General features: G+C 43.4%; 1 protein-coding gene and 1 long non-coding RNA gene across 4 annotated transcripts; both read left to right on the top strand.

Moving 5' to 3' along the window:
- The first annotated feature begins 35,798 nt into the window (after window positions 1–35,798).
- Window positions 35,799–47,830, top strand: LOC104596043 (uncharacterized). Of its 3 annotated transcripts, none has more exons than XM_010257030.3 (10): window positions 35,799–36,082; window positions 37,099–37,609; window positions 37,726–37,862; window positions 38,072–38,116; window positions 38,201–38,254; window positions 39,578–39,682; window positions 39,798–40,004; window positions 42,779–42,864; window positions 46,114–47,138; window positions 47,234–47,830. In XM_010257030.3, the coding sequence occupies exons 2-10, from the start codon at window positions 37,150–37,152 to the stop codon at window positions 47,479–47,481; spliced, it is 2,367 nt and encodes a 788-aa protein (XP_010255332.1). In that variant the 5' UTR covers window positions 35,799–36,082; window positions 37,099–37,149; the 3' UTR covers window positions 47,482–47,830. The 3 variants fall into 3 exon arrangements, with proteins under 3 accessions (XP_010255332.1, XP_010255333.1, XP_010255334.1); XM_010257031.3 differs by having other exon boundaries at window positions 35,926–36,082; window positions 37,099–37,348; XM_010257032.3 differs by lacking the exon at window positions 35,799–36,082 and having other exon boundaries at window positions 37,491–37,631.
- Window positions 47,831–63,016: 15,186 nt separating this feature from the next.
- Window positions 63,017–64,450, top strand: LOC148804245 (uncharacterized). Its single transcript, XR_016085725.1, has 2 exons — window positions 63,017–63,716; window positions 63,910–64,450. It is a non-coding gene; the product is annotated as an uncharacterized LOC148804245 (long non-coding RNA).
- Window positions 64,451–72,089: the final 7,639 nt, after the last annotated feature.

Raw genomic sequence — 72,089 nt, 5'->3', positions numbered from 1 at the left:
AATGGGCTCTCTTGGAGAGTTTTGGTTGGGCTCTCCCAAAGAGTGTTGCATGGGCATTCAAGTGCCGAATAGCTCTCCTTTGACCTCTCGGCTGGGCCTTTCTCCCACCTGGGCTGAAGTACCTCCAATTTGGCCTCTTTTAGCATGGTTTTATGCTCTTTTTCCCCTAGACTTATTTCCTTTGATAATTTCCTAAAATCAAACTAATTTGGGGTAAGAATTCACACAAATCAGCATCAAAACCATGCATAAACATCAGAATTTATGTGTACATTGTGCACACATCAAGCAACAACTTCTATTAGAGAAAGAAAAGGCCAAATGGTGGTACAGAACAAGCCAAATGGCTGCACAAAAAAGGGGCAAGACAAAAAATATAGAGAAAAAGAGAAAGAAGTGTTCAATGGTTCGGACATAACAGGGCACTCAGGCCCCAAAAAGTTTACAGGAGCTTACAAGCCCCCGAAACAACAAAGATATCACCACCACCACCAGACCAGCTGAGCTACAGGACCGAGCTACTCATCACCATCACCATCCTGGGCCTCCTCGTTGCCTCCCTCCTCAACCCCTTCTTCACTGTCATCCTCCTCTTCTGGGGTCAAGGGCTCTTCATCTACCTGCATGATGAGCTCTTCCTCAGTGACCTGCTTCTTCGCCTAGTCCTGCTTGTGCTTGCCTCCTCATCTGTTTGCTTCCTCTTCCCCAATGTTTCAGACTCCGTCCCTACTGCTTCTTCTACCCTGATGAAGTAGTGAGCTACGTCAAGGAGTTTTCCATGGTAGCTAGTGGATGCAGTTCAAGCTCCCATTTTAGCTTGCGATGCTTGACACCTTTCTTTGCTGCAATGAGCTGTATAGTGGGATTCAGCTCTAGAATCCGCAATCACTCCATATTGAACCTTCAAATGTACTCCCTAAGCATCTCGTTGGTCTTTTGAACAATGTTGAGCAGGCATGTTGCTGATTTTGAATGTTGCATGTTGGAGACGAACTGGTTTATGAAGAGCCTGGTGAACTAGTCCTAGTTTTTTATGGATCCTGGGGCCAATCCTGAACACCAAATCCACGCTTCCTCCTTTAGTATGGTGGGGAATGCAATGAACATGTTGGCATCGTTGGCTCCGTGAAGGAGCATAAGGGCTTGAAAGCTATTTGCATGCTCTACTGGGTCTGTCTTTCCTTGGTAGGACTCCAAAGTGAGAGCTCGGAATTTTTTTCAGTGCGGCGCTTTGTGAATCTCTACTGCTCTCTCCAAGTTGGGCCATGTTGTTCGCGCGAGCGAGCTGTATTTTTCTCCCTGCGTGGTGCGTACGCTTCTTCCTCTAGGTGCATTCAGTGAAGTTAGTTGCATTGGTTTCGGCAGGGACCTCGACTTGGCTTTCTATGGGTACTTGCTCGTTTCGGGCTGCCGCATCTTCTCTATCCAAGATTTGAATCTGACTATGCACCCGTGGGCGAGGTGAGTCTTCTTGATTTAAGTGATTATTCTGTGGAGGGAGTTGTTGGCTATTCCTCGGGATCTCCTAGTTATTGTTCAAAATGTATGGATCATTGAATGTGACCCGTTGGCTGCTAAGGGGTCGCTGTTGACTGTTGCAAAGCTGACTGCCTCGTGGTACCTATTGTCCATCGTGCGGAATTTGTTGATATGGTGCCACGGGGTGTTGTTGTTGGTACTGTTGTTGCTGCTGATACTGCTACTGCTGTTGTTGGAATTGTTGCCATTGTTGAGACTATTGTTAGAATTGTTGTTGTTACTGAAACTATTGTTGTTGCTGCAGTTGAAATGGTTGTTGCTATTGCCCAACAACAAAGACGAACCGGTTTTCCCTTGACCGAATCTATTCAATCATGTTCTGCACACACTATACTAAGTCATTGAATTACTGTACGTTCACTGTGACGGAAGGTGCCACGGGATCCATAGCCGAAGGTGGAGGTGGCATGTTCACATTGTCCTGCACATAGGCTGGTGGTAAAGGAACGTCAATTTGGCCTATTGTGATCGTTGGCATTTGGTCATTGACATTGTTGGCAGAAGGGTTACTGAAAGATGTCATTGAAAGGTTTCTTCGAATAAAATGAGAGAGATAAAGAGATAAATGAAAGGAAACACTAGCTTTTTGCTGTATTTCCCATAGACGATGCCAATCGATGATGCACAATATGCTCACTCCCTCGTGTCTTGTGATGTGGCTCGAACTAGGTTAAAACTGGCAATGCCGAGTTGTAAACTGTAAGTTCGAGCTAAGAAGAGCTGTAAGGAAAGAAGAATTAGAGTGTCTAGGTAGGTTTTACCTAGGAAGACACTCCGATGCTTAAGTCAGCAAGTAGGTCTTAGTGAGAGCATGTGAGAGAGTATGAGAGATTATGTGTGCATACCTTTTAGAGTGATCCTAGGTTCTTTTTATAGCTATCTGAGGTTCAGGTGCCATTAGGTAACGTCTTTGAGTCTTCTGCAGAGCTGTTTCCGCACTTCGGGGTGTGTTAGACTGTTAGTTGCTAGATTCGTGTAGCAGTTACAAGTCACCCACGAGTCCTGTGGCATATGGTTTGACAAGTTGTTCCTGTAATCACGGTAACAGCACTCGAGCGTGCACGGCACGCGGGACAGTTTTTGGGCGAGCTGTCGTCAATAAGCCGAGCTTGCCTCAGCTTGGCCACACAGCTGATGTTGATTACCACGTGTCGGCCTGTCAAGCTATCTTGCTGAGTTGGACGTTGCATTACCAATAGTGTCCACGTGTCAATAATTGTGCGGGGTGACCAAAATGCCCCTCATCAGTAATGGTAATGGAGTGCCAGAGCAAGATGTTGAAGGCCATCGATACCATCTGGAAGTTGAAGGTCGAAGTAGTGGCGAGGAAGGAGCAGAACAAAAAGCTGGTGAAGGATGCCGAGGAGCAGAAAGTTTTCTTTGTCGAGTGTGAGGCCACTCTTATTCAGGGAATTAAGGATGTCGAGGTATCTACAGTCAATGCTTACAAAGCCTCATCGAAGTTCAATCAGATGAGGGAGGTGCTTGGTATAGATGCCTTCTGAAAGGGTTTTAAACTTTGTTGCTGGTTAACCAAGCGCAAGTTACCCGAGCTCAACCTTGAAGTCATCACCACGGTCGGAGTTACCACCAAGATGGTCATGGAAGTTGACCAAGAGCCAGACTCTGACGAAGAGAGTGACAAAGGCATCAACGGGGGAGCAACGGAGAAAAGCCCGAATGCCGCTGGTAATGAGATCGTGGAGACCGATGAGGTTGCTGCTGCCGAGGATGTTATGGAAACTAAACCGGCCAAAGACACTCCTAATAATGTTGAAGGTGGGGGCGAGGAGCCCCATAATGAAATTTGCCTCTTTCCTTTGGACCCCCCTGTATGTACAACATCTGTCAAGCCTCTGAGCTCACTTTAGTAGACTTTATCTTCTTTCTCCCTTTTTTCTGCTGGATGTGTGAACCACTCCCTTTTGAAGAAATGAAATATAATTCTCTTTTTTCCACCTCACATACAATAATCTTTTAACAAAGTTTTCTAAGGCCCCGTTCGCTTTTCGGTAAGTGCATTTACCCATGTTCTTTTATTTCCCATGTAAATAAGGCAATGACCATTTTAGTCATAAAAATCCATTATTACAAGGGGCATTTTTGTCCCATTCAAGTGTTGGCAACTTTCCTCCAAGGTGGAAAAATTATTTACCCACCTTGGAGATGGGTATCACTTACATGGGTAAATGATACTCAAGAAAATAAACTTTCCTTGGTCCCCGCATAAATCTGAAAAAAGAAATGAGATTTTTGGTCAGTGGGAATTAAAATCCCAGTGACCAACTTTCCCCCCTCTCAAAATCTAGAAAAAGAACACCCCCTAAGTGTAGGTTACCCCAAGGTTCCAAGCTCCTAGCACAACTAGGCATAGTAAGGGGTAACCTAAAGTAACTGTGAGCTGAGGTGAACAGGCATTGTAGGGTATATGACCCAAACTTCCTGTACACCAGTAAGGCATAAGTAAAGTTTGCCCGTGTTGCCCATATGCTTAGAAAGCGATTGGGTCTTATTTATCTTTAGCATCAAGGTCATTATTGGCTCGGCACCATGGCCCTTATGCTTTTAGAGTGACTCACGATCCACTCTCCATTATATAATTTTGCTGACGTGCGGCCTGACCGATTCGCCTGAGCAGGTGGTCATTTGGACTTAGAAGAATTTGGTGGATGTTTGGTTCCCGAGCTCACAAGTAATATCTTCTTAGGTTGTCGACGTTCTAGGCACGGGGCACCTGCCTCCCTTCCAGCGTCTCGAGCTCGTATGTCCCTTCACCAAATACTCATCTAACTCTATACGGACCCTTCTAATTCAGTCTGAGCTTACCTACACTGAGCTTAGGTACCATCACTTTCCGGAGCACGAGGTCGCCAACTCCGAATTTGTGTCGCTTGAATCAAGCATTATAGTATCGAGCTACTCATTGTTGGTAAGCCATAGTCCGAATGTAGGCTAAGTCGCATACTTCTTCGATCAGGTCGAGGTTCGTCTACAGCTCATCGTCATTGGCCTCCTCGTTGTACGCCTTTAGCCACAAGGTTGGTACTTAGATCTCGGCTGGGATGATGACCTTCGTACCATAAGTCAGGTTGAATGGTGTTTCACTCATTGCAGTCTTAATAGTAGTCCTGTAGGTCCATAGGACACTGGACAACTCATTAACCCACAAACCCTTAGCTCATTCCAGACAAGCTTTCAGTCCACGAAGAATCGCCCTGTTCGTCCCTCGACTTGTCCGTTTGCTTGAGGATGTGCCATCGACGTGAAGTTCTGCTAGATCCCCATTTTGGCACACCAATTTTTGAATTTGATGTCTTCGAATTGCTTCTTGTTGTTAGAGATCAACACCTTAGGTAGTCTAAATCAGCATACTATGTTCTTCCAGAAGAAGTTCTGTACATTCCATGCTGTGATAGTTACCAAGGGCTAGACCTCCACCCACTTCATAAAGTAATCAACCGCCATGACCAAGAATCATCTCTGCTCGGTTGCAGGTGGGAACGAACTGAGGATGTTTATCCCCCACTGGGCAAAAGGCCACGGGCTGGACAGATACTTTAGGTCAGCAGCAGGCTAGTGAAGTATATTGGCGTGCCTCTAGTAGTTGTCACACTTCCCGACAAGCTCGAGTGCATCCACTTTCATTGAAGGCTAGTAATATCCTTGCCTTAGTGCTTTTTGGGCAAGCACCCTACTCCTAGGTGTCCTCTACAGAGACCTTTGCAGATCTCGTGTAGCACCTGACTTGCTTCTGAAGGTCGTAAGCAACGCAAGTAGGGGAGCATAAAGGATCTCCAAGACAGTCTGTCGATGATAACATACTGGGCTGATTGGTGCTTTACCCTCCGGGTTGCATTACACTCTATTGGTAGCGTCCCGTGGAGTAGATAATCAACAAGCGGGTCAATCCATCTTGGTTCTTCTTGCAACACGGGAGAGACCTCTTCTGCCACCCTAACAATGCTAGGTCGAGGTAGGTCTTCGATGTATACCATCCTTATAGTGTTGTCGCAGTGTTGGCCAACTTTGAGAGTGTGTCGGCCTCAGCATTCTCTGACCTCAGTCCTTGTCAGATGAACCAAGAGTGGAAGTCAGGCAGGAGTTCCCTCACTTTGTCCAAGTGGCCATCATGGTGGGTTCCCGAGCCTCGTATTTTCCATTCACCTGGTTCATTACCAGTTGATCATCGTTGCATACCACGACGTGCTTTGCTCCAACCTCTTTCGCCAATGTCAACCCGGCTATCAGCGCCTCGTACTCTGCTTTGTTGTTCGATGCTTCGAATCCAAACCGGAGAGTGTACTCCAGCTTCACTTCGCTTGGCCCGTACAGTATGAGTCCAGCTCCACTTCCTCGCTGATTAGATGAGCCTTCAATGTGGAGGTTCTAGGTCTCCTCGTCCTAGGTCAAGCTTCCCTAACTAGAACTGGTGTCGCACTGGCTCGCTACTCGCTCAACTTAATGGTCCACTTCGTCAGTCTACCTGAGACATTGGGCTTTTGAAGAACGTGCCTCAATGGTCTGTCGGTGAAGACGATGATGGTATGGGCATGGAAGTAAGGGAGTAGCTTCCGAACTGCAATGACTAGCGCATAGGCCAATTTCTTGATGTCGGGTATCTCGTCTCAGCTGCATACAAAACTTTACTTATATAGTATATGGGCCTTTGGACTCTGTCTACTACTCTTATTAGTACCGAGCTGACCACCTTGTCGCTCGCAGAGAGGTATAGTCTAAGCTCGTCTCCGGGCTTAGGTCGGGTTAAAAATCGTGAGGTACTAAGATATTTTTTGAGCTCATCAAACGCGAGCTGGCACTCCTCGAACCATTCAAAGTCCTCATTCTTTTTAATGGCCTTAAAGAAATGTAGACACCGACCAACTAATTCAGACATAAACCGGTTTAGGCAGCTACTCGACAAGTTAGCCTTTGTACTTCTTTATCGGGCTGATCTCATATCTAAAATGGCTTTTATCTTTTCTGGATTGGTTTCGATGCCATGCCGGTTCACTATATACCCGAGGAACTTGCCCGACGGGACCTCAAAGACACATTTGTTCGGGTTGAATTTTATGTTAAATTTTCTTAGGATTTGAAAAACACAGTCTAAATCATTAAGTAAAGAGGAAGAAAACTGGGTCTTCATGACCATGTCATCAACGTAACACTCAACTTTATTTCTAATAATAGGTTCAAAAGTTTTGTTTACAAGGCACTAGAAGGTCGCTCCAGCGTTTTTCATTCTGAAGGGCATCACTTTATAACAGTATAGCCCAAGTTCGGTTACAGATGTTGTTTCATCCTAGTCGCTAAGTCCTTCCTGATTTGGTTGTAGCCGGAATAGGCATCCATGAAGCTCAGAAACTCATGCCCCAAGGTCGCATCTACCAGGCGATCTATCCTTGGAAAGGGGAAGCTATCCTTTGGGCAAGTTCTATTGAAGTTGGTGTAATTGACACACATGAGTCATTTGTCATTGGTGTTTTTCACAAGGACTGGATTTGCAACCCAGCTCAGGTACTGGACCTCTTTAACAAAGTCTACTATGAAGAGCTTCCCGACCTCCTCATCTACTATCCTCCACTGCTTTGGGGCGAGCGCCAATGTAGAGAGCCTTCGTGGGCTCGGTATTAGAGACCGGGACCTGGATTGTCTCCTCCATCGGTGCAGCTAGCTCCTCGGTGTGCTCAGGGGGAGGTTCCATCTTGACATCATCCACTAGCTTTGTCTTGCCCTTTAGTGTCGTGATGTACCACTTTCATGACTCCAATTGATCACCCCGTACTACCCCCACTTTGTAGTTCGTAGGGAACTTCATTGAAAGGTAGTAGGTCGACACCACTGTGCAAAGTGCATGGAGGATAGGCCGACCTAAAATAACATTGTAGGGGGATGGGGTGGTGACCACGAGGAAGGTGTGCTCGAATCGGAATGTGTTGAGCCTGGTCCCTACTGTTACCGGTACTATCATCCTGCCAAGGGGCTTCACCACGTCTCCGCTGAAACCGACCAGGGGGTGTCTGCCGACTGGAGATCCTTCCGTTCCAGCTTCAACTTGTCGAATGCCTCCAGGAATATGATGTCCGCTGAGCTGCCTGAGTCTACCAGGATCCGCTTCACCTCAAAGTCATTGATTATCATTTTGATGACAAGGGCATCATCATGTGGATATTGAATCCTACGAGCATCGTCCTTGGTGAAGCAGATCACCTCCTCCACCCGAGGGCGCTTCGGTGGGTTCTCATCTTCATGCTTGAGCTCCGGAACTAATGTTTTTCCCGCTGCCATACTACAACCTGCTACAATTGACCCGCTGGTAATCATGTTGATTACCCCATGATCAGTCTCTCATCTACTAGCAGTTGCCGAGGTGGCTGATCGCAGTCGTTCTGCCTACTCGATCTCGTCCTTTAAGTTGTTGCATCTATTAGTATCATGCCCGATGCCCTGGTGGAAGTGGCAAAACCGGTTCGGGTTCCTATTTGTGGGGATCTCCTCTCATCCTGGGGGGCCACTTAACATAGCATGTATCCTTAATGGACATTAAAATTTCACCCTGTCTTGGATTCAATGCAGTGTAGCTCATTCTCTAAATTGGAGGGGTTCTAGATCGCCAACCTAATCCAAAACCTCGAGGTGACTTGCTTCTCTTCGGCGACTTACTCTTTCGCCATGACTGCTTGCTGCTACTCGGTTCTTCTTCTGTTCTCTTCCTTTTCCTGGCTTGGTGCAACTTTAACCGGAACCCCAAAGACTCTTCCACCATAATGAACTTGTCGGCCTCCTTGAGGAACACCTCCATAGTGCTTGGCAGGTTCAACTCGTGGTGCCAACAAAGATCAGGATGGTGTACTCCTCTCTTGGCCACAATGAGTTGCACAACTGGGTCAAGGTTGGGTACCTATAGTCTTTTTGAGTTGAGTCATTTGATGTAGTCTCTCAGTGACTCATTTTCTTTCTAGACCACGTTCAGAAGGCTTGTCACTAACTTTAGACACTTCTTGTTGGTAGCGAAGTGTGTTGTGAAGAGGTCGACAAACAGCTTCCAACTTCTGATCGAGCCAGGAGGTAGAGTTCGATACCATAACCTCATGTCTTCTTTGAGAGTCATTGAGAAGGCCATGCATAGACTGAATTCATCAGCTCCCACGAGTAGTATCTGGGACTAGAAGTTGTCTGCATGGTCATTGGGATTAGACCTGTTCATGGACCAGGTAGCCCGATGGCCCGGCCCAGCCCGCACCCCGGTTAGGCTTGGTCATGTAATTAGGCCCGCGGGCCTGACCTCGAGCCTAACACAGTAAGTCCAACTGTGTTTCGGGTCGGGCTCGGGATTTGTCAAAAAAGCTCGGCCCGACTCAGCATTATATATTTTATAAAATATATAATATGTATTTTATATATTATATAAAATATATAAATAATATAATATTTATTAAAATATATATTTATAATTTAATATATATATTTTATTCTTTTCTTTATAATCTCTCTCTCTCTATTCAGTTGCTTCAGCAGTAGTAATAGTAACAGTATGTGCTAAATTTCGGGCTCGGGCCTTAGAAAAATCTGTTAATACAGAGTGAAAGCCCGGCCTAGCCTGGCCCATGAACAGGTCTAATTGGGATCTGAACTCCCATTCTAGGGGGGAAGGCCGACTCAGGGGAATAAGAGCTGGTTGTGCTGCTACCGAGCTAACTTCTTCCCTCCTTTTCTCTCCTACTATTGTTGGGGCGACACTACTCTTACCTAAGGTGTGACGTGCGCGGCGGCGGCGGCGCTTCTTTGCTGCTTCATTGTTGGTGTTGTTCACCTCAGTATGGGTCAGATCTCGACCCTAGTGTTCTCCAGATCTCGAACACTGCCACAACCAGGGAGCTAGTCTCGGTTACTAACGTTCTCATGAACACGAGCTGGATCTTGCTAGCTGGGGTGATAGGACAGGTCTCGGGCTAGATCCTCACCCCTCACCATGGGTTGTTAGTTACTGAGTTCTCTTTCATCCTGACGACGGTGCTACTAATCATGCTGGTCATGGCGATGTTGATTGTGCGATCGTTACTGCTAATCACTTTGGTGGCTACATTGTGGTTGTTTTCTCTGATTGACTACCTGTTGCGGTGTTGATGGACGCCGACCTAGTGCTGGGTCCTGAGGTGGAGTCTGGCCCTAAGGAGGATTTGGGAGCCGAGACAGCACCAACCCCCGGGGAGGTGACCGGCGTCCATGCTGTTGGTTCAGATTCTGCTGGTTCTGGTTAAGAGGAGGAAACCGGTGCGGGTATTGGTATTGCTGGTTCTATTGGTATTGTTGGAATTGCAGCGAGACGCTCACTCCAAATCTGTGTTCCTAGGAGTACATATGTAATTGTATGATCCGGACACTCTGCACGAGCTCTTGGAACTGTTGTGCTTCTATCCCAACAGGAACCAAAAAGGGCTCTACAGTTGGGAGAGCGACACTCACATGAGGCATGGGTGCGCTGACTTGCTGAGTTGTGAATGTTGGGTTCTAGGCTGCTGATACCCCTGGTAGAGTAAGGGGCACTGTAAGTTGTCCGATGGTCACAAAGGGGGCCTCCGGGTTGAGTACAGGCTGATCTTTCCCCCTAGTAATGGGCATCTCAACATTCTTTCCAGTGCTAGAGGAAGCCATTAATGAAATTTGTAGAAAAGTAAATACTAGAGGGTGAGAACTTAGCTTTTTATTGCGGTTCCCACAGACGACGCCAATTAATTGTGCACGATCTGGTTGCTCCTAGCTGGAGGGCAGCTCGGACATCGATTGCTTAGCTGGCCGGTCGAACTGCAAGCAGAGAACGACTCAGAGGACCCGGTATGGGCACTCTGATGCTTAAGTTAGTACTCTTGTTGAGCAAGCTAGATGCTTGAATGCTAGATTGCTTGTAAGTAGCAATCGTGTGTCACTTGTGTCACTGGGGTTGAAGTCCTTATATAGGTGAGCTACCGTAGGTCTCACGAAACACCTCCGAGATCTTCGGCCCGTGCTGTTAGGAGTTCATTCTGCACCAGGAGGTGGACTTCGTGCTAGCCGATAAGGCTTATCGAGTTTGTCCGATCTATGAGGAATAAGGATAAGATCTATTGATGTGCGGCGTGATCCCAAAGAGGTTGGAGATAGCTGGCTTGCTTCTAGAAGTAGGCTACGTGTCACTTTGGCAGGTCGGGCCATGACGAGTTGATTGGACCTCTAACCTAGCCGAGGTGACCTGGCCTACTAAGGTGGCAGGAAATGCTGAGTCAATGTCCAATCAACAGATTGCTTCCACGTGTTCGTTCCTAAATAGGTCAGGCCAAATCACCCCTCATCACAGTCTTGGACCATGAACATGTTACTAGTACAAATCCAATCGAATCTTCTTTGGCCCATAACTTTATGACTGAATCTAGCATACGTCCTACTAAGACTCAATCCATGACACACACAAATGAACTTACCAATCCATCAACTACTCATCACAGTCTTAGACCTCCTTCCCCATTTGAGTGATTACATATGCCTCACCATTAAAACTCCCAAACCCACTTCAAACCTAGGATCAGCCTTGTCTTCCACACTCTTGGATCATACTGAACCAAAGAATTATGTTGATGCTGCTATACATCCACATTGGTAAAAATCCATGAAATAAGAGTTCTCTATCCTTGAGTGCAATAGCACTTGGGTGCTGACTCCCTTACCTACTAACAAATCACCCATTGGTTGTAAATGGGTATTCAAGTTAAAGTTAAAGCCTGATAGAACAATTGATAGATACAAAGCCCGGTTAGTAGACAAAGGCTACACACAAGAAGAAGGTATTGACTACCATGAAACATTTGCCCCAGTTGCCAAGCTCAAAACTGTACAGTGCTTACTCTCTATAGCCGCGGCTCGGCAATGGGATGTTCATCAAATGGACGTCAATAATGCCTTTCTTCATGGTGATTTACATGAAGAAGTATATATGATTCCACCACTTGGTCTCCTACCAGTTGGTGATAATCGGGTTTGTCATCTACAAAAGTCCTTATACGGTCTTAAACAGGCCTCATTGGTTTGAGAAATTAGCCTAAGCATTGAGAAACAATGGCTTTCAGTAGTCAACGACAGACTCTACACTCTTCACTTCAACAAGGTTTAATAGTTTTCTTGCTATGCTTGTATATGTTGATGACCTTCTTATTGTTGGTAATGATCCAAGTCAAATTGTTGGTCTGAAAGCATACATCAGCAAATGTTTCAACATAAAAGACCTAGGATCTTTACACTATTTTTTGAAATCGAGTTCACAAGGTCAAATTCTGGCATATTCATGCATTAGCGCAAGTATATTCTCGACATCCTTAAAAATGTTAGAATGATAGGATGTAGACCCAACCCACATTCAATTACTCAACAACAGCACTTGGCAACAGATAAGCGGCCTACACTTGCACATCTAAACTTGTTGGAAGACTAATCTATCTAATTGTCACATGCCCAGACATTAATTATGCCATGCACACGTTAAGTCAATTCATGAACCAACCCAAGCTCATATGGATGCTATTATGCACATACTTCGTTATCTTAAGGGCACCTTACATCATGGACTATTGTTGTCATCCACTAATGACCTCGTGATTAGAGGTTTCTATAACTCCAATTGGGTTGGCTGTCCACTTACAAGGCGATCCACAATAGGCTACATCACCTTCCTTAGCAATTTACCACTCTCGTGGAAGACAAGAAAGCAGTAGACTGTAGAGCATTCAACTGCTAAAGCTGAATACAGGTCGATGGTAGCTGCAACTAGTGAATCAGTATGGTTAAAACGTCTACTCACTAATCTTGGCCTCCATCATATTAGACCAATGCTTCTCTTTTGCAACAAGAAAGTTGTTCTACATATTGCAACCAATCCAGTCTTTCATGAGTGCACAAAACATATTGACATCGATTGTTATTTTGTACGTGAACACCTTCAAGCTAGGACTATTTCTATACATCACATCTCTACCTCTGATAAACCAACTGACTTGTTCACCAAAGCTCTCAGTTGAGACTAATTTCATGCACTCATATCCAAGTTGGGCTTAGTTTCTTTCCCCACTCCAACTTGACGGGGAGTATAGGAAGAAGCCAGTTGTACAAAACAGCTGTACAAGCTTTCTTGTTTCTTCATTTCTTGATTTCACCATGTGTTCTTAAAGTCCATTAGAGTACATGTGTTATGCATCTATATATACATTTAATAGAAACTATTTGACACTCTTCTCACATTTTATAGAAAAGAAGAAGGGGAAGAGAGAAATAGAGAGAGAGTGAGGGAGGGAGAGATAGAGAGATTGGCCTCCTTCTCATTGTTGCCGCTCTGTGTCGAATGGAGGGAGAAGATGAATATTGCATTACCTCAAATTAGAAATTTAGGTTTGCTTAAAGAGTCGGGTGTAGTGGAAGTTTCGTAATTTTGTAATTTAAAAAAGGTTAGGTCAAATCGGGTCTAGAGGGTCAAACCAGGATTCTTGGGTGAATGGAGGGGAGTTTGCATTGGATAATAGATGGTCGGGATGAGTTTTGGTCACAGAGAGGGGTTTCATGTGTGTAGACCAACCAGATTAGTTAAAATGAAATCTTTTTAGATGGGTGGGTAAATGGGGGTATTTATGGTTGAAATTTGGCAAGGTGAGGTTTTTGGACGGTACAAGTTGATTGGTGACATCAGATTGGGCTAAATGGGCCTAGATCAGGTGGATTTAGAAAAGGGCATTATTTAGTCAATCTAGGGTTTTAAAACAAAATCATTGTACGATGAAAGGGTAGATGGGGCAAGTTTTGGGTGAAACTTCACAGGGTGGGGTTTTTGGGAAGTTTGAGGTGATTGGTAAATTTGGATTGTCCCAACAGGGCCTGGGTCAGGAAGATCTGGAAGGGTAGTGGTTCAATCAATATAGGGCTTCGAAATGGAATCTTGATATGATTAAGGGACAAATAAAGGTATTTTGGGGTGAAATTTTATAGGTGGATATTTAAGGGCGTCCTAGATCTAGTGGTGATGTCTGATTGGTTCAGGAAGGTCAAGATCGTAGAAATTTTGGTCAACAGAATGATCTAGAATAGAATCCTGGTTTGATGGAAGGGTAAATGGGGGAATCTGGGGTTGAGACTTTATAGGTAGGTGTTTTGGTGTATCCGGAGTTTAATAGTGTGATCTGATTGGTTTGGATGTGATTAGATCAAGCGGATCTGGGTTCTGAGTGTTTAGACGAACGAGAGGCATCATAATGGAATCTTTGCTTGATAAAGGGGTAAATGGAGGAATCTTGAGCTAAAATTTTATGGGTAGAAATTTTGAGAGGTCTTAAGTCTAAAGGTGGTGTCTGATCTGAGGGTAAAAGTGTAGACGGGGTTGACCGGGGCCATCAAATTGGTATTCGATGGACTTAATGGTGGATTTAGGGTATTAAATCTGAAGGCTGAAAGTTGGGATTTTTGGGTTTTTGGGTGTTTTGGAGAGATTGGATGGATCTGATAAGGTGTTTGAGGTAAATTGGAGGTTCAGGCGGCGAACTAAGCAAAAAATTAGGTGTTAACATTGTCCAGGGCACAGCTTTGGACAAAAAGGGCCCACCTAGGCTTGTGCCATGGGCCATACTAGAATTCCCTTTTGAGGGGTTCCGGACCAAGCAAGCATGGCCTACAACACAAGATTAGGTGAGCATGTGAGCACAAGCCTAGGTGGGCATGTGTCGTTGCTATAGGAAAATAAATCGAAGTGTTGATAAACTTGCAAATTTAGCTATCTCGCAAGAAAGACGTCTTCTCTTGTTTGAATATCCTCCAATAAGAGCTTCATCATGTTTTATGGCAGGATATGAGAGGAATGTCTAGTTGGAGGTCTTGTCCTCCTAATATGTAGTTCTTATATTATATATATAAAATGAAAGAAAGAGCTTATAATTTTTGTAAATATGCTAGAGGTTCTCAACCAAAGAGACAGGGATAGTTAGATTATATAACTACTTTTTTTTCGATAGGAAATCATGCAAGACCCACATGTGGCAGCTGATAGTTTTACATACGAAGGCAAGGCATTTAAAATATGGTTGGACAATGGGAATGACACATCGCCAGTTACAAACTAAAAGAGTGATGACTTCAACTTCATCCCCAATCATGCCCTTCGATCTGTAATTCAAGACTATCTTCACCACTCCTAAATTTCTATCCGTGTATATACCCAAAGACTGATAATTTTTCTTTTCAATTTTATGTATAGATCAAATAGGTTTGTGTGTATCTATACCATAAATGATATAAAATTGGAATCATATATCCAAGTAATAAGGGTGGATTCGAGCCGAACCGAGTTTAATACCTAGCTATTCGAGCTTGGCTCGTTAAAAAATTGTTAGGCTTGAGTTCGAGCTCAAGCTTGATTCGATCTAAAGACTTGAGCTCAAATTTGGCTTGGCTCAAAAGCTTACAAGTTCAACCTAGGTTCGGCTCGAGCTTAACTACGAGCCAAGCTTCCTATAAAAAATAAAAATTATACATGTAAAAATATTTTTTTATTTTACATACAAAAAATAAAAATTATAAAAAATATTAGATATAAATATATGTATGTATACATATAATAAAAAGTATTACATATAAGGCCAAGTTAGCAAACAAGCCCATATATCAGGTTCGAGGGCTCGAAGCTCAGTTTAAACTTAGTATGTGTTTTGATGGAGGGTGATTTGGCCTGACCTCGTAGCACAGGTACACGTGGGCGTGACCTTGCTCAAATAGTGACTCAGCATGACAGTGCAACGAGCGTGAGCACAACTCGGAGGGAAAGTCCCACCGAATTCAGCACGGCAACTCGGCAGGTAAACTACTCGCCGAAAGCCGCCTTGCCTGCACCTCCTCCCCGGGGTTAAAGCGCTTCGGGGGGTCCCGAGTTCGGGGCATCCTGACCCCCTTTTGAGACCCGAGCTCCTCCCAATGGACCTCGGGCCACTCCCAAGCAAGAACGCACTGATTCTTCTCCGGACGACCCGAGGCACAAAGACCTCGGGTCGGCTAGCTCGGCATAACCGGCTACAGGCGGCCCGTCACTCAAAGGACAGCCCAACTCAGGGTAATTCGCAGGAGAGCAGTTCAGTATACCACAGGAGGGCTTCCTGCCCGACCGCTGTACCCGAAAAACCTGTGGACAGTAGGCATGTCCCCCTCCCGCGCCTGCCACCTTTAGAAAGGCGTCACGCACCTGACAGACACCCTGCAACAACGGCCCCGCGCGTGCCACATCAGCCCTGCCTGTAACGGCTGTGGCTGACTGACAATGGCGGTTATACCTGTCCTGTCAGAGGTCAGAAGGCCTGAAGCAACGGAATTCAGTTATAAGGGGCTTATTCTCAAGGAACAAGGTATCTTCAATCACTCGCGCAACCTGCACTCTTAGCCTTCATTTTCCTTCAGTTCTTGCACACAATATTAACTTAAGCATCAGAGCGTTCCCGCTAGGAAACCCCCCGGGAGTTCTTCCTCTTTCCTCTCGTTTCAGGTACCTCTCAGGAGCCACGCGAGTGCCAGCTAGGAGTGACCGGATTGCGCTACATCATTTGGCGTCGTCTGTGGGAAACGCTTCAAAAAGCCTTTCTCTCTAAACTCTTTCGGTTCTTTCCCTCCTTGAAACAATCCAACGCTCATGGCTTCCACTAGCAACGTCGGATGAAGCACGGAAATGGATAACTCCAGGGAACAACCCCAGCTTCCTACTGTCTGTATCGGACAGTTCATCGTCCCCCTCTCAGCGGACGGAATCCCCAGCTTGAATGTGCCTCTCGCAGTGGCACCTGTCATCGCCCCACTCCCTGCTACAGTCGGAATGACGTTCACCGAACCTTCGGTCGTGCCCCCAACGGCCAGCCCGAACCAATTGGAGGACTTGATCCAGTGCATGTGGGCCATGCAGGCTCAAATGCAACAGTTTTAACAACTTCAGCTCTATCAACAACATGTACTGCACCAGGTCTCCCAGTGTTAGTATCAGCAGCAGTTCCCCCAGCTTCAGCAGCCTCAGCTCCCTCCTCAACGCCCAGCCTCGCAGCAAGCCAATTCTCGCCGCCAGAACGAGCGCCCCTCCGACAAAGGAGAGGCCTCCCAAAATCTCCCAAAAAATCAGGCCTCCCCCCACGGCAGGCGAGAGAGACCGGCTACCTCGATCTCGCCACGGTTGGACAGGTCGGGAGGACCCTAGCTTGGCAGGTCTACATCACCTCGACAGTCGAAGTTTGGAACTCCGATCCTTGAAAACCGGTTCGAAATCTTGGCAACAGACTCCAAGCAGGACCCCTCTGTCCATAGCCATCACCAGCCGACCGGGTTACTTCCTACGCAAACCATTCCGGACAGCACAGAGGTAACAGCACGAACGCCGAGCCCACCAAGAGGCAAAGACGCCACCGCCGAGCTCGCCGATCCGTCACCCGCGGTTTGCCCGAGGTCAGGGGCAAAGAAGAGGTAAGCTCGACTGAGGTCAAAGCTCTCCTCCTCTCAGTTTCATCCCCCCTGTCTTCCGAACTCCTAGCAGTCCCGATGCCCAAAGACTTCAAGCTCCCCCCTCTTGACAAGTACGACGGGTCGTTTGACCCGAATGATCATGTAGATGCCTTTCAGTCACAAATGCACCTGGCGAGAGCCAGAGAGTCGTGCATGTGCGTGGCCTTCTCCACCACTTTTAGAGGAGCCGCCCGCACGTGATACCGGAATTTGGCACCTGGGTCGATAAGAAGTTGGGCGTAGTTCGCACAAACCTTCACGTCCCACTTCGTCACCAGCAAACGGTGCCCGCGAACTGAAGAAAGCCTTCTCGGCATAGTGCAGAGAGAAGGAGAGTCCATCCGAGGCTATATCAAACGGTTCAACGATGCCTGTATGCATATACCATGCCTGGATCCCGCCGTACGCCTTGCAGCAGCCAACAAGGGCGTGACACACAAAGAGTTCAAATGGCACATGGTCGTCAACCAGCCCGCGACCATAACCGAGTTTCTGAATCTTGCGGACAAGTTCATAGCCACCGAAGAGGAGATCAACCGGAAGGGCGAGGGCGCACCCGAAAAAAAAAAGAGAGAAGAAGAGCCTTCTAGTCAAGGGTACAGCCAAAAGAAAGGAAACAGTTCGGGGGCCAAAGCCGGGTTAATTGTTCTGAGCTCCTGTAGTGGACCGAGCTGATTACACCCCACTGAACGCGAAGCGGGCCGAAATCCTGATGGCGATCAAGGACGCCCCGTACGTGAAGTGGCCACCCCGTCTGAGGGGGAATCCCAATGAAAGAAATAAGAGTCTGTATTGCAGTTTTCACAAAGATCACGGTCACAGTACCGAGAGTTTTAAAAACCTCCGCGACGAGATAGAGGAGCTCATCCGTTGCGGATATTTGAGAAACTTTGTACAAAATAATAATAACAATAGTAATAAAGCAAGTCGGCAAGGGGAGCACGGTAAAGAAGCTCCCTAGTCCAGCAGCAGGCCGGCCGAACAACCGTAGAGGCAGCAGCCTCTGGAGGAGAGGCCAGTTCGGGGGACCATCCACATGATAGTGGGAGGTTCGATCGTTGCGGGTTGCACTTCAGCAACAGCTCGGACGTCAGTTCGTGAGGCCACCCGGGAAGAGCAGAACCCCCCAAAGCGGCCGAAGACAGGAGACCCAATTTTTCTTCACAGAAGGCGGTGCGCGAGGGGTCCACTACCCCCACGATGAAGCGCTTGTAATAAAGCTAAGAATCAATGACTTTGAGGTCAGGCACGTACTCGTTGACTCAGGCAGCTTAGCCGACATCCTTTTCAAAGCTGCGTTCAACCAGCTTCAGTTGCAGAGGAGCGACCTGAAGCCTACAGACACTCCTTTGGTGGGTTTCAGCGGAGAAGAAGTCTGTCCCCTTGGGAAAATAATAGTACCTATAGAAGTCGGCACATGGCCTTGTGTGGTCAGTTTCAAACACGACTTCCTGGTGGTCGCGACCCCCTCCCCCTACAATGCCATAATAGGTCGACCAATGACCCTTGTCCTATGGGCGGTGGTCTCCACTTACCATTTGGCTATGAAGTTCCCAACAGACTTCAATGTGGGAGTAGCTTGGGGCAACCAGCTCGAGTCCCGCAAGTGTTATGTTTCCACCGTGAAGGAGAAGAGCGAGCCGCGCCCACGGAAGAAACAGTCGCGGTCCCGACCTGAGCAGCAAACCCAGCACAAATGCTTTAGATCGGCGCTTCCGTCCAGGAGCCCCTACGATCCGAACTGGTAAGCTTCTTACTTCAAAATTTATATATTTTTGCATGGTCCACGGCAGAGATGCCCGATATAGACCCTGACCTTATAACTCACAAGCTGAATACTGACCCTGTAGTTAGGCCCGTTAGACAGAAGAAATGCAACCTAGCCCCGGAGCGGCGGAAAGCGGTCGACGAGGAGGTCGAGAAGCTCTTCGCAGCTGACTTCATAAGAAAAGTCCACTACCCGAGCTGGGTAGCCAACCCCGTCCTGGTAAAGAAGGCCAACGGCAAGTGGCGCATGTGCGTCGACTACACCAACCTGAACCGGGCTTGCTCGAAAGACTGCTTCCCGCTCCCTAGAATTGACCGTTTGGTGGACGCGACCTCAGGGCATGAGTTGCTAAGTTTCTTGGACGCCTATTCGGGCTATAACCAAATCAAGATGGACCCGACGGACGAAGAAAAGACTGTCTTCATCATGGAATTCGGCCTGTACTGTTACAAGGTTATACCCTTCGGTTTGAAAAACGCAGGGGCAACCTTTCAAAGGCTTTGTAAATAAATTGTTTGCGCCGATAATCGACAGAAAAGTAGAATGCAATGTAGACGACATGGTCGTCAGAACTCAATTCTCGCATGAATTAATACAAGACTTGCATTCCGTTTTTGAAATTCTGCGTAAGTTCAATATGAGACTGAACCCAAACAAATGTGTATTTTGTGTGACCTCGGGCAAGTTCCTAGGATACATCGTTAATCGGCGTGGCATTGAAGACAATCCGGATAAGATTAAGGCTATCTTAGACATGAGACCACCCAGTAAGTTGAAGGAGGTTCAGAGGTTGAATGGCCGCATAGCCGCCCTGAGCGGCTTCATGTCCAAATCGGTGGATCGCTGTCTGCCGTTCTTTAAGGCAATCAAGAGCAAAGGGTTCGAGTGGACCCAAGACTGTCAGCTCGCGTTTGACGAGCTCAAGAAATACCTTGCTAGGGTGCCGACCTTAACCCGGCCCGAGGAGGGCGATGTTTTAGGACTGTACCTCTCGGCAAGTGACGAAGTGGTCAGTTCGGTACTAATAAAAGAGGTAGATCGGGTTCAACGACCCATCTATTATGTTAGTAAAGTATTGTAGGGAGCAGAGACGAGATACCCAGAGATAGAAAAGCTAGCATATGCACTGGAAATCGCAGCTCGGAAGCTCCTCCCGTACTTCTAGGCTGACATTGTTATCGTCCTCACCAACAAACCTCTGAGGCAAGTCTTACTTAAGCCCGAGGTCTCTGGTCGGTTGACGAAGTGGGCCGTTGAGCTCAGCGAGTACGACCTCCTGTACAAGCCGCAAACTGCCATTAAGGCCCAATCCTTAGCAGATTTCATCGCCGAATGCACATTCAGCTCTGAAGCCCCCAGGCCGGTTGAGCACGAGGCTCCCAACTCGGGTTAGCCCGAAGCTCCCAGGCCGGTCGAGTCCGAGCCCCGTGAGGTAGCAACCAGTGCGGCATCTCTCCTAGTTCGGCCAAGCCCGAGCTGGGATGAGGAACCCTGGATCCTTCACGTAGATGGCTCCTCGAACCAGTAGGGCAGCGGAGCCGGAATAGTCTTGCACGACCCGAGTGGCACGAAACTGGAGTACGCGCTACGCTTCGAGTTCACAACATCTAACAATGAAGCGGAGTACGAGGCGTTGATAGCTGGACTAGCTCTAGCCAGAGAAGTAAAAGCCAAGAACATCGTTATCTGCAACGACTCTCAGCTTGTGGTCAACCAGGTCACCGACGAATACGAAGCTCGCGAGCCAACCATGATCGCCTACATAGCCAAAGTCAGAGAGGCCCTGCTCAACTTCCAATCACACTTTATCAGATAAATCCATAGGTGAGAGAACGCTGAGGCCGACGCTCTGTCCAGGTTAGTCAGCACCAGCAACATCACCATGTGAACCGTGTACATAGAAGACCTGTTTCGGCCTAGCATTCTCAGGGGGGCAGAGGAGGTCGCTCCCGTCGTTCAAGCAGAGCCGAGCTGGATTGACCCGCTCGCGAGCTTCTTGCTACACGGGACCCTCCCTGCAAACCGCAATGCAACTAGAAGGGTGCAGCGCTAGGCAGCCAAATATGTCATTATAGACGAACAACTATGCCGGAGATCTTACACGCTCCCCTACTTGCATTGCTTACGACCTACCGAAGCCAAGCTCATACTCCACGACACCCATGAGTGTCTGTGCGGTGGGAACTTGGGGGGCAGGGCCCTCGCCCAAAAGGCACTTCGACAAGGGTATTATTGGCCAACAATGAAGGCAGACGTTATTGAGCTCGTCAGAAAATGTGACAAATGCCATAGACATGCCAATATTCACCACCAACCCGCTGTCGACCTCAAGTATCTCACCAGCCTATGGCCCTTTGCGCAGTGGGGCATCGATCTACTCGGGTCATTCCTGCCAGCAACGGGTGGAAGGAAGTTCTTAGTAGTAGCAGTGGACTATTTTACCAAGTGGGTAGAAGCCGAACCCCTCATGACAATCATAGCCCGAAATGTTCAAAACTTCTTTTGGAAGAACATCGTGTGCTGCTTCGGATTACCTCGGGTATTGATCTCCAACATTGGCAAGTAGTTCGAGGACATCAAATTTCAAGATTGGTGCCGAGACATGAGAATCCAACAGAATTTTACTTCAATCGCGCACCCTCAAGCAAACGGTCAGGCAGAAGTCACGAACAAAACCATCCTCTGCGGACTAAAGGCACGACTGGACCGAGCTAAAGGATTGTGGGCAGATGAACTACCAATGTCCTATGGGCCTACCGGACCATGGAGAAGACCGCCACGGGAGAAACACCCTTCAATCTCACCTACGGCACTGAAGCAGTGATCCCCGCAGAGATCGAAGTACCTATGTTGCGACTAGAAGCATACAGTGATCAGACAAATGAAGACGAGCTACGTACCAACCTCGATCTACTCGACGAAGTAAGGAACCTTGCGTACATCAGGACCGCAGCCTACCTGCAGAGAGTAGCTCGGTACTATAACGCCAGGGTCAAGAAGCGGAACCTCTGCGTTGGCGACCTGGTCCTTCGTAAAGTTATGATACCTGAGCCCGGCGCTGGCAAGCTTGGGTCCAACTGGGAGGGTCCTTACCGAGTGAAACGGGTGCTCAAAGAAGGAACATACGAGCTCGAGACTCTCGAAGGGAAACAAGTACCTCGAGCATGGAATATTGTCAACCTAAGACAATATTATCTGTAAGAATCGAGTAGGCCACGAGCCACTCCCTAAGCCTAAGGGCCAGAATACCGAGCTAACATGACCTCGGCACAATAGGACCCAGTCACCTCTATGGCATGGGCAGACCCCGAGAATGGGCCACGAGCCACTCCTCCAGCCTAAGGGCTAAAACGCCGAGCTAATGAAAAGACCTCAGCAATGTACAAGACTTAGTCACCTCATCAGCATGAACTAAGTGCTTACAACACCCAAGGTGCAGGCGGTTCGGGCACGAACCTTCTAACGAATAGCCCGCCCTGGCATGCAACGAGTTGAACCCGTTAAGGACAACCGATGTCAACCTAACCCGAGTGCAGACAGGTCGGGCATGTACCCTACTTTGTCACTCACTTCAGGTACGCAACTCTAATAGCTCAGGTGTTAAGATCGCCTTAGAAAAGATAAAGAGTGCACACCATACTTTGGGGAAAAAGAACTTTCATTACACCATACTTAGCAAAGATAAAGAGTGCACAAGAAAAGGCCAAGTGCCACTTTAGCATGGGGGAAATTTAGGAACGGACTACGAATCCCTCCCAAAGCCTAACGGCCACAAAACGCCAAACTGATAAAAACCTGGTTATCTCTAACCCTTAAGGGAAAGACAGCTCGGGTATGAACCCTACGGCGTCTACACCCTTGTTGCTCTTACACAGCTCGGGTAACCTATACATTAAATTGACTAGCTCGGAGTCCACTCACACTTAGACGTATTTTTGCACTAAGAGATACTCGAAAGAAACTATATTTCATTAAAAAGAAAGTTTAGGTACAAGAATTTTTACTCGAGCTCAAAGGCTCAGGATAGTACATTCACAGTTCAGAAAGGGAAAAGACTAAGTTACAAATATAAAGAGCAAACTACTTCGGGGGCTCGCCGCCTCTATCAGGGACCCCCTCAGGGACAGTATCTGGACCGGCATCCTTTGCTCCATCTTCGGCACCCTCATCCTCGGAATCGGGTCATCTTTTGACTGACGCACGATGTCGTCAGTAATCCGCGAAGTAGTAATGGCGCTCGTGTCCAGCTCGGGGTAGAGGTGCCTGATCAGCCACCGACTGAGCTTGAAGCCCTTACGGTAGGCCTCCGCCATCACGTCGTTGAATCTCGAAGAGTTGACGTAGTCAATGACGGCTTGGGTCTTGGCCTCCTCAAGAGCACCCTCGAAGATTGCAGTCTTCTCCCTTATGTCCTCCTGAAGGTACCCCACTTCATGCTCCAGTTTCCCCTTCGCCTCCTTGAGGCCTTGTACTTCGAGCCTCAGGGCATCCTGCTCAGCCTTGAGGCTACTCACCTTGAGCCCTAAGGCCTCCTGACCGACATAGAGACCGTTCACTTCGGCCCTCAACTTGTCTTTGTCTCGAGCCAACTCCCCCTTCTCTGACATTAACACCTCGATGAAACTCTTTTGAGCTGAGGCGTCACTCTCCAAGCGATGAACCTGACAACGAGCTGCCCTCAACTCAGTATGGGCTGCGCAAGATGATTTCTCAGCCTCCAGAGCCCGCCTCAGATGTCGATCTGATTGGCGGGTCAAGGCGTGAATGGTGAAATTCACCTGCAAAAAGGAGAACCGGTTAAGAGGGAGACCAGCAAAAAAAAAAAGAAGAAAGGAAGAAAAAGAAAAAAGAAGGGGGACTCACCACCATAGTATGAGTGGCAGCCCGGGCGCCGAGTTGACCAAGAGTGAGTTCAGTCCACTCGTTGACCTCCCCCGAGTATGCCAGCTTACTCTTCTTCAGGCTACACTAGGGGTTCAGGACGGTTTGGCTCCCCTGACCCTCCGAGTTGGAAGCCGTCATCTCCACATCATTAGTAGAACTCTCGAAGGCCTCGGTGGCAGCTTCGACAGGATGAGCCCCGGCAGTAGCAGCGTTGGCCTCGGCAACGCTTTCTCTGGCAAGTCTGGTGGGCTCGGCAGCAGGCTCATTGGGCTTAACGGCAGGTTCCGCCATCACCTCGGGCCCCTTAGGCACAACCCCCTCTTCCAAGTCGATGACGGGCGCGGCTACCACCTCGGGCCCCGAGGCAAAAGTCTGCGGAAGTTGAGGCTCGGCTAAAGCTTGCGGGGACCCAACGCGCACCTTCTTTGCCATGCGTTTCTTCCTCTTCATCTGGTGGAAGAGCTTCTGGTTGTCTATTTTCTCTGCCTCCATGGGACCTGCAGTGAAACACGACATCAGCAACCCGAAGCAAATATATGAACGGAAAGCCGAAGTGGGGAAAACCTACCCGGACTCAAGCTCACTCGGACGAGCTTCTCCTCAGAAGTGAAGTCTTTATAATGCAACCCGAGCTAAGCCAGTGACTGGAGCTCCTTCTTGGTCCTCCCGTCCAAGATGACACCAGGGTCTTGAACGGCTATCCTCCAATCAGTGGGGAAGGGCCACCTCGTACTGCTCCGAACTACGAAGTAGTCCCGCTTCCAAGCTGGGACTTTGCTCGGGAGCTTGTGCATGAGTTTGAAACCCAGGCGGGGGGACAGGTAATAGGACCGCCTATGCCCGGGGAGAGCGCCCGAAGCGCTCTTCTTTATAGCCAAAATTGTATTGAGAACATCTAAATCTATGGAGAGGGAACGGTCAAAGCAAAGAGAAATGGACCCCACCACATTCCGTATGGAGTTCGGGTGGAGTTGGTCCAGGGAGATGTTAAAGTGTACCAACACCTCAACGATCAAAGGGTGAAGGGGAAGTCTGAGCCCGGCTATCAGTTGTTCCCTGAAGATCACGATCTCGTTGGGACCGTGCTCCCATGGGAAGTTGCCGGTGGGAAGACTATATGAGTACTCGTTAGGGAGGCGAAACCTCTGTATGAGGTCCTGAAGCCTCTCCGAAGTCATTATGGAAGGCTCGAACTGATCTAGTTCCCGACCTTGGTGGGAGGTAGACGCCAGATGACCCGAAGCCACCCGTACTTCGGATGGGTAGGCAGTAGAGGAGACACCCCGAGCCGAGGTACCTACCTTGGGCTCGTCGATGAGACTGTCTACACTAGACGACATATCGAACTAAAAGAAAGAAACAAACTAGAAGGGAAAAGGAAGCTCGGGAGGACTCACCAAAGAAATGCAACCGAACTGGAAGAACAGAACGAACTGGAGGACCCGAGCTAAGAGACCCCTGGCGCGAGCTCAAACGCTAATGACGAAAGCTTTGTGGTGAAGAAAATGACCAAGGGACCCCCTATTTATAGCTGCAACCATGGGTTCATCGAGGCAAAAACGATTTAGCGCGTTTTTTACGTCCGTGAAGTCCAAGTCGTGTGAAGTCCGCACATAATCTGGACGTGACTCGAATCTTTTTTCGGTTGAACTGGGTGCTAGACCGGTACAGCTGGATGGAGTGCGCAACAAAGCGGCATAAATACCGACGCCAAATCTACCCGGCATGTCATGACCTCCCCGCGCTGGGTCACCGCCGCCAGCGCAGGGAGTGGGGGGCAATTGATGGAGGGTGATTTGGCCCAACCTCGTAGCACAGGTACACGTGGGCGTGACCTTGCTCAAACAATGACTCAGCATGACAGCGCAACGAGCGTGAGCACAACTCGGAGGAAAAGTACCACCGAGTTCAGCACGGCAACTTGGCAAGTAAACTACTCGCCAAAAGCCGCCTTGCCGCACCTCCTCCCTGGGGTTAAGGCGCTTCGGGGGGTCCTGAGTTCAGGGCACCCTGACCCCCTTTTGAGACCCGAGCTCCTCCCATTGGACCTTGGGCCACTCCCAAGCAAGAACGCATTGATTCTTCTCTGGACGCCCCGAGGCACAACGACCTCAGGTCGGCTAGCTCGGCATAACTGGCTACAGGCGGCCCGTCACTCAAAGGACAGCCCAACTCAGGGTAATTCGCAGGAGAGCAGTTCGGTATACCACAGGAGGGCTTCCTGCCTGACCGCCGTACCCAACAAACCTGTGGACAGCAGGCATGTCCCCCTCGCCGCGCCTGCCACCTTTAGAAAGGCGTCCCGCACCTGACAGACACGTACCCTGCAACGACAGCCCCACGCGTACCACCTCAGCCCTGCCTGTAACGGCTGTGTGACAGTGGCGGTTATACCTGCCCTGTCAGAGGCCTGAAGCAACGGAATTCAGTTATAAGGGGCTTATTCTCAAGGAACAAGGTATCTTCAATCACTTGCGCAACCTGCACTCTTAGCCTTTGTTTTCCTTCAGCTTCTTGCACACAATACTAACTTAAGCATCGGAGTATTCCCACCGGAAAACCCCCCGGGAGTTCTTCCTCTTTCCTCTCATTTCAGGTACCTCTCAGGAGCCACGCGAGTGCCAGTTAGGAGTGACCGAATTGCACTACATCATGTTTGGTTCGAGGGAATAGAAGCCTAGAATCAGAATTGGAATTATCCATTCTAATTCTTGCCATTTGGTTGAGCGGAATGGGAATCCCATTCCCATTCTAGGCGGAATGGGATTCCTCCATATGGGGGAATGGCCATTCCCGACCCCTACCTAGGGAATGCGATTCCCATTCCCGTCCATTTATTTTATTTTATTTTATTGACATAAAAACCCATGTTCAATTCTAAACCTTTGTTCTAAAATTTGAGGACTCTGTAATCAATTCCTTCGACCTCCATATTAGTTACCATCGTCACCGACCCCATCTCCGATGACCAAACTGCATCCTCTCCTCATCTTCGTCCTCCTTCCAATCCAGTGGCCACTGCTCTTTGGGTTTACAAAGCAATCCAGAGTACTGCTGCTCTTCTTCTTCTACTGCTCGTAACGATAATAGCAACTATCCCAGATGCCAGAAAGCTTGTTGTGAGATTTTGTGGCGCAAGAGGTTCACAATCTCGACGAAGAGTTCGGGTCTCAAGCTGATCAACTAGTTTGGATCATCCACCTTGAACATTGATTTCAATAGGTGTGAGGCATGGGCTTGAGATTGGTAGTTCCGACGTTGTGAGACATGAGTCAAGCAGTCTACGAATTCTCCCTCTCTGTTCATGAGACTCTTAAGGCCAGACTACAAGATTTGAAGATGGTAAAGGAGGTTGAGTGCTTCATCACTGGCTGTTATGAACTCGAGTCCATCCTCCACCGATGTAGAGATGTCACTCTTAACTATTGACACCAAGAATTGAACTACCCCTACAGCTTCTATGCATCTCTTGTTTCTATCACTTTCGAACACCATCGACTTGAGCTTCTAAAGGCATCTCATCTGCAACTGTTCAAACAACATCATTGAGTATCTTGGCCTTATCAACAGATGTCTTCGGTGTTAGGAACCGTTCAATCCCTTTCGGACATCTGACAAGACCTATTCGATGTTCCTGTCAACAGTGGAGACCCATGCTGGGAAGCCATGATTCGAAGGCAAGCAACGGTTATCAAACGCCAGGAACCCATTTCAGCAAATTTGCTTGTTGGTGATTGCAACACTCAACCATGTTTGAGAATCTGACCGATGTTCAATAATGGATGCCTTGTGTTAACAGAGCATTCCAGAGTCATTAACAAGATTGTTGAATGTTGTCATGTCTATCGTTCACTCAAACTTGTTTAAATCTTTCCTTAAAACTATCAAGAATTACAGGTGGGTTATTTCTTCTTCCTCCTCTAGTTTGGGATTGGTCATTTCTTTACTATTGCCATTGAAGTTCTTTTAACTAGGGTAAAATTGGAAATTTAGGCTGATTCTGATTTCAGCTTCTAATTGAACCAAATAGCAACAATGGGAATCCCATTCCGATTCCTGATTGAACCAAACAAACACCAGGAATAGGTGATTCCAATTCTAATTCCTAGGGATTCTGATTCCAGTCCTGCCTGCGAACCAAATTGACCCTTAGCTGAATTGAGATTTTTACAAGCCGAGCTCAAATAACTCATAAAAAGCTCAATTTGTTCCCACCCCTACCAAGTAAGAACATTATATCCAAGACTCCAAGTAGATATTCAATTATATAGCACACATGCAATGCACGTGATATTAATAATGGAAAAAATAGGGAAATTACAGATTATCACCCTTTATTTTGGGTAGTGATACTTAGACCCCAAACTTTCATTCACAATAAAGACCCTTTGATATTTTAGATTCTAACACTTTGCCCCCATGATTATCATTTCGTCAGTTAACTTTGAAAAATACTCCAATCTGACTATAAAATATTTTTAAATCGCCAAACTATCATTTTCTTAGGTTCCGTTTGGTTTACAGGAATAGCAGTCTGGAATCAAAATCGGAATGGGCTATTTTGATTCCAACTGTTTGGTTGGACAGAATCGGAATCCCATTCCTATTCCATTCCCCCATTTGAGGGAATGGCCATTCCCTGCCCTTCCCTTGGGAATGAAATTTCATTCCTGCTGATTTAAATTCTCATTCCCATTCCTGTCTGAACCATACAGACTATGGGAATGGACCATTCTGATTCTGATTCTGGGTGATTCCGAATCCGATTCCGACTACGAACCAAATGGACCCTTATTTACTTATTTATGAGACATTTTGCCCCATCTCCCTCTCTTTGTACATTGCTCATGTTAATCCAAAAATACAAATCTGACCCCGGGAAAATGCAAAAAATGCAGAGCCTCACCTCATAAATTTTATGTTATTCCTCCCTTGGAATTTGAAATGAAAAAATGAGAAGACTTAGTAGCAAGTAGGGGTGTCATTGGACTGGTTTTGGATTGGACATCGTCCAAACCAAAATCAATTTGGATGGATTGGACAGACTAACATGACATATTGAATTAGACCAATCTAGATTTAGTGGTTTGAAATATTTATTAGATTGGATTGGACCTGGTCCATCCATAACGAATTTATATTGGATTGGGTTGGATTGAGCCAATATCTAGTTCATTGGTAGAAGATAAGAATATAGGTGTCAATGGACCAAGTTTGGGTTAGAACTAATCTAAATAAAAACAAATTTGAACAAATTGGGTAGTCTAGACATTGAGAAGTGGTTACCTTGCCTTGAACCCACGTGACACTGGGGACGGGGCGGGGATGGGGCATAGTGTCTTGATTATGGGGCAGGGGAGGGGATGGGGTGCCTTGCCTGAACCCACCCCGTTGTCATTCCTATATAATTGTTAATTATTAGTGGAATTAATAAAAATATTAACTTTTATAATTATTTTTATTTATTTAAAGTTAATCAAAATTTTATTTAAAAATAATATAAAGAATAAAAATTATTAAAATTACTACAAATTATTAATAAAACTAAATTTATTAAAAAATATTTGTTCATATTCAATTAACAAAAATTATTTTTTTATAAATCAACATTAAATGAAAAATAAAATTATTAAATCTTTCAAATTTTCCCATGCATTGCACGGGTCCTGCTAGTATATTTTAAAATTGGTTTGTCCATGTCACCAAACCTCTCCTTGCTTTAAACCCCCTTCCTAATTTTCTATTTTTTTGAATTTTTTATTTTTTTTAATTCCACATAATTACCCATTAAACTAATAAGGAAATCACATATGCTTAACTATTTCTAACAACCATAAAGAAAGAGGGATTTGCTTTTCTAATGTTTAGCCAAGTGGCACCACTTTCCCCCACTTCCCCCTAAATTGTCTCTAATTCCTATTTATCTCCTAAATTATCTCTAACTCCTATTTATCTCTTAAATTATCTCTAATTTAGTAGATATATTCTCTCCTAAACTATCTCTAATTCCTATTTATCCTCTCCCCCACTTTTTATCTATGTCTATCTAAAGAAAGTTTCAATTAAAAAAATTCAGAACTAATTAAATGTTATAACTAAATTATATACTAAGCTTAAAATATTTATTCAAAATACAGAAAAAAATTAATAGATTTAATAATATTCATATTATTAATAATTCAATATTTTTACAAAATGCATCATGAAATTATGTAGTAACAATATAAATTATAATTTTACGAATTATGCAATTTAAATGTTATTCAAATAATAAAAAGTTAACATTCAAAAATAAAACATTATTTAAATATTTCAATAACTATAAATCTTAAATAAAAAAAGCTAAATAATATAACAAAATATTTAATATCACGTAATAACATTAAAATAATGAAAATTTTTATATATTTTACAAAATTAATAATAATTATAATAGAATTCATAATTTTCATATTAATAATAATTTAATATTTTAAAAATTAATAACGAATTATCTAATAATAGTACAATTATAATTTTATGGAATATTAAATTCAATAAATAATTAATATTTTAAGAATTAAAATAACAATATTATTTCAATAATTAAATAATATTGTAAATAACTAATTTCACTTATAACAATTAATAATTTTAGAAAATATCTATCAACAAAATTATATTTATGAGTAATGATTTTACAATAATAGTGTATATTCATTATATATTTATATATATTATAATTAATATTAATTTTATTTTTAGTAATTATTTATTGTTTTTTATAATTATGATTTCAATAATTATTTATAAATGTATTTTTATTTTTGTTATTTAATAGAAAATTATCAATAATTATTGGAGATTAAACAATTATTATTTAACTTTTGAAATTTAATTTATCCTATTTATTGTATTTTTGTTATAAATTTATTTTTAGTAATTATATATTTAATATAATTTATAGATTAATACTTATTAGAGATTAAACTATTATTTAAGATTACACTATTTATTGGCTAATTTAGTATATTTTCAGTATTTATTATATTTTTGTAATTATTGTATTTTTATTATATATCTATTATATTTTTATTATAAACTTATTTTCAATTATTGTGTATGTTTGCTATAAATTTTCAATAATTATTGGAGATTAAACTATTGTTATTTATTAGAGATTAGACTATAAGTTTAGTTGAAATTAGGAGTGTTCAATGATTGGTTCTGTTCAGTTGCAGGTTGTTTCGCCAATCAAATTGATTTGGTCAAGTCCATAGTTTGTCACTAGAAACTGATTAACCATTAGCGAAAACCCACCAACTTGGGTTATATCGATTTGGGTCAATTTTCGGTTTAGTTTGTTTGTTCAAAAGATTTAAACTTAAAAATTAACTTTATATTTCATAAATTACAATGATATTATTAAAAAATAAATTACAAGAATTAAATCTATGATATAAAATATTTTAGACTAACAAATATGGGAATTTTCCTACTTTCTCTTATTAAAAAAATAAATTTAAAATATAAAATATTAATATATATTTATTAAACCAAAGCCAATCTGAAATACTAGAAAACTGACCAACTTGGGCTGAGTTTGATCGGATTGTTTATTAAAAAGTTAAAATATAAAACAATTATATACTCTTCTGTATTTCTATTGTTTAACTTTCGCTTAACAAATCATGGGTCCTCGTCACCATGCATCTCCTTGCTTCATTATCTCCACCTTGCATTCTCTTTGACTATCTCTCCTCTTCCCTTCCTAGACCTGTTCATGGGCTGGGTCGGGCTAGGCTTTCACTCTATATTAATAGATTTTTTTAAGGCCCGAGCCCGAGCCCGACCCTCATAAAAAGCTCAAAGCCCGGGTCTGGGCCCAAGTCCGAGCCCGAAATTTAGCCCATGTTGTTACTACTACTGAAGCGGCTTAATAGAGAGAGAGAGAGAGAAATTGTAAAGAAAAAAATAAACAATGTATATATTAAATTATAAATATATATTTCAATAAATATTATATTATTTATATATTTTATATAATATATAAAATACATATTATGTATTTTATAAAATATATAATGTTGAGTCAGGTCGGGCTGGGCTCAGGCCAGGCTTTTTTGACAAATCCCGAGCCCGGCCCATAACACAGTCGGGCTTACTGTGTTAGGCCCGAGGTCAGGCCCGCGGGCCTAATTACATGACCAAGCCCGACCGGGGTGCGGGTTGGGCCGGGCCGAGCCATCGGGCTACCCGGCCCATGAACAGGTCTACCCCTTCCCACCACTCCCATTAAGCCATGTCACCCAACTACCTAAAAATATTCCTATAATCTCTCTCATAAAGTATCTCATTTAAACCAATAGGAAAGTATCATGTTGCCCACTCCCTAATCAATTCCTAAAATGCATCCCCTCAATCTATACCCACTCTCCTTCATTTAAAATATTCATATTAATTAATAAATAGTTAAATAAGGTTAATATTTAATTCCACCCATATTCAATGAGTATTAAATAGTGTTATTACCAAAAGTTAATAAATACGGTTAGTAAATTACCAAAACATAAATATTCTTACTAGTACTGTTAGTAAATTACCAAAAACTAATAAACATTGTTATTAATTAACTCATTAACAACATTTTATAGAAATTGAAAACTCTTTAACTAATTTCTATAAAATTGAGAATTATATTTAACAATTATCAAAAAAGTATAAAATTTTAGTTATTGTTATTATTATAATTAATAACCAAATATAAATGAGGGAACAAATGTTTTAATGTTAGAAAATAAAATTATTAATTAATTTATATTGAAAAATAAAAGATAAATTAGTGACTTTTGTTAGTAAACTACCAAATAAAAAAAATATATATTTAATAACAATTTAAAAAAATTCAATAAATCCCCATAGTTACACAAATGTAATAAATTTTTCAAAAATTTTCGTAAAATAACATTTTTGAAATTAAAAGATATAAAGTATTTGAAATGCATTAATTAATTATTGAAAATTATTATAATATTTTAGAAATTTTAGGAAAATTTATTACATTTGATAGATTTTGAAAAAATATTGAAAATTTGTGTAATTTTCATTGCAAATTATTAAAGATAAATGACTATGGGAAATGGAAAACTATAATTTGAACAAATGATTACACAAATTATTAAGATAAATTAGTATAATATTGGAAAAAGGAAATTATTGGTTAGTCTATATTAGAAATTATAAGATAAATTAGTATAATTCTATAAGTAAACCATTTAAAAAGAAAATAAATTATTTAATAAAATTTTAAATAAATTTGAATAAATTTTCAAAATTACACAGGTACAATAAATTTTCCAAAATTTTCATAAAAATACATTTATGAATATTAAAGACAATTTAGTGTACTTTTAGAAATTTACCATGTAGTTGATACCCAATATATCCTTTTGATCATTTCTATCGTCAAATTGAATATTGGGTTGACGAGTAAGTGCTTTCAAAACTGGATTAAACCAGATGGTTAGACCGGAAAAATTGAGAACTAGATACCGTTTATTTGGTTAGCAAACCACTGACCTGGGCGGTTGAACCGTCAACTCGGACAACGTTTTTTGGCCTTTTTTATTTTTCTAATTTTTTATTTTTTCGTCAGAGCAGGTCATCCGTTTGGACCGAATAGTTAGATCGTTCGACCCCACAACGGTTTCCCATCTGGTCCAATTTTAAAAACCTTGGACGGGGAGTGGGTGCCTTGCCTTGAGCTTGCCTTGGTGTGCGGCATGGCCTGACCCATGGACCAGACCAACCCATAGCATGGCACGGGCCTATGCGGGCTTGAGTCGTGGGCCATGCCGAATCGACCCCCCCCCCCCAAATTACCCTAGAGGAGGGAGGCACAACCTAGGACGCCTCATGAGCCAACACGACACGACTCGAACTTTGTGCGGACCACATGCGGGTCGTGTCGTGCCGACCCGGCACGGCCCAATTTACACCTCTACTTGAACCCACCCAATATTGGGGATGGGACAGGGAAATTCAAGGATTCTCCATCCTTGATAATGAGTGGGGTGCCTTGCCTCTAAACTCGCCCGACATTGAGGAGTGGTTACCTTGCCCTGAACCTGCGTGACACTGGGGACGGGGCGGGGATGGGGTAGAGTGTCTTGACTATGGGGCAGGGAAAGGGATGGCGTGCCCTATCCTGAACCCACCCCATTGTCATTCCTATATAATTGTTAATTATTAGTGGAATTAATAAAAATGTTAGCTTTTATAATTATTTTTATTTATTTAAAATTAATCAAAAATTCATTTAAAAATAATAAGAAGAATAAAAATTATTAAAATTACTACAAATTATTAATAAAACTAAATTTATTAAAAATATTTGTTCATATTCAATTAACAATAATTATTTTTTATAAATCAACATTAAATGAAAAAATAAGGTTTTTAAATCTTTTAGATTTTCCCGTGCATCGCACGGTTCCCTGCTAGTATATATATATAGCCTTCTCATTTTGTGGAAAGCTAGACACATGGCAATTTTTGAAAAATTCCACTACCAAGCTACCACCCCCACCATTTAGACATGTGGCATTGTCATTTTTCTGGAAAGCTAGACACGTGGTATTTTATGAGAAATTGCTGCTAAAACCCACAACCCACGACCACCATTCAGACATGTGACATCCTATTAATTCAAGAAATAAGATTTAAAAAGTGGGTAGTTTTACTCATAAACATTCTCAATAGACAATTATTTATTAAATACAAATAGTGGGTCCCATTAAAAGATTACCATAAATCCACGCTTGTTTTTAAATGATTTTTTTTTTCAAAACGAAAATACTTTATTAACTACAAATTTGATTTAACTTTTAGGAAGCAACCTAATTTAACTTTTAAAAATAAATAACTTAAAATAGATTTATTAAATAAATAATAAATACCAAATAAAGTGGGTTACTATTTATGAATAAGATATCATTTAATATCTTAAATTAAATTAAAAAAACATAAATTGATAATGGTTTTCAAATAAGACCTATATTAGGTTTTTTTTTTTTTTTAAATTTAATTTTTGATAACTAAATAGTAAACTTCAAACTAAATTGTACACACATTTAGTGATCCCATATGGGTCATTCTCTAGGAAAGTATTTAAAAGTTTGAATCTAACATTTAAAAAGAAAAAATCGTTATTTTTAATGGATGGCTGTCTTTCGATTATTTCAAATGTCCGTAGGCAGAGGCCGAGTTTGCTGTACAAGATGCAACAAATTTCCGATCCATTTCACACAGAAACCAAGATAGAACTGTGGGCTTTATTTTGGTATCAACTAATCATAAGTTTTGTGGGCTTCATAACCCACAACCACAGAATTTTGCCTTCACAAACTTCCATTGGGCTTTACTCGTTGGGCTGTGTTTGGTTCAGTGCAAATTAATTTGCATTAATACAAATGCACAGGAGTGCAAATGAAAAAATATAGAAAATTTCATTTAATTTTGTTTTAAGTTTTACTTTATTCTGTTTAATGTCTTAATTTACTTTATATATTATAATCAAATAAAATAAACGTTTTCAAAAAGAAACTCAAGCAAAATAAACTAAAATTTAAAATAAAAATAAGTCAGAATTTATGCTCAAATCATTTGCACTGTTATAGTTTTACAGCAGTACAAATTTATTTGTATTGAAGCCAAACACAGCCTTGAGAGTGACGTGGCAAGTCTAAAACTATCCTTCCGATCCAGATTGCATTGCAGTTCAATCTCAAGGGTGGAGAAGCAGAAATCTCGATTGCATTTGGATCAAATCTCACATCTTATGCCTTACACGTGGCAATATAACTCGAAAACCTTATCTTACACCCTACACTTGGACCAGCCTGTATGGAGCTAACGTGCACCACGATTGGCTCCGAATTACGAGTGGCACTGTAGAAGATTCGACATCGAGAAGATTTCTAATCACTTTCAGACTTTCAGAATTTCAGACTTTCAGACTTTCAGACTTTCAGTCAGGAATCGCCATGTCAGTGTGTCACCTTCCAAGTGGCCAAGTGATTATGCGAAGGAATGTGGACGGTCCGTTTAGAACTCTCTCTCTCTCTCTCTCTCAACTCGAAAGAGCGGTCTTTTTTTTTCCTTACTTCTTCCTTCTTCACACACCCTATATATTTCCCTCTTTTGAACCTCATTTTCTTTTTCCGTCGAGAAATCGGCGACCACTTTAGTCTTTTTCCGACCGGTTCATCTCGTCGTTAGGGTTTCTCATTTCACCTATGGTGACTTCGAATCTCTCCGATCGTCTGCAACCTCTGCAAATCACCTACTCTCTCTAAACTGATTCCTCGATCCCAACTGGTATGTAAACCACCATTCTACTTCACTTGGTGATGATCGTAGATCTTATTGTCGGAACACCTATGCGAAACTTCGCTTCATTCTTGTGATTTGTTTATTCATATTGATCTCTTTAATTGTTTCACTTGGTTTTAATTCGATTGCTTGCTTCACGTACTTGGTCTTTCAAATATAATTCTGATTGGATTTTCTCTTTTGCTGGAATTTGATCCATTTTGTTTTTTTCGATATGCATTTAACTGTTATTTAATTTCGTCATCTTGTGCTTGCATTTGGAGGGTAAATAGAGATTTTAATCCAGTATCCTTACGGAGCTACTTTTGTAGTAAATCTTTTTGTCAGCCATCTGTTTGTTTTTGTATTGCATTCTCTCTATTTTGGTGGATCCTCGGTCTGTCTAGGTTTGCACCGCGCATGAATCTTTGCCATCTAAGCATTGCATTCTTTTACCTTAGACCCAAGTCCCATGTCTTATCACTTTTGTTACCAAGGTTTTATGTTCCATTTGAACTAGGTTTTCGCTTTGTTTGAACAGAAATTAGGACCGAAATCTAGTTGAATAATGTGCTTCTCCTTTTAATTATCATTGTTTTCTTCCTATTTCCTTTTTAATTCCTTTTGTGTTCCCCTTGGTCCCTCCATCCTTGAAGATCATTGAAGCAGAGCTAAATCCTGAAATTATGAAAATTCTGTTGAAACTTAGATTCTTATTGTTGCCTAGTTTGGCTGAGTATCTCTGTATTGTTGCTAGCTTAATGAATGACATATTAACTTCTAGCCCTGTCCCTTTCTCAACATGGAAAAGGGAGAACCTTAAAATATTTCCTTTTCTCAAGAGCCTAGGCCTAAGTGATGCACTATATATCATAATCTACACTTGACAAAACTATTGATATATGCTAGGAAAATTACATGTTCACTGCTGTGAGTTTTCCCAATTTTGTGCGCATGGCATTTTTCCCTATTACGTTCCTCGTAGAAGATGCAAAATCATGTTTTTTGTCCTTTTCTTTTAGGTGGGACAGCATTGTTATATACAGCTATTCAGTTTTGTTTGGGAGTTTTAGATGCCAATACCAATACTGAGGGACTGCAGCACTCCAAATGCAATGTGGTCTGAGCAGAAGTTTGGGAAGCCAGAGGGGAGTGATTCCATTGACAGTTTTATCAGACAAGCAATAGGGAAAGAGCCTTTTCTTTCTTTTTCAAGGGCTGGTGACAATCCGGTCCAGTGGATTCAGTTACTTCATGCTTTAGACCAGCAAGGTACTAACAAGTTCTCTAAAGGTCCAAAGTTTAACGACAGCATAGAAGGGAAGGAACGTCATCTGGGGCACTATAATGGTGTTAATTCATATACCTCTTATTCTAATGGGGTAAAGGAATCTATTCACCATATAAACAGTAGCGGAGTCGCTGTAAAGGGGACGAAGAGTGCCTCTGAACACATGCAAACTCTCAAAATCCCTGAGGCTGTTGTTGCCTTTGCTCAGGCCGCTGCTAAGGCCAATGGTGAGCCTGAAAAATGTATGTCAAGTGTCATAACCAGGTATTTGGGTTGTAGAATCTAGCTAGCTTTAGGTTTGGATTCAAGTTAAACCCAATGATGTTGATGATTCACTGCTACATTTTCTCTATGTCAGATCTTCCAGGATGGCCCTTGATATCTCCGTCTAAGGCTCCAATGCAAAAGTGTGATAAGTGTTCCCGGGAGTTTTGCTCACCCATTAACTATCGAAGGCATATACGTATACATCGTCGGTCTTTGAACATTGACAAGGTTTTAATCTTATTTCAACTGGCTGCTTGTTCTGTGGTTGCAAGTGCTGTGCTTGAACTCATATTGAACATTTGTAGTTTATTCAATTGTGATACTGATAGTTGCCCTATTGTGAATCAAATCTGCATCTATCTTTGCAGACATGATAAATTTGTTCTTGTTGTGCCATCTCTGACATTTTGGTATTGGATGCTTTTGATATTTTGTAGGACTCTCCTAAAAACAGGGACATATTGGGTGTATTTTGGGATAAGGTAATCATCCTTTTGTAATTTATATTGTTTTTAAGTAATGCATTTTCCATCCTAGCACCATGCTGATTTATGTCTATTTTGCAGCTCTCTTTGGATCAGTGCAAGGAAATTTTGTCATTCAAGAATGTAATGCTAGAGGTAATGGCATTTCAGTTATTATCTCATCTGCTTGAGTTATTTCTAAAATAAAATATAATTATGTCAATCTGCTCAGGGTCCAAGTAGTTGATAATATCAATTTTCTTAAGGTCGACATCATTTCTTGGGCATATATCCTGAGACCTGGATTGTTTATTTGGTAAATCCATCATTGTTCACTCACTAATCCAAAATATGCTGCATATAAACTTAAGATTTTATAGGTTTACTTAAAACCCATTTCATTTAGTTGGTTATGGTTTTCTTTTCTAGGTTTTCATACTGTTTTTCTTCTTAAAATACTACATGGCTGTGTTTGGATTAGGGTGGAAATGGAAGAGGAGGATGGAAAAAGGATTTTGCAAATCTGCTTATATATATATGTATATATATATATATTTGTTTGGCTCTAAAAATTGAATGGCATGGAAATGGGGAAAAGTGTGTTACCTGCAGGGTTTTCTGCCTTTTTTTGTGGATTAAAGATGGTCTAAGTCTAACATTTTGACTTCTCATCTCATTCTCATAATTCTAATGTATAATTGTCCAAAAGCACTTCGAGTTTTACTGATTAATCTAATGAGCAACTATGATCCTCAGATTCTATAGCTTTGAAACTTTACCCTTAACAGTCTTCTATTCCTTTCTTTCCATAAGCTTCATAGAGCTGCCCTACTACACCTCCAGATAATCTTGCCCCTCTTCTTTGGTTGTGAGAAAAGGTGGGGTTGAACAAACTTTGCCATGTTGTACAGTGGGTTCCACCTGCAGCCTAACATAGAGGAGAAAAGCTTCCAAATACAAGATGCAAATTGGTAGGACATTGATTACCAGATGTAAAGCACTTCAACCGCTTGCTCTACAAAGAAGACACGTATGGGGTGATAGAAATTTCTTTTATCATTTTGATCATTGATTTGAAAAAACTGCAAGAACTATCAACTTATGAGCATTCAGAAAACAAAAAACTTCAGGAACTGCCTTTCATACACCTTACATCTGCAACACTGTGGCAGTCCAGATGGGTTCCTATCGGAGAGTTACAGATGTGTGGTCTAAGATGCACTTGTATTTAGTAAAAAAATAAGTTATATTGCTAGCAGTACTCATTTTTCTTTGTACTTCCCTTTTTCCATCCTAGTTTCTTTTCTACACCATTTATTGTCTAACCTTTTCCTAATAAGCAATACATTTTAAGAAGTTACTGGGTCTTCAGCTATAACGTCATGGGCATCATTTTCTTTGTACTTTTCTTCTTCCACCCTAGTTTCTTTCCTTGGCCATTTATTGTTTAATCTTTTTCTAATAAGCAATACATTTTAGGAAGTTCCTGGGTCTTCAATTATAAGGGCATTGGCATCATTTATTCGGAAGCTGGGGTTTTCTTCGTTGCCACAAACTTATGTAAAGGCCGGTGAAGCCCTTCTGGTAACAAGATATCTACAAGTTTTCCATTATGCTGTTGTTGTTTTTACTTTTATTTTTGAATTTCTGCCATTATTTGTAATTTTGTTTCTGAGGACCCTAGGTGTACTTTCTGCAGGATGTTGTTCAAGCTCGACCTTCCAAGTTTCCTTTATCGTCCAATGAATTATTTAGCATCCTTGATGATGCAAGTGAAAAGACCTTCTTGTGTGCTGGCACAGCTGATTCCCTGCAAAAGTTTGTTTTTGATGGAGAAGCTGGTAAGGTTGGTCTTGACATGAAGAATGTAGTTGCTTGCACCAGTTTCCTGGTGGAACAGAAACTGGTAATGTCTCTCTCCCTCCCCTCTTACCCCTGTATGTACATACATGATAAAGGTTGACTGAAATGCTAACTTATTTTTCCGCTTTTGACGATCTAACCTACTTTAGCCACATGTGGGGGGGCCTTATGGTTTGGTCAGGGGTTTCACTTATTCATCTTCATTTCAGCTCTATAGACTACGTATTAAAGCTTTCCCTGGTGGTGGTTATCTACACCTCGGATTTTTTTAATATCTAAGGTTTCCATTGTATATTCCTATATTGTTTAGATCTCTATTTAAAAAGATTTCACCAACAAATCCCTGCACCACTTTTTAGAATTTGATTACAGCACATGCTCATGAAAAATGAAAAAAAGAAGAAAACAAAAGATAAGCATATTGATGGTATGCCGTATATATGTACATATTGATAAGTATGGAATATAAATTCAAGTTTGGTAGTGGTCACTTAGTGTCACAAATGCCAAATGTTAGGCCTTATCCAGTTTATGCCTCCCACGATCCCATATAGTTGGGACTAACATCATGTAATGGCCTTTTTAGGCGAACATGCTTGACATCCATGCCCCATATGGGAACATGATTAAAAATAAAAAAAATAAAATAAAATAAAAACAGAGAAAGAGAGAAATATTTCTGCTAAGATGCTAATTTGCTATTAGATGAATTTGTATAGATTATAACATTGGATAATGTTACGCTATTTGTACTGTTATATTTTAGGGTGCAAAATGACAGAGGTCTATACATACAAATCTATAGTTAATAGATGCATTTGTATAGATTAGAACGGCATAAAATATTAATTCGTTTCCCACTCACTAAGACTTGTTTTAGTTCCATTAAGGGTTATACTAGTTGTCCATACAATGCATAAGCCTAGGTGAAAAGATTTGGTCCACTATTCAATGGAACTGATGGGGTTTATATCAGGCTAAAAAACTGGAATGCTCAATGAGACACGACTTTACCAACTAACCAGGTAGTTAGTCCATTCAACTCATGAAAACTGTCATTTAATCAGGACCAGGTGTGCCAACTGGTGAAAAGATTTGGTCCACTATTCAATGGAACTGATGGAGTTTGTGTCAGGCTAAAAACTGGAATGCTCAATGAGAAACGATCTTACCAACTAACCAGGCAGTTGGCCCATTCAACTCGTGAAAAATGTCATTTAATCAGGACCAGGTGTGCCTACTGGTTCCCAGTTTTCATGGTTCAACCATCCAGTCTGACCTGTCTTACAACACTGTTCTGGAGATTGTGAAGCCAAATTACCTGGCCACTAAAAATGTATTGGAAGTTAAATTTGTATTAGACCTGGCAATTGGGTTGGGTGGGTCGGGTTTGGGTTGGGTCAAGGTACTTCGGGTTGAATTTTGGGTCGGGTTGTCAAATGCTAGACCCTAACCCTAAATATTCGGGTTAGGGTTGACCCATGGGTCAATTTCGGTCATCCCAAAAAATAATTGAAATTAAAAAAAATAAAGAAAAATTACATGAAAAATGTCAAAATTAAAAGAATTAACCTTAAAATTCCAAATATAAAATAAAAAACTTGTACATTTAACAATTTAAAGATTTAACAATAAAAAGTAAAAACTAAACAGAAAAAAAATTAAAGAGTGGAAACTTCTAACAATGCATAAATAATCCCAATTAGACTTGACAACCGGGTCAGCAGGTTGACCCATGACCCAACCCGGTTTTTTGGGTTGGGTCGGGTCGAGTCATTTTCACATTTGGGTAGCTGAATATGAGACCCTAACCCTGTTTTTTCGGGTTGGGTTGGGTCGGTTTCGCGGGTTGGGTCAACTTTTTGCCAGGTCTAATTTGTATTCTTCTGTGAAAAATAAATAGAAAGAAGTTTTGTTTCTCGGACTGGATTAGATGTTTGAACTACTAGACTAAGGAACTGGAGGGATTTCCAATTTTTAGAATGCCTGTTCAAATTTTCTTCATAAACTGTCCATCCTGCTATTAACTCAGGTGAGCCATTGAAAACTGTCTAGGTCTTAACAACCCAGCTGACAGGCTTCATCATAAGTCATAAAATGTCAATGAAAAGAATCAAATCTATACCTCCCATTCACAAAGAATGATGTATTAGAAAATTTTTGTTTATTTAACGTTTATTTAAATCTATACCTTCCATTCACAAAGAATGAAACAATGACCCAACTGGTGGGCTATTGCTTCACAAGTTATCATATATGATGTCATGGGCCACTGAGCCAATCCAGTGGTTGGACCACTTAACCTGTGACCCAGTGGGCCTTTATGAGTTCGTGAACAGTCTTGAGTCTGATAACATTGTTAAGGCTGCAACTCAGGTTGCCTGATTTGAAGAACTTCAACCACATGCTTGGGTTAGGGTTAGGGTCCATTGAAATTATTCCCAACCTGAAACATTGTAATGAAGTGATAATTGAGTTTTAATGCTAGTCGTTAACTGGAAAAAAACTTATGCTATATGCTATATATAGAGTAAAATCCTAATATCTGCAAAACAAGTATGGTCTTTGGTGTTTGGTAAAATCTTCTTCTCATGAAAGATGTGTTTGGTATAATTGTTGTTTCTACCTGAAACATCAAATTTGACGTTTCAACTATAAATGTCCAATATTCAACCCCACACATGCATTTTTCTACTTGAAGTGACTAACGTTTCAGGTAGAAACATCAATGGTACTAACACATCCTAAGTATGAAGTGTGTGTTTGTGTGTGGTTATATGTTTTGTTGATTCCATGATTGGTTAACAACTGTCATAGGTTAAAGCATGGATTGCTGATAGGGATGCAGAAGCCCTGAGGTGCCAGAAGTTGCTTGTAGAGGAAGAAGAAGCTGCTCAGAAGAGGTACATTTATGATGAAATACCTGAATAGAGCAGAATGGCCGAGTAGGATTCATGTAGTTAACCTCCTTATATAGTTGGGAAAAATATTTTTTTTTTCTCTTTTTTGAGTTGAGATCTGACCTCGTGGTTGATTGATTTCAGATACTACTATATCATTGTTTCTAGTAACTCTGATTGGTTTTGCAAATGGAGATAATTAGAGGGGTTCCCTAGGCTTCCATTCTAAGAACAACTCTAGTGTTTTTAGGATGAAAAAAATTCAATTAGAAGTATACTGGCTTGATGTCTTTAGATTGTCTCTTTCAAGGAGTTATTTGACATTGAAAAGGAGCCTTGATGTACTTGTTACTGATAAAAGAAATCTATAGTGTCTAATACTGAACTTCTAATGCCAGAATGGATGGGAATGGGGCAAAGTTTTTGTTCCCTCTCCTACCCCTTCAAAAGGTTGTTACTATGTCATGTTTGAACTTCACATTTATTCATTCTGAACCTAATGGTCAATTGAGTGCTTTTTGTAGTATCTTCAATCTATATACCCATCTAACAGACTAAGGGGCTGTTTGGTACCACATCAATAGATGAACTTTACGACCTTTTGCTTTGCCATTTAGTAGATAAAGTATTTTTTTTTATTGGAAATGGTAACTTAATTAAAAAGATTTCAAAATACAACTGTCAACCCCTAGTGTAGGGATTTGAAACACAATCACCGAGTCACCCACTCCTATTGAGCCCAAGAACAATGTTAAAATTCTGCCTTCTCCATCTCCGAAAACCCCTCCTATACCCGAGGGTCCTTGGTTGCCTATTAGAATTTCCATCAAAGTTCAGCTTTACCCTGTTTTGTATAGGTGGGGACCAAAGTTCCTGTATCACAGCTTTAAGAGAGTTTGTACTTGCCACAACACAACACCCCAATTCCTCCAAACATCTTCAGCTGAGAAGTCTTTAAATACAATTGTTTTCAGCCAGTGGATAATTTTTAGTCACTCCTACAATTTCCTCCTTGGATCTAGTAGTCTTTTAAAAATCCTGTTATTTCTTTCTTCCCAAATTGACCAAAGCACTGCTTCTCTTGTAGCTCTCCACATAATTCTTCCCCGCTTCTTTGGTTGCCTGAACAAATGATTAAGAAATTTTCATTACCAATATTCAAGAATACGTGTTTGGGTATAAATATCCTATCTGACATGTTTCTTTTTTTATAATAAAGGAAAATTCATTGAAAAAGAAAAAATGGAGTACAACATGTGGTGATGAGGAATGTCTAAGCAGTAAATACAACAGGAAAAAGGTCTACAAGTCCTCGCCCTTAAAAATACCACCCAATATCACTCACATTTAAACCGCCTTCTAAACCAAAAGCAAAAGAAACTGGTGCCGTTTATCATCATCTAAAGGGCAATTACCAAATATTGGTGGTTTTGGGAGGGGTGGACCGGCTACAGACTTTATTCGGCTGTTTTTGCACAAAGTGGCTGCACTCAGACTTGAACCCCTGTTCTCACACTTGTCATCTGAAGGTTTTACCTTTCGTCAAGCAAAAGGCCATTTATCAGCTATCTAATACCCTAAAATTAAACTGCAATTATTTTGAAGCCAATTAATATCATCCAACCACACATTACAAAAAATCTTCTTAGAAACTTCCTCTATCCTTCAAATCCCATGAATTAACTATTCATATCTGTAAACCATCATTAAATCAAAGTCAATGAACATCATCCAACCACACTTCACGTAAGATCATCTCATAAACTTCCTCTGCCCTCCAAACCCCTTTGAATTAACCTTTCATATTTGTAAAGGAAGTCCACAATCCACCTAAAGTTCAAACTCACAACATAATTTGAAATTCCCAATTTTTATCTCATGTTATTCTATCAGGCTTTTACATTTAATTTATTTTTCTCTTAAGTGGCCTTTTTATTTAGTGCTTTGCATATGCCATCAAAATCAATGAAACTTCTACTAACTACATGGTTTTTGCAGTATATTGTTTAGAATAAACATTGATGAAAGAATTTGTTCAAATGGACCATCCATATCTTTTTGTTTTTACCTTTGTGAAGGTTACGGTATTGTATTAGTCAAAATGATGGAAGATTGTATGAAAGGATGTACAATGGTATACAGGCTATTGTCTATGCAAGTCAATCCATTAATAAAAGGCGTATCTATCTATCTAAAGCGTATCTATCTATTGATGGCAAAATGAGTATGTGAACTGTTAGAGGTTGAAAAGTACAACTGTAGAAAATAATCGACTTCTACCTTTCTAAAAAAAGAAAATAATCAACTTTTACTCAAAAGGGTCTTTTTTTTTGTATTTATGAACATGATGAATGATTTATCGTACTTGGATTGCTTTCGAATTATCCTTGAAATTTGGTCTAATACTTGGAATTCTGATAATTTTTAGACTACATTTGTTTCAATCTTAAAGTGGCAGTGAATGGTTTTTTCTCCATAGATAAGGTCTTTTTTTGCAATGGATAGGGTCAAATTTTATTTCAGATTTTCAATCAGACTATTTTTTCTCTTTTACATTGAAACAAATTGAACTTTAGGATATTCATTCATCAAAAAAAAAAAAAATTGAACTTTAGGAGTTCAAGTTATCTGTTCAAGACATAATTGGCAAATTGTTTTGATGCAGTTTATTTGATATCTCAGTTTCCATTTTTATGTGATTAGCATTTATGTAATTGTCATATTTACCAACTCATTCAAACTGCATAATTTTTCATATTGCCCATTCGCATTAAACAAGTATTGTAAAACCATCTCTCATCGAATGCGAAATGAACTCTAGAACTAGAACATGCTGAATTTTCAGATATATTGATGTCATTTTGCCTTAAAATTCATGAGTTTGAGCCAAGTATTTTTTTTTTAATTTTCTTATTGTACTTCGTACTTGGATACATTATGCCTATTTAGCATAGTTTATTTTCTAACTTTCAGCTTTTCTCCCAAGTGGTGTTGTGTTCTCGTTGATCTATTTCAATGTTCTACACCTCCAGCTGTTTTCCTATTGATTTGGGCTAACCAAACCATACACTGAACCACTTGAGCAAAACAAAATATTCCACTTTGCCATTTATTACTTCTAAACAGAACCTGGAATGCATTGCCAATTCTATTTCATTTTAGAGGTCCACTGTCGGTTTTTGAAAGCATTCATGTGGTATTTATGCTTGAACTCACTAAGTCACTGTCACTCCCCCTCCCCCACCTCCATAGGCAAGCTGAGATCCTAGAAAGGAGACGGCTGAAGAAGCTTAGGCAGAAAGAGCAGAAATCAAAGGAACAAACAAGTGGGGAAAAGATGGATTTCAAGGAAGGTTTGCCAGAAACCTATGAGGACTTGTCTTATTCCGCAGAAACATCCAGTCCAGTAGATGCTTCCAATTATCATTCATGCACTCCTGAAGGGTCATTAGATCATATTCAACATGTGGAGCCTAGCCGGCTTTTGGACATTGATCTAGAAGTGGATACCAGAAACCATGCAGGATTTAATGAACCTGACACTGAGATGGCCACTGGTAAAACTAACTCAGCCAACTGTCAGGACGATGAACAACAATTGCAGCAGGAAAGTGGTAGGCGACAGGTTTTTGCTGCTCGAAGACAGCTAACGAAACCATCAAGGGGCATATCGAAAGGTTCCCATTCAGGTCAGATGCCTCTGGCATTGAAGGTGGGAGCTATACAGAAGCATGGAACCTACAGGGACCAGAGAACCACTTCTACAAGTAATGGTCATAAGGTCTGGACGAGGAAGGAAAAACATGAAAATGGAGAAGAGGGTTTAAGCGTGAAGGCACAAAGAGAATGTATAGATGAACAGGAGCAAAATGGGAACAGCGAATTGTTGATAGGTTCTATTTCTGTCACACTTGGAGAATGTAGTGACAGGTGTCAGGTTGATATTTCTGCTGCTTACATTGGTCATTGCACTTCAGATCAACATGTACCCAGGAGAAATCACACCCAAGAGAAAGCCATCAAAGCCGATTATGGTCAGGGGGGCATTATGAACCGATCGATGGTCAAGCTCTGGAGACCAGTGGGGAAGCATGAAGCTGGAGCTGTTATGACAGTTCAAAGTGAAACTAGAGAATCTGAAAGGGAGGGCACCGAACAAATTCTGTCAAATAAGTGTCATCTGGCTCCAGGAAATATAGATGATAATGATTCTGAGAGTAGAAGCTTTTGTTTAACAAGTTTCTCGAGTCGTGTAGCAGAAGCTTTCCTTGCGCAACGTGAGAAATTCATTTCCTCTGTCCTAATTTGACATTATCGTGGAGTTCAACTTTATTTGCTATCTTGTGGCTAATCATGCTGAATGTTCATGCAGGATGGAAGGAGACTATAGCTGCTGACCACGTGAAGCTGGTCCTATTTCCAGAAACTGGACGTCCGGGAAGCCCTGGGGTCGAGGATGATTACAGTAAACGCAACATCCTTGGCAATGCGGAGAACTTGTTAACGGGTGTGGGTACTGTCGAAGTTATCAACACAGGGGCAAATAAAGCCAAATTTAGAGGAAAGCCTGAAAAAAGCTTTAAGCTAAAGTACATACCTAAGCAGAGAAGCGTTACTTAGGTGAATCTATTTCGATATTGTCATCGTGCATTTTCACCACTCTTGAAATACTTACAGAGGTTCCAGTTTTAAAAGAGGTCTTCTGTTCGGAGAAAAAGATGAAGGGGAAGAAAATAGAAAAAAAAAGTTGGAAGAGAATTTTGGCGGAATATGCTTTACAAATCTCTTTGGCGGTCTTTGTATTTCTTTGCTAATTGGGTCTTTCTGTTCAATTATCGATTTCTTTTTTGTCTGTAATAATTTTGGTTTTTCGGCTAGTGTTATTGCAAAGCTCTGGTTTTGCTGCCTTTTATGCATATTTCTTGAATGTATCAAGTTTGATAATTGTTTAGCGAATTCATTGCATCTAGACGCCTATTGTCCTTTTTACCTGTGTCCCTTTTGAAGTTTTTACCATGGGACCCGTGTGATGCATGGGATTTATTAAGTAAAAGTTAAATAATAGAAAGTGTTATTTATTAAAATATTAATTATAATTTCATGGATTTAATAGAATCTACCCTATAGTTAGTATTTTATTAAAACATCATTTATAATTTGTAATGGATTTAATTAATTTTTCATTAGATGATAGTAAAAAATGATAGTGTTGACTTTAATGTTCATTTAAATAAATTTAATCAAAAGAAAATAAAAAAAACATTTTTGTCCTTAATAAGATACGAGCAATCACTCTATTGGTTATATTTGATCAATTTTGTTTTTCATATAAAAAAGTGATAAAGGTGTTTTTAGAATAAAAAAATTATAGGTCTAATGGCAAAACAAACACTCTTTAATGAAAAGTTGATTAAGTAAATAAGTTGTAAATATGGGATGTTTTAGTAAAATGAAAACAATAAAGTATGTGTAAGTAAATATGTAAAATTATAAGGTGTGTAGGAATGGCAACAAGGTGGGATCATATTCTCCATCTTTGACCCCGATTTTGAAATTAACCCCTATCCCCGATCTCCAATGGGAATGGATTCTGTGGGGACCCGAATCCTCAAAATGTTTTTAGATAATAGTATATATATATATATATATATATATATATATATATATTGATGAAGAGAAATTTGGCCCGACTTCGCAATTGCCCGACACGTGGCAAAGGCCAGCAACTCGGGACAGTAGAGCGCCCAAAGCGAACATCGGAAGCAAGTCCAAGCTCACTACCAAGTCTGAACTACAGACCGCTCTACTGAGTTCGAGCTCCCTACCAAGAGAGCTCCCTACTAGGAGCCCGAGCTCCCTGTTAAGGGTCCGAGCTCCCTAAATAAGAACCCGAGCTCCCTACTGGGAGCCCGAGCTCCCTATTAAGAGCAAGCTCCCTACTGGGAGTCCGAGCTCCCTATTAAGAGCGAGCTCCCTACTGAGAACCCGAGCTCCCTGCAAGGAGCACGAACTATACTGGGCCCCAAGCCTCACAAAGATGACCCGAGCTGGCCCATGGTAGCTCGGAACACTCCAAACCGAACTCAAGACACCTCGCTCGCCACTCCAACACTTCGCTTCCGAAACATCAGGCTGACCAAGCGTACCCGACACCGAGGACGTCCGTATCCAAGGGCGACGCACCTGACTGATTTGGGATATGACGCCTGACAACCGCACTTCAAACGGCCTCCTGCTACCGCCACCTGCAACCGTCGTCACTAGTCGCAGAGACGGCTCCGACAAAAGGAGCAGTGGCGGTTCTATCCGGCCAGAGGAAATGACATCCGAACTGGCAGGGGTTCAGAAGTAATCATGCCCGATCTGACGGAAGCCTGGAAGTGAGTGCGCGAGGTGGTTATAAAAGGCTCCTACCCCCCAGGAACGAGGTATGCTAACTTTTGCGCTATCTGGTCTATCTTGCCTTTGAAAGACTCTGACTTGAGCTTCGGAGCCCTTACGCCGGGTTCTCCCCGGAGCTTCTCTTCTCCTTCCGTTTCAGGTCCCTGTCACTCAGTTCAGAGGCAAGATCGTTGACAGCTAAGATCGGCCGGATTGTGCATCATCAATTGGCGCCGTCTGTGGGATCGCTTCAAAAGGCCTCCCTCCAAAACTTTCATACCCCTTTCTTCTCCTTTGAAAAACTCAATACTCATGGCCTCCTCCAGCAACGCCGGACGCGACACAGAGACAAACACCACCGGGGAACAGCCTCAAGTTCCCGTGGTGTGTGTTGGACAGTTCACCATCCTCCTCTCGGTGGACGGAATTCCCAATCTGAATACGCCACAAGCAGTGGCGCCTGCAAACCTACCTGCCACAAACATCCCCTTTCCTCTCCCCATCGAAACTACCCTCACTGAACCAACCGCCATCCCCCTGGCAGCTAGCCAAAGTCGGTTGGACGACCTAATGCAGTGCATGCGGGCAATGCAAGCCCAGATGCAACAATTCCAGCAACACCAGCTTCACCAGCACCAAGTGTTGCACAACCTCTCCCAATATCACTATCAATAGCAGTTCCCCCAACTGCCACCGAACCAACCATTACTTCCACCTCGCCACCCTGCTCCGAAGCCGGTCAAGGCCTCTCCGCAGGATGGACGCTTGCACCAAGGAAAGGCCTCCAGGCCCCCGATCCCCCCAAACAGCCAAGCCTCGTCCCCAGGCCGGAGAGAGAGAAAAGTCATCCCCGCCTCGCAGCTCGCAGGCGGGTTAGGAACCTCGCCCGCGAGATCGGCACCTCGGGGCTCCAAACCGGAGTTCCCACTCGCGGAAAACCGATTCGGCGCACTGGCAGCAACGGACTACCAGCACTCCGGGCCCATCGACCACGTTGACACTTACCAGTCCCAAATGCACCTCGCCAGAGCCAACAAATCATGCATGCGTGGCTTTCACCACCACCCTCAAGGGGGTAGCCCGCACTTGGTATAGAAACCTGGCCCCTGGGTCGATAAAGTGTTGGGCTCAGTTCGTGCAGGTCTTCACTGCACACTTTGTCACCAGCAAATGGTGCCCGAGAGCAGAGGAAAGCATCTTCGGGGTAGTCCAAAGGGAAGGAGAACCCATATGGGGCTACATCAAACGATTCAATGAAGCATGCTTACAGATACCGCGGTTAGACCCCGCGGTGCAGCTCGCCACAGCAAAAAGAGGGGTGACGCACAAGGAGTTCAAATGGCACATGGTAGCCAACCAGCCCGCGACCGTGGCCGAGTTCCTCAAGCTCGCGGACAAGTTCATGAGAACGGAGGAGGAAATCAACCAGCGAACCGAGGGCGGGAACGAGAAAAGAAAGAGGGATGGCGAGCCCTCTAACTCAACCGACCGAAAAAACCCGGCCCGGGACCCGAAACTGATCCAGTCGTTCCGAGCTCCCCTGCCAGTTCGGACGGATTACACGCCACTGAACACGAGGTGGACCGAGATCTTAATGACGATTAAGGACGCCCCGTACGTGAAATGGCCACCTTGCCTAAAGGGAAATCCGAACGAAAGAAACAAGAATTTGTATTGTAGTTTCCATAGGGACCATGGTCACAGTACCGAGCAGTGCAATAGCCTCCGAGATGAAATAGAGGGGCTCATCCGTCGCGGATACTTAAGGAACTTTGTACAGCACAACAATAATGGCAATAAAGCGGATCGGCCAGGCGAGCACGAAAAGGACGCCCCCGAGACTAGCAGCAGGCCTGCCGAACCAATACAGCGACAGCTTCCGGCAGAGAGGCCAATTCGGGGAACCATCCATGTAATTGTGGGAGGTTCGATAGTAACGGGGTGCACATCGGCGGCAGCCCGGACTTCAGTTCGCGAAGCGGTCCTCGAGGAGCGGAACCCTTCGAAAAAGCCAAAGACCGAAGAGCCAATCCTCTTCACAGAAGACGACGCGCGAGGAGTTCGCTACCCTCACGATGACGCGCTTGTCATTAAACTAAGGATCAGCGACTTCGAGGTTAGGCGCGTGCTCGTAGATTCAGGCAGCTCGGCGAACATCCTCTTCAAATCGGCGTTTGATCGGCTACAGCTGCCAAGGAGCGAACTAAAGCCCGCAAGCACTCCCCTGGTGGGCTTCAGCGGAGAGGAAGTCAGGCCCCTTGGAAAAATAACGGTACCCGTGGAAGTCGGCACGTGGCCTTGTGCGGTCAGACTCAACCACGACTTCCTGGTGGTCGCGACCCCCTCCCCATACAATGCCATAATAGGGCGGCCAATCACGCATACCCTGTGGGCGGTGGTCTCCACCTACAATTTGGCCATGAAGTTCCCTACGGACTTCGGTGTGGGGGTAGCGCGGGGCGACCAGCTCGAGTCCCGCAAGTGCTACGTTGCCGCCCTGAAGGGAAAGACAGGCGGCCGGCGACCTCGATCTGGAGCGGCCCGCGGAGCAAGGCGAAGAACGAGCCTCCCCCATAGAAGAAACAGTCGCGATCCCGACCTCGCCTACGGACCCAGCTCGCGCACACCAGATTGGTGCTTCTGTCAAAGAACCCCTATGGGCCGAACTGGTAAGTTTTTTACTCCAAAATTTAGATGTTTTTGCATGGTCCGCGGCCGATATGCCCGGTATTGACCCTGGTCTTATAACTCACAAACTTAACACTGACCCTTTAGTTAGACCCGTTAGACAGAAGAAACGGAACTTAGCCCCAGAGCGCTGGAAAGCGGTCGACGAGGAAGTCGAGAAGCTCCTCGCGGCATACTTCATTAGGGAAGTCCATTACCCGAGCTGGGTGGCCAACCCTGTGCTGGTGAAAAAGGCGAACGGCAAGTGGCGCATGTGCGTCGACTACACCGACCTGAACCGAGCTTGCCCGAAAGACTGCTTCCCCCTTCCTAGGATCGACCGCCTAGTGGACGCGACCTCGGGACATGAAATGCTAAGCTTCCTGGATGCCTACTCAGGCTACAACCAAATCCAGATGGACCAATCCGACGAGGAGAAAACCAGCTTCATAACCGAGTTCGGTCTATACTGTTACAAGGTCATGCCCTTCGGGTTAAAAAACGCCGGGGTGACCTTTCAAAGACTTGTAAATAGGCTGTTTCGGTCCCTGATCAGCAAAAAGATAGAGTGCTATGTAGACAACATGGTCGTCAAAACACAGTTTTCACAAGAATTAATACAAGACTTAGATTCTGTCTTCCAAATCCTGCGTCAGTATAACATGAAATTGAACCCCAACAAATGTGTCTTTGGCGTCACCTCGGGCAAATTCCTGGGCTACGTTGTCAATCGACGCGGTATCGAGGCCAACCCGGACAAAATAAAAGCCATCCTAGATATGAGACCACCTCGGAAAATAAAAGAAGTCCAGAGGCTAAGCGGCCGCATAGCCGCTCTAAGCCGCTTCATGTCCAAGTCGGCAGATCGCTGCCTACCCTTCTTCAAAGCAATCAAAGGCAAAGGGTTCGAATGGACCCAAGACTGTCAGCTCGCGTTTGACGAGGTAAAAGGCTACCTCGCCAGTGTACCAACCTTAGCTAGGCCCGAGGAAGGCGAAGTCTTAGAACTGTACCTCTCGGCTAGCGACGAGGTGGTCAGTTCGGTACTAGTAAAGGAAGCAGACCGGGTCCAACGACCCATATATTATGTTAGTAAAATCTTGCAGGGAGTAGGGACAAGGTACCCGCAGATAGAAAAGCTAGCGTATGCACTGGTGGTAGCAGCACGGAAACTCCGCCCGTACTTTCAGGCTCACACCGTCATCGTCCCAACCGACAAACCTCTGAGACAAGTTTTACTCAAACTCGAGGTTTCCGGCCGGCTGACGAAGTGGGCCATCGAACTCAGCGAGTACGATCTCCAGTACAAGCCAAGAACTGCCATTAAGGCCCAAGCCTTGGCAGATTTTATTGTAGAATGCACGTTTAGCCTCGAAGCCCCCGAGCCGGTCGAGCCTGAGATCCCCAGTTCGGGCGAACTCGGAGCTCCCAAGCCAAACGAGTTCGAACCCCGTGAAGTAGCAGCCAGTGTGGCATCCCTCCTGGTTAGACCAAGCGCGAACTGGGATGAGGAGCCCTGGATCCTTCACGTAGATGGCTCCTCGAACCAACAAGGCAGCGGGGCTGGAATAGTGCTACGCGGCCCGAGCGGAACAAAACTGCAATACGCACTACGCTTTGAGTTCGCGACGTCCAACAACGAGGCGGAATACGAGGCACTAATAGCCGGGCTAAACCTAGTGCACAAGGTCGGAGCAAAGCACATGGTTATCTGCAGTGATTCCCAGCTCGTGGTCAACCGAGTTACAGGCGAATACGAAGCGCGCGAGCTCACAATGATTGCATATTTGGCAAAGGTAAAGGAGGCTCTGCTCAACTTCCAGTCACACTTCATGATGCAAATCCCGAGGTCAGAGAACGCTGAGGCCGACGCCCTGTCCCGACTGGCTAGCACGAGCCACAACGCCAGGAGAACCGTGTACGTAGAGGACTTACCTCGGCCCAGCATTCTCGGTGGGGCAGAAGAGGTCGCTCCCGTCACCGAAGCAGAGCCGAGCTGGATCGACCCACTCGCGAGCTTCCTGTTAGACGGAACCCTCCCCGCGGACCGCAACACAGCCAAGAGGGTGCAGCGCCAGGCAGCCAAATACGTCATGATAGACGAACGGTTGTACCGACGATCCTACACGCTCCCCTATCTGCGATGCTTGCGCCCAGCCGAAGCCGAGCTGGTACTCCGCGACATCCATGAAGGCTTGTGCGGCGGACACCTGGGGGGCAGAGCCCTCGCCCAAAAGGCACTTCAACAAGGATACTACTGGCCGACAATGAAGACAGAGGCAATCAAGCTCGTCAGAAAATGCGACAAGTGTCAGAAGCATGCCAGCATCCACCATCAGCCCGCTACCGACCTCAAATACCTCACCAGCCCATGGCCCTTCGCCCAATGGGGCATCGACCTCCTGGGGCCATTCCCACCAGCGACAGGTGGGAGAAAATTCCTAGTGGTGGCAGTAGATTACTTCACAAAGTGGATAGAAGCTGAACCCCTGGCAATAGTTACAGCCCGAAACATACAGAACTTCTTTTGGAAGAACATTGTATGTCGCTTCGGGCTACCTCGGGTACTGATCTCTGACAACGGCAAACAGTTCAAAGATATCAAGTTCCAAGAATGGTGCCAAAGTATGAGAATTAGTCAGAACTTCACGTCGGTCGCACACCCACAGGCAAATGGCCAAACAGAAGTAATGAATAGAGCCATCCTCCGCGGACTGAAAGCACGATTAAACCGAGCCAAAGGTTTGTGGGCGGACGAACTACCAAGTGTTCTATGGGCTCACCGAACCACGGAAAAAACTGCCACAGGAGAGACCCCCTTTAACCTCACCTACGGCACCGAGGCGGTGATCCCGGCGGAAATCGAAGTGCCTACGTTGTGACTAGAAGCGTACGACGAACAGACAAACGAGGGCGAGTTACGCACCAACCTCGACCTATTGGACGAAGTGAGAGACCTCGCGCACATCCGAACTGCGGCCTACCAACAAAAGGTAGCTCGGTATTACAACGCGCGAGTAGAGGAACTTCCACGTCGGCGACCTGGTTCTCCGTAAGGTCATGGTGCCCGAACCCGGCGTAGGGAAACTTGGACCAAACTGGGAAGGACTCTACAGAGTAATGAAAGCACTCGGCGGGGGAGCATACGAGCTCGGAACCCTAGAAGGAAAACAAGTACCCCGAGCATGGAACGTCGTCAACTTAAGAAGATACTACCTATAAACCACAAGGCAAGCACCCCGAAGCCTAGGTAGAAAACGAACTGAAGGACCGAAATTGTCAGTTCGGCAAAAAACGCAGCTCGAAAACGACCAGAGCCATTTCATTTCTCATAAAGGTGTCAGAAAACGAACTGAAGGACCAAAATGGTCAGTTCGACAAAGAACGCAGCTCGAAGACAACCAGCACTTGAACAAAAAGCCATTTCATTTTAGATGTGTACATTTAAAAAAAAAACATTACAAGCCAGGGGCAACTTTATCATTATCAGAAGCCACTTCGACAACACTCGAAGGACCTGCCTCCCCCTCGGAGTCCGGTTCGGCATCCGCAGCATTAGCCATCTCTTGAGTAATGTGCGAAGTGGATATGGCGCAGGTATCGAGGTCAGGGTACGTATTCCGGATCATCCGCCGGCTTAGCTTGAAACCCCTCCTGTAGGAGTCCACCATCAGATCATCGAAATCCGGCGAAGCAATATAATCACTGACAGCTTTCTTCTTCGCGTCTTCGATGCCTTGAGAGAAGATCTGAGTCCTCTCCCTAATATCCTCCTGAAGATACTCGACCTGGTGCGCCAGGTCCATCTTTAATTCCGCCATATGCTTCACCACCACTCCCATGGCCTCGGCATCTCTCTGAGACCTCGCCTGCCTAGACCGCGCGAGGCGAGCAGCAACCTCAGCAGCACGAGCATTCTCCTCAGCAGTTCGAGCAGCCTCCTCGGCAGCTCACGCTTACCTTGAGCATCTCTCCACCTGGTTCGCCTAGGCGTGAATGGAAGAGTTCACCTTTCAAAGGAAAACGAGATCAAAGGAACGAATAGAAGAATAAAAGCCGAACTCTAAAGAAGGGAGCACTTACCACCATGAAATGAGTAACAGCACGGCAGGCCACTTGGTGCAGAGGGAGCTCGGTCCACGCTGCAACTTCCTCGGGAAACATCACCTCCTTACTCCGTTGAAGAGCATGAACAGGCGACAGCACGCTCCTGAAGTCCCCCGGGGCCTCCGAGCCCAACGACCCAGCTCGTGTATGGGCAGACTCGGAGTAAGCGGGAGCCCCCGTGTGTGTGGTTTCGGCATATGGAGCCCCTGCCGGCTCCTGCATAGGAGGAACCATCTCGGGCTCCTCTGCCGGATAATCCGGCACCTCGGGCTCCGCACCCTGGGATGGCTCGGCGCGAGCTCGCTTAGCCACCCGTTTTCTCCTCTTCATGCCCTGGAACAAGTGCCCACCTCGGGTCCCTCGAGAGTCCATCGTACCTGCGAAAAGGAGTTCGGCATCAGTAAGACGTAAAAGGAGAACAAGACAGGATCACTAGGGAAAGAACCTACCCGAACTCAGGCCCGTAGCAATAAGCTTGGCCTCCGTCAGATACCGTTGACAATCCAGCCCAAGTCGCGCCCATTGCCGGAGGCCCTTCGCCGTCTCCTTATCAAGTGTGACGTCGGAATCGGGAGCGGCCATCCCCTAGCCGGTCTGAAACGGCCACCCCAGTGCACTTCGCACCCTGAAATAGTCCCGCTTCCACGCCGGGACCTTATTAGGGAGTCCGTGTAAGAGCTTGAAGCCCGGGCGAGGAGACAGGTAGTATGCCCGCTTACGCCCAGGAAGGGGACCCGCTTGTTTTTTCAGCATTAAAATAGAGGAGAAAATCTCCAGATCCAAAGGAAAGTTCTCGTCACAAAATAAGGAGATAGTCCCCACTAAATTTCTAATAGAGTTCGGGTGAAGCTGGCCGACCGTCACACCAAAGTGGTTTAGAACCTCGACGAGAAGAGGATGAAAGGGCAGTCGCAGCCCCGCAGCAAGCTGTTCCCGGAAAATCACGATCTCATTAGGACCGTGTTCCCAAGGGAAGCTGCCCGTAGGGATGAAGTAACCGTGCTCCCCGGGCAAGTCGTAGTAGTCTATGAGGGATTGAAGTCCCTCAGGCGTCATAGTCGAAGGGCCGAACTGATCTACAACCCGGCCACGACGGGAGGTGGACGCCGGCCTACCCAAAGCACCTCGGGCTGTAGGCCCGACCCCTTCCTCAGGACCTACATCGGGCTCACTTGAACTATCGGGGGACGCAATCTAGTTCGTAGAACCTACATTGGACCCGCTTGAACAATCTGAACCCTCCGAACTAGACATCGGGAAACGGAACGGGATTCCAAAAGCACTCACCCGGGAAGAAGACTGAAGCAGACCACGAAAGCTCGAACAAGCAAGGAACTTGAGACACGAGCTGAAATGCCTGGACGCGAACTGAAACCTAGGCGCGAGCTCAAGATGTACAACAGTAGCAAGGACGGGGCCCCCCCCCCCCCCGCGCATTATTTATATCCACAGCGGCCAGAAAGTGAGGGCCCAGATCGAAGCCAATCCAACGGCCCACAGCCGCGCTAAACCGCACGTCTTCCGAGACCAATCAGCGCACGTCTTTCCGAAACTGACGAAGCGTCGCGCACGTCCTGTCAGAGGACGGGTGTCAGCACGCAACTTCTCAAAACTGACGGGGTGTCAGCGCACGTCTCCTCGCAATAAAAGCATCTGCAGCCCAACTCTCGAACGACTGCCGTCACGTCTCCCAAACGTGCGCCCTTTTTTGAAAGTCAAATTAAATCGAGCGCCCTCAGCACGGACCAAAACCCTCTTGCTACCTTACGAACTCCCCGCGCCAAGATAGGACCCTTGTCACAAGGAGTGGGGGGCAATTGATGAAGGGATATTTGGCCCGACTTCGCAATCGCCCGACACGTGGCAAAGACAAGCAACTCGGGACAGTAGAGCACCCGAAGCGAACATCGGAAGCAAGTCCAAGCTCACTACCGAGCCCGAACTCCAGACCGCTCTACTGAGTCTGAGCTTCCTACCAAGAGCCCGAGCTCCCTACTAGGAGCCCGAGCTCCCTGTTAAGAGCGAGCTCCCTGTTAAGGGTCCGAGCTCCCTAAATAAGAACCCGAGCTCCCTACTGGGAGCCCGAGCTCCCTATTAAGAGCAAGCTCCCTACTGGGAGTCCGAGCTCCCTATTAAGAGCGAGCTCCCTACTGAGAACCCGAGCTCCCTGCAAGGAGCACGAACTATACTGGGCCCCAAGCCTCACAAAGCTGACCCGAGCTGGCCCATGGCAGCTCGGAACACTCCAAACCGAACTCAAGACACCTCGCTCGCCACTCCAACACTTCGCTTCCGAAACATCAGGCTGACCAGCGTACCCGACACCGAGGACGTCCGTATCCAAGGGCGACGCACCTGACTGATTTGGGATCTGACGCCTGACAACCGCACTTCAAACGGCCTCCTGCTACCGCCACCTGCAACCGTCGTCACTAGTCGCAGAGACGGCTCCGACAAAAGGAGCAGTGGCGGTTCTATCCGGCCAGAGGAAATGACATCCGAACTGGCAGGGGTTCAGAAGTAATCATGCCCGATCTGACGGAAGCCTGGAAGTGAGTGCGCGAGGTGGTTATAAAAGGCTCCTACCCCCCAGGAACGAGGTATGCTAACTTTTGCGCTATCTGGTCTATCTTGCCTTTGAAAGACTCTAACTTGAGCTTCGGAGCCCTTACGCCGGGTTCTCCCCGGAGCTTCTCTTCTCCTTCCGTTTTAGGTCCCTGTCACTCAGTTCAGAGGCAAGATCGTTGACAACTAAGATTGGGATTGTGCATCATCATATATATATATATATATATATATATATATATATAGAGAGAGAGAGAGAGAGAGAGAGAGAGAGAGAGAGAGAGAGAGAGAGTATAAATAATCTAATAGTACATATATAATCGAGGTAGGGACCTCAATCCCCACCCCCAACGTCGATTGGGGATTCCTATTAATCCTTGTCCTCGCCCTTGCCTCACCCAAACAATCCCTATCCTTGGTCCCATCGGGTCAGGGAAGTCAGGTCCTCATCGGGGATGGGAAAAATTGCCATCCCTAAAGGTGTGTTCTAGTAAATGACCTTGATAGAAACACATAAGAGTATAAAATTGTTTTATATTTTTATTTTTTAAATAATTAATAATTATTCATAGTTTATATACTACTTTTAATAAATTTTTTATAATACAAAAATAACAATAATTAATTTCAGTTACGTTTATTCATCAAACTGATGAAACCGACCAATCCGATTAACTCGACCCGGGTTGGTCGGTTTTCTAGTATTTTAGGTTAGCTTTGGTTCGAAAATTTCTTAATTCGACTAAGTTGGATCAGTTTCACTTTGGCCATTTGTAAATCGATCAAAATCGAACGACCTAACCATGGATATATATAAATATTTTATATTCTAAATATAATTTTTAATATGAAAAAGTGGGAAATTTCCCATATTTCTTAGTCTAAAATGTTTTATATCATAATTCTAATTTTTAAATTTATTTTTTAATAATTGCACTGTATTTCTTAAAATTAAATTTAGTTTTTAAGTTTAAATATTTTGAACTGACTGACCAAACAAAAAAATCGACCCAAACCGAACAACTTGAGTGAGTCGGTTTTCACAAAAGGTTAGTTGGATTCATCTGACCAACTCCCTAACCTGACCTGGTCAATTTGGTTGGCCAAATAGCCTAAGACCGAACTAAACCAACTCATGAACACACATAATTTCAGCTAAATTAATAGTCTCATCTCTCATAAATAACAACCGTTTAATCTCCAATAATTATTGAAAATTTATAGCGAAAATACACATTTATTGAAAATATATTGATAATGAAAAATACAATAATTACAGAAATTACAAAAATACAATAGATACAAAAAATATATTAACTTAGTCAATAAATAGTATAATCTCAAATAATAGTTTAATACCTACTAAATATTAATCAATAACTTATAACAAAAATACAATAAATACAATAAATTAAATTTAAAAATTTTAATAATAGTAAATTTAATCTCCAATAATTATTGAAAGTTTTCTGTTAAATAACAAAACAAAATAAATTTATACATAATAATTGAAAATACATTTATCACAAAAAACAATATATAATTACTGAAATACAATAAATATTAATTTTAGTATATATAATTATATAATAAATACAGGTTAAGAGTTCAAAATTATTATTAATAAACATTAATTTTTTTGAAAGTTATTTTCTCGAATTATTACTTGATACAATATTATGTAAAAATATTAACTTATTATTAATTTCAATCTTATGTTATAATTATTTTTCTACTTTTTATATATTTTTTTAAAATTTATTACATAATTTCTTTATTTTAACTATTTAAAATCTAGTTATGTCAAATATTTAGTTATTTAAATACTTAAATAATATGTAAAATATTTAAATTTTAAAATATTAATTATTTATTGAATTTAATTATCCATATAATCATAATTTATACTATTATTACATAATTTTATTATTAATGTTGTAATATATTAAATTATTATTAATTTCAATATTATGTTATAATTATTTTTCTACTTTGATGAAAATTTTAAATTTATTATATAATTTCATTATTTTAACTATTTAAAAGCTAGTTATGATAAATATTTAGTTATTTAAATATTTAAATAATCTATAAAATATTTAATTTTTTTTTGTTATTTGAATTTAATTTATTTAAAGCTATTACATATTATTAAATATTTGAAAAAAATTTAAATTGATAATCCAGAAAAACATACTTTAAATTATTAGTACATAATTTCGTGATATATTTTGTAAAAATATAAAATTATTTTTTGTGTATTTAATAAATATTTTAAAGTTATTATATAATTTTGTTAGAATGTTTAAATAATTATTAAATTTTTTAATCCAAACTTTCTTTAAATAGATATTGATAAAATGTAGGGGAGAGGATAAATATGGATTAGAGGTAATTTAGGAGAGAAACTCTACTAAATTAGAAATAATTTTGGAGATAAATAGGAATTAGAGATAATTTTAGAGAAAGTGGAGGATAGTGGAGAAGGTAGTTTTGGAGAAATTTTAGGAAAATAGGTTTTTGGGAAAGTGCATCTCATTAACTGTTTTAAAAATGACAATTAAAAAAATAAAAAATTCAAAAAAGAAAAAAATTTAATAATTATAAGCACCAAGTACTGCCAGAACTGCACGTTCATAATAATTTTTGATAATCCAAAAAAATGAATTGTAGACGCGGCAATGTTGGTTGGTTGCTGGTTTGTGGTTTGGGATTAATTAATCGATCACTCCGATTTCATGAATGTTTTTATTAGTTTTTTGGGGGGGCAAGCCAAGTCAAGAGTCTGGTCCATTCTCCACACCTCTATGGACCATGGCCAGCCATGGCTGATGGAACCTTAACTTATTAGGCGTTGGGGCGTGTTCATTGGTTCACAATTAATTGCAGTTCGAAGACAAGTGCCTGCAAAGGTAATCAAATATACTTTAGGCTCAGTTTGTGGAATGAGTACAAAGCGATACAAATATGTAGAGTGCAAATATTTTATAGTTTTGTATATATTTATACTGTGCATATTTATATTTATATTTCTTCTAAAACAAGCCTTAATTTATTGTGCAATGTGGGTAACCATGCACAGCAAAATGATGCCTTTTTGGTGGTTTAGACCTCGACCTCTCAGTTGATATTGTTTGCTTACATTATATGTTAAAGAATGGAACACACAAATACGCATGCAATGGTTGTAGCAACTAGCGGTCAGGGGACGGTTTGGTTTGGTTTCATGGAAGAATCTGAAATTTATCCTATAGGGGCCGGTTTTAAGTTTTTGGAACCGGAATTTATCTTGTGAAGGTTGGTTCCAAGGATGATTTTGGCATTGGCAGTTCTAGGGTTGGTTCTAAGGTCTACCCGTGAAACCTCTTCTATTATGTTTGTGCCTTGAATTCTTTGTGGCAACCCGCTTTATGAATCTACGTGCTCCGAATTAATTTGAGAAAAACCCGAAGGCAAAATTTCATAGTGGTTTGTGGTGGATGCGTAAGGCCCGTAGCCCACCACAAATCACCATTGGGGGTGCAGGGGCATAGCCCCCGCGGTGGTATGGACCCGACCCATATTCATCTTATAGGTCTGAATCGAATATGAAGAATCATGTATTTTAGGGGTTTTTTTTCTCTTGTATTCAGAAGTTTGAGTCTTGTGAGAGATGAGTGAGACATTGGGTGTATTTGGGGTTTAGGGTTTTCTGTGAGAGAACAACTCTGTATTTCTTCTCTATTACCTACTATATAATGGATTTCTGTTCTTCTTTTGTCCGTAGACGTAGGCTATAAGTTGAACCACGTAAATCTGTATGTTCTCTGTGCTTGCTTTCTCTTTATCTCTGTTTTATTTTCATTTGAGTGCCATTTTGAATTTATTTTCTTGGGTTTTTCTACAACATGTTCTTTTTGCACTCTCTCCCTTCAAGAAAGAAAAAAATGAAACATATTATTCAAAAACTTGATTTTCAATAATGATAATATACACTTGTACAGTTTAAAACTTATATTATCTTCATTGATTAAATTGAGTAATTTAATATGTAGGTTATCAAAATATATTAATATATGGTTGAAATTTGTCATTATGATTTAAATTTTGTAAATATTATCTTTACATTATTTATTTTACATCTATAAATGTTAAAATGAAAATAAATGATCAAATCACTTAAATAACGTGATAGTCAAGTGAAATCATGACTTTTATAACCATAAGTGTTTGAGTTCAATTTTTCACATCCTTAAAAATATTTTGAGGTTTATTTCATCACAAATTCAATTTCAAAACAGTTCAAAGCCAATCAAGACTATTTCATCATGTTGATTCGGGTAAGATAAATCCCTAAATCCAAGAACCGATCTCGATGGGAATCAGTTATAAAAATTTAAAATCAAACCCTACCTTATAACAAATCAAATAGGGTCGATTAAAAACCAGTTCCAGTTCGAGGTCGGTTCGATTCAGTTCTACCAATTTGAAACGACCTTGGCTTACTGGTCGTTTTGGCCTAGGCACGTAGATTCTATTTGTGGTTGTGGCCTGTGGGGCTTCTCGCTCTCGTTCTCGCGGGGATGCAGCGTTTGACTAACGACCATGCAAGACCAGATCCATCAATCTGTAACACTTGTCATCCTCCACTTCTAACCTACTAATGTTCCGCCACGTCTCTCACATTTTCGTGACTCTCCTCTCCCAATGTTATCTTCCTTCTCTTCTCCTCCTGTACTTCCCCCCTTATTTCTCTCCTCTCCTGCAATACCCATTTTTTTTCTTTTTGATTTGGTCAGACTGTCTCTGCAATACAGTCCCCTTGCTTCAATCCCTGTTTCTGTTTCTTCTTCTTCAGTTCTTCTGCAACTGCAAAACTCTTGTTGGTTTCAACTTCTCTTTTCATATCAACAAATCTCATCACCCTCTTTTTTTTTTATTTAATTGCGTTTAATTTCTCCCACCCTCCGTATAAGACAATGTCAGGGGGAGTTGGGCCAACATGCGGCGACATAAGCCTTCCCAAAGAAGAAGAAGAACATCACTTGGATGTTACCGCCGGAAAACCACAGAAAAAGAGCGCCCACCGAGGATTTCTGAGGTTCAGACAGCTCAACGCACTCGCTGTCATCATCATCTTCTCTGCTAGCGGAATGGTAAGCGTCCAAGACTTCGGTTTCTCACTTTTCTGTCTCTTGTACGTATTTTTCCTCTCCAAATTCGCATTCCCTTCGCTGAGTCCCTCCGCCGAACCCCCTGTCTTTGGCGAAAAGAATAAGCTTCTGTTTCTCTACTCCTTTCTCGGAGCATTAATTGGGCTCTTCCTCCCAATTGCCTACATCTTTGAAGGGATCCTTGAAGACGACAAGAAAGGCATCAAAGCATCCGCTCCCCACGTTTTCCTGCTATCTTGCCAAGTTTTCATGGAAGGATTGACGTCCTCCGGCGGATTCTCCGTCCCAATTCAGGTGTTTGTGCCGGTGTTCTATAACACCAGGAGGATATTTACGATTGTGGACTGGTTGAGGAGTGAGATTGCCAAGGTAGACCAGGAGGAGAGTGGGTCTACGAGGAGAATGTACGTGGGAAATGGACTCGCGGTTGCTAATCTGGCGTTCTGGTGCTTCAATCTGTTTGGCTTTGTGGTGCCTGTTTATCTCCCCAGAGCTTTTAAGGCCTATTATGGGTACAAGGTGAAGGCTTGAGGAAGCTCTTTTGTTGTTGATGCTAGTGCTTACGTACAGAAGAAACCAGATCAAAATTTGTTTCTTGGGTTCATCTTCATTTATCTCTTTCCTTCTTCCCGATTTGTTGAAATTAAAGTTGTGATTTATTCTGTAATTGGTTGCTTCTTAGGCTAATAAGAAGGAAAGGTTTGTTCTTCTTCTTGTGTGGTGGTGTATTTTTTCAAAGTTAGGCGCAGGATGTTAGATAAGCAAATGCATAACTTCTATGCTCATAATCCCTTTTCATTTAAACAAGTGAATTAATTCTGTTACTGTACGTATGGATTTAAACAAAGAATTCCATCAGTGATGAATCCATCTTGATGCGTGTCTCCCTTCTGGCCTGTTAACCAAAGAAAGAAAAGAAGAATTAATGGGGATAGAGAATACATTTCAAGGGTGGAGGACCCCTCCTCATCGCTCAAACATCTCAACCAACATTAATTGTTGTTTTCAAATTAATTTCCCCTTCACTCCTTAAACTGACCCATTAGAGAGAAATTCATGGATACTTGTGTAACTACTCGCTCTACACAAAGAAACTACCTCAATCTCTACTAAAAAAGCAACCAACCCCACAGACTAGGCTCAGTTTGGAAGTACAACAACAAATATGTACAGTACGTGCAAAACCTTGTATTTTGTATTATTTGTACGTATTCTTTCCAAACTGAGCCTGAAGAAATTTCGGGTTAACCCTGTGTATTGATGTACACTTGCGTAACTACATATGTTAAGAAATTAACTTGGAGAGAGAGAATAAGAGAAAGGAATTCTATGGTATGTACCTCTTATATCTTATATGTATATAGCTAGCGATAAAGAAGTGCTTTGGCATTGTATTGTGCAACTCTTCTTTGTTCTACCCTCGGTTGCGAGTGCTTTTAGCTTATTCGATAAATTAGGGTTTATTCTAATAAGCGCTTACGTTTATGAGTCCTTGGAATATTTGTTTCTGCACTTAGGGATGCAAATATATCTTATCGGATCTGACAAATATGGATCTGAATTTGAATTTGAGTTCGATGAAGAAGTCGAATTTTTTGGATCTGATCCAATCTGATTTGATTTTTAAAAAATTATTAAAAAAAATAAAATATGACAATTTAAATAAAAAACAAAAATTACAAGTATCTTTCCACTATTTTTATCATATATATATATACATGTTTTTTATTAAAAATAAATAATATAACAAATTTACAAAAATACAATATAAATAATATATTTATAAATAAATAAATAACATATATATATGTGTGTGTTTTATCTATATAAATAAATAAATAAATAAATAAATAACATAAATGTCGGGTCGGATCTTCTTGGATCGGATAGGGGGTGATTTGAATTTGATTCGATTTGATTTACGATTCGATCCAATTATCCGATTTGATCCAAAGATCCAAAATGGGGCTATCCGAATCTGAGAATATAGATCAAACTTTGGATCTGATGAAGGGTGATTTGGCGCGACCTAGCAGGAAGGGGACACGTAAGCGTGATCTGGTTGAAGGATGATAACTCAGTCAGGCAAGCTCGGTTCGCAACATTCGTAGTTCGGGTACCCAGCCACCTCGTCTTCAAAACTCACCTCGGCATAGAGGCACCTCGGGCATCTAGTTCGAAATTAAAGAATCGAAGTATCAGCTCGGGGCTAACAACCCGAATCGCCACGTAACTGACTCCAAAGGTCTCTCCAACAGATCCCGAATCTCTCGGGACCACAATGAGCTAATAGACCCCGACTTTTTCGAGATCACGATAAAGACTCATCCCGGAGATCCCTGGAGCAGAACTAACTCTATCGGAAGTAAAACGATAAGCCTTATCTACGAGGTGTTCCTCCAAAAGCGGAACTAACTCTATCTCCACACTCCGGAGATCCCGGAGCTCTTTCGTGAGACCCACGACTACTCTAGTATATAAAGATGGGAACCTCAAGGCAAAGGTACGCGTGATTACTCTACTTTCTAGCTCTCAAGCTCTCAAACTCTTAAGCATTCAGCTCGCATTACAGTATACTAACTTAAGCATCGGAACGACCTCGCCGGGTTAGCCACCCCGGGTTCTCTGATCCACTGTCTTGCAGATAGATCCAACTCGCTGTTCGATTGGAAGCCAGATCGCCTTCTAGCTGGGAGTAGTCAGATCGCGCAACAATAATTGGTGTCGTCTATGGGAAATGATCGAAAGGTCATACCCATTCTTTGTAGTTACCAACCTTGATTTCTATGTCAATGGCATCTTCCAGTCATACTGAGAAAAGCAGCGAGATGAACGTCTCTGTGGGAAATGCATCGGCTAGTTCACCATCCCGCTTACTGCGTCTGGGGTTCCAACACTGACCGCACCACCAAACACCACACAGGTGAGCACCCCACTTCCCCCAGTGGTAGGCGCAACTTTTTCTGAGCCTTCTATGGTTCCCCCTAGAGTTGGACAGTCCCAGTTCAACGACTTGGTTCAGTGCGTCCGGGCTATCCAGATCTAGATGCAGCAGGTCCAGCGGTTTCAATAGTACCAGCAACATTATTTCTACCAGCGGTATCAACATCAGTTCCCTCCTTTGCCGTAGAACCAACAGCTGGTTCCACCTCGGCATGCAGGGGCCCATCAGAATCAGAACTGGCCTAGGACTAACCAGAACATCAGTCGATCTCCCCATCGGGGTGAAGAGACCTCGCAAGTCCCGATTCCTCTCAGGAGTCAGGTCTCGCCCCGTGGGAGAAGAGACGATCAGTTTACTCCCCCGGCCTCGCAAGGGAACCTCGGAAACAGGTCTAGGGATACTTAGCCTAACAGGATCAATCTTCCTCGGCATTAACAACAAGAAAATGATGGTTCACTAGCAGGTAACCAGTTCGGGGCTCGAGGTGCGAACTCGAGACAGGGCCTCTCCATCTATGATAGCTAGCCCCATAATCCTACAAGGAACCAGGAGTTACCTCGTGACAGAGCGGTACCAGAGCACACCAAAGTCAGCAGCACTAACGCCGAGCCAGTAAAGAAACAACAACGGAGACGTCGCAAGGCACGCCGTACCTCGGCTTAGAACAACCAGCTAGCAAAGCCAAGCCAACAAGAAGGGCAAGCCAAAGGTAAGGAAGAAGCGAGCTTGGTGGCTACAAAGGCCGCTCCTCTACTACTTTGCAGGTCGTTTCCCCTATCTGCCGAGCTCTTGGCGACTCCAATGCCTAAAGATTTCAAGATGCCTCCCTTAGACAAGTACAATGGGTCCTTCGATCCTAATGACCATGTTAACTCTTTCCATTCCCAGATGCACCTAGCTAGGGCTGAAGAGTCATGCATGTGTGCAGCCTTCTCTACTACCTTTAAAGGGGTAGTTCGGACCTGGTATCGGAACCTCGCGCCGGGATCGATCAAAAGCTTGTCACAGTTTGTAGACTTATTTACCTCGCATTTCATCACTATCAAGAGGTGCCCGAAGTCATAGGAAAACCTTCTCAACGTAGTTCAGAGAGAAGGAGAATCGATCAGAAGCTATATTAAGCGCTTCAACGACACCTGCCTACAGATACCAGACCTCGACCAGATGGTAAGACTCATTGTAGCAAAGAAAGGAATAACCCACAAGGAGTTTAAATGTCATGTGGTGGCCAACAAACCAAAGGACATCACTGAATTCCTTAAGCTAGCCGATCAGTTCATCGGTATTGAAGAGGAAATCAATTAGAAGGTCGACAACCCACCAAGAAAAGAGGAAAAGAGACAATGAAGAAACAAGTAATGGTAGACAAAAAAGAAGGAAGGGCAAGTCCCTGAACAGGGGAAGAAACAAATCTAGAAGCCGGTCTCCCTCGCAAACTCGCAAATTAGGTCAGCGCTCTAGAACCCCACCTGTCGAAAGAACGAACTACACGCCATTGAACGCTAAGCGAGGAGAAATCCTAATGGCCATTAAGGACTCCTCCTTTGTCAAATGGCCTCCCAGGTTAAGGGGAGATCCTGCAACAAGGAACCGAAACGTTTACTGTCATTTCCATAGAGACCACATGCACAACACAGAGAATTGCAGGAACCTCCGTGACGAGATCGTGGAGCTTATCTGCCGCGGATACCTAAAGAATTTCATACAACGAGAAGAGAGAGGCCAAGTAGATCGGCAAACAGATCTATAGGGGGACCAGAGAAGGAATGCCCCCGAGACCAACAGGTATAATGAGCAACGCCGCGACAGTTGCCCGAGGAAAGATCGATCCGTGGGGTAATTAACATGATTACCAGCGGGTTCATCATCGCAGAGTGCACATCAGCAGCCGGAAGGACCTCAGTTCGCGAGCTAAAAAATGAAGAGGAAAACTTGTCGAAGCGACCTCCGCTTGAAGAACCAATATACTTCACAGAGAGCGATGCACACGGGATCCAGTACCCTCATGACGATGCCCTAGTGGTAAAAATGAGAATCAACGACTTCGAAGTGAAGCGCATCCTGGTGGACTCAGGTAGCTCGGTGGATATATTATTCAAGGAGACTTTTGACGAGCTACAGCTACAGCAAAGCGACCTAAAACCGACAGACGCTCCTCTTGTAGGCTTCAGCGGCGAGGAGGTTAGACCTCTCGGATGAGTCACGATACCCGTAGAGGCTGGCATGTGGCCAAATATCGCAAGGTTTGAGCACACATTCCTGGTGGTCGCGACTCCCTCTCCCTACAACGCCATAGTAGGTCGACCCATTACGCACATCCTACGTGCAATAGTATCCACCTACGTAGCTGCTCTCAAAGGGAAAGCGAAGCTAGCGGATGATGTCGAGCTCGAGCGACCAGCAGAACATGTCGACGAGCGAGCTGCCCCAACAGAGGAGATGGTCCACATCTCGGTCTCAGCTGATGACCCGACCAAGACTCTCCAGATCGGTGCCTTGATAAACGAACCACTCCGCTCCCAACCAGAAAGTTTCTTACTCAAAAACTTGGATATTTTTGCTTGGTCCGCGACAGAAATGCCTAGAATAGACTCCAAGATTCTAACTCACAAATTGAATACCAACTCCTTAGTTAGGCCAGTAAGACAGAAGAAGCGCAACCTCGCCTCGGAACGTTGGAGGGTAGTCGATGAAGAGGTCGGGAAGCTCCTAGCAGCAGACTTCATTAGGGAAGTCCATTACCCGAGCTGGGTGGCTAACCCAGTTTTGGTAAAAAAGGACAATAGCAAATGTCGCATGTGCGTCGATTACACTGACATGAATAGAGCCTGCTCGAAAGATTGCTTCCCGCTGCCCAAGATCGACCGCCTAGTGGACGCGACCTCAAGGCATGAGTTGCTGAGCTTCCTGGACGCCTATTCCGGTTACAACCATATTAGGATGGAACCTGTCGACGAAGAGAAAACTGCTTTTATAATTGAGCTCGGATTGTATTGTTACAAGGTCATGCCCTTCGGATTAAAAAATGCTGGGGCAACCTTTCAGTGCCTTGTAAATAAAATTTTTGAGGCATTGATCGGCAATAAAATAGAGTGTTACGTTGATGACATGGTCGTGAAGACCCAGTTTTCAAATTTCTTGTTGAATGATTTACAAAGTGTTTTTCAAATTTTGCGAAAATATAACATGAAATTAAATCCAAACAAGTGTGTCTTCGGAGTCACCTCGGTAAATTTCCTAGGCTATATAGTCAACTGACGTGGCATCAAAGTCAACCCAGATAAAATAAAAGCCATCCTAGATATGAGACCACCCCGCAAAATAAAAGAGGTTCAGAGGCTAACTAGCCGGATAGCCGCCCTGAGCCGCTTCATGTCCAAGTTGACATATCGCTGCTTACCCTTTTTTAAAGCCATAAAAAAGAGTAAGGACTTCGAATGGACAGAAGAATGCCAGCTCGCCTTCGACGAGCAGAAAAGATACTTAGGTACCGCCCCAGTTTTAACTCGACCCGAGGAAGGGGACGTATTAAAGCTGTACCTCTCCGTGAATGACGAGGTGGCCAGCTCGGTACTAATCAAAGAAGTAGATCGGGTCCAACGACCCATCTACTATGTTAGTAAAATTTTGCAGGATGAAGAAACCAGGTACCCGGAGATCGAGAAATTAGCGTATGCGCTAATCATAGCACCTCGCAAGCTCCGTCCATATTTCTAGGCCTACACTATCATCGTCCTCACCAACAAACCTCTAAGGCAGATTCTGCTCAAAACCGAGGTGTCTGACAGATTGATGAAGTGGTCTATTGAACTAAGCGAGTACGATATCCGGTATGAACCTCGGACAACAATCAAAGCCCAAGCCTTGGCCGATTTTGTAGCAGAATGCACGTTCAGTACCAAGACCCCCGAGCTGGCCGAGCTCGAACAAATGACAGGAGCTTCAACTAGCGCGACACCAGTCCCGGATAGAGTAGGACTGACCTGGGACGAGGAGCCCTGGATTCTCCATGTTGATGACTCGTCCAACAAACAGGGAAGTGGTGCAGGACTGATTCTGTACGGCCCGAGCGAGGTGAAGCTGGAATATGCTCTTTGGTTCGGATTCACGACATCAAACAATGAGGTAGAGTACAAAGCATTGGTCACCGGGTTAACTCTAACAAGGGAAATGAAGGCAAAGCACCTCGTCATATGCAGCGACTCACAGCTAGTAGTCAACCAAGTCATTGGTGAGTACGAAGCCCGTGACCCCACTATGGCTGCTTACTTGGCCAAAGTTAGAGAGATCCTGCATGGCTTCGTCTCCTACTTCATCAGACAGATTCCGAGGTTCGAGAACGCTGAGACCAACGCTTTGTCCCGATTAGCCAGCACAAGCAGTAACACCATGCGGACCGTGTACATAGAGGACTTACCACGGCTTAGAATTCTCGGGGGGGGGGGGGGGGGTAGAAGAGGTAGCTCCCGTAGCACAAGCGGAACCGAGCTGGATCGACCCACTCGTAAGTTATCTGCTTTACGGGACCCTACTTGCGACCTTCAGAGGCTGAGCATGTACTCCGCGACACCCATGAAGGCTTGTCCGGTGGACACATGGGGGGCAGAGCTCTCGTGCAGAAAGCATTGAGGCAAAGCTATTACTGGTCCATGGTGAAGGCAGATGCGCTCGATCTTGTCAAGAAGTGCGACAGGTGTCAGAGGCACGCCAACATCCACCATCGACCTACTGTTATCTGAAATACCTCACTAGCCCATGGCCCTTCGCGCAGTGGGGAATCAACATCCTTGGCCCATTCCTGCCAGCGACAGGACAAAGGAGGTTTCTGGTCGTAGCAGTAGACTACATTACGAAGTGGGTGGAAGCCGAACCTTTGGTAACAATCACAACCTGCAAATTTCTTTTGGAAAAATATAGTATGTTGCTTCGAGCTACCTCGGGTACTTATCTCCGACAATGGGAAGAAGTTCGAGGATATCAAGTTTCAAAACTGGTGTGCCAAAATAGGAATTCAACAAAATTTCTCCTCGGTGGCACACCCCCAGGCGAATGGGTAAGCAAAAGTCACTAATAGAGCAATACTTCGCAGACTGAAAGCTCGCTTAGCTCGAGCCAAGGGGTTGTGGGTGGACAAACTGCCCAGTGTCCTCTGGGCCTACCGAACTACTATTAAGACCGCCACAGGTAAAACCCCTTTTAACCTCACTTACGGCACAAAAGCGGTGATCCTAGCGGAAATCGAGGTGCCCGCACTATGCTTGGAGGTTTATGACAAGGAGACAAATGATGACAAGCTCCGTCCCAACCTAGACCTGGTAGAAGAGGTACGAGACCTGGCTTACATCTGGACTGCAGCTTACCAACAAAGAGTAGCTCAGTACTATAACGCCCGGGTTAGAAAATGACACTTC

Source organism: Nelumbo nucifera, chromosome 1, assembly GCF_055504915.1.
Source record: "Nelumbo nucifera cultivar China Antique chromosome 1, China Antique-T2T, whole genome shotgun sequence".
Classification (NCBI taxonomy): Eukaryota; Viridiplantae; Streptophyta; class Magnoliopsida; order Proteales; family Nelumbonaceae; genus Nelumbo; species Nelumbo nucifera.
Note: the sequence above shows the minus strand (reverse complement) of the source record. Positions and strands in the feature narration are given on the sequence as shown.

Bases quoted from the DNA above. Each gene is read 5' to 3' on its own strand.
- LOC104596043 (XM_010257030.3), top strand. From the start codon at position 37,150: ATGCCAATACCAATACTGAGGGACTGCAGCACTCCAAATGCAATGTGG. The intron at 38,117-38,200 runs GTAATCATCCTT...TCTATTTTGCAG, and splicing joins TGGGTGTATTTTGGGATAAG to CTCTCTTTGGATCAGTGCAA. The intron at 42,865-46,113 runs GTACATTTATGA...CCACCTCCATAG, and splicing joins GAAGAAGCTGCTCAGAAGAG to GCAAGCTGAGATCCTAGAAA.